The sequence below is a fragment of the Zalophus californianus genome, chromosome 9 (assembly GCF_009762305.2).
Source record: "Zalophus californianus isolate mZalCal1 chromosome 9, mZalCal1.pri.v2, whole genome shotgun sequence".
Classification (NCBI taxonomy): domain Eukaryota; kingdom Metazoa; phylum Chordata; class Mammalia; order Carnivora; family Otariidae; genus Zalophus; species Zalophus californianus.
This window is the reverse complement of record NC_045603.1, coordinates 97342587-97414675: the sequence shown is the minus strand read 5'-3', so window position 1 is coordinate 97414675 and position 72089 is coordinate 97342587. Positions and strand designations below refer to the sequence as shown.

Sequence of the window (72089 nt, the reverse complement as noted above, 5' to 3'; positions counted from 1 at the left end):
AAAAGGCAACCTACAAAATGGGAGAAGATATTTACAAATGACATATCTGATTAAAGGGTTAGTATTCAAAATGCATAAAGAACTTATAAACTCAACACCCAAAAAATGAATAATCCAATTTAAGAATGGGCAGAAGACATGAATAGACACTTTCCCAAAGAAGACATACAGAGGCCAACAGACACATGAAAAGATACTCAATATCACTCATCATCAGGGAAATACAAATCAAAAACTGCAATGAGATACCACCTCACACCTGTCAGGAATGGTTAAAATGAAAAACACAAGAAACAACAGGGGTTGGCAAGGATGTGGAGAAAGGGGAACCCTCTTACACTGTTGGTGGGAATGCAAACTGGTGCAGCCACTCTGGAAAACAATATGGAGGGTCCTCAAAAAGTTAAAAAAAGAACTATCCTATGATCCAGCAATTGCACTACTAGGTATTTACTCAAAGAATACAAAAATACTAATTCAAAGGGAAATCTCTACCCCAATGTTTATAGCAGCATTATCTATGATAGCCAAATCATGGAAACAGCCCAAATGTCCATCAACTGATGAGTGGATAAAGGAGATGTGGTGTATATATATAATGGAATATTACTCAGCCATAAAAAAGAATGAAATCTTGCCATTTGCAACAACATGGGAGGAGCTAGAGAGTATAATGCTAAGTAAAATAAGTCAGAGAAAGACAAATACCATATGATTTCACTCACATGTAGAATTTAAGAAACAAAACAAATGAGCAAAGGGAAAAGAGAGAGAGAGGCAAACCCAGAAACAGATTCTGAACTATAGAGAACATACTGATGGTTGCCAGAGGGGAGGCAGATGGGGGATGGGTTAAATAGGTGATGGGGAATAAAGAGTACACTTGTTATTATGAGCACCGGGTGTTGCACAGAAGTGCTCAATCACTGTATTGTATACCTGAAACTAATATTACACTGTATGTTAACGAACTGGAATTTAAATAGAAACTAAAAAGAAAAATCAATGGCTAACAAGCACATGAAAAGATGCTAATCATCAGGAAAATGGAAATGGAAAATAAAAAAAGGAAAGAAGGAAGGAAGGAAGAAAGGAAGGAAGAAAGGAAGGCAGACAGGCAGGCTAAAGACACCCAAATTAGAAAGGAAGAAGTGCAATTGTCTCTTGTTTGCAGATGCTATAATCTTATATATAGAAAATCTTAAAGCTTCCACAAGAAATTGTTAGAATTAATAAATTCAGTAAGTTGCAGAATACAAAAATCAGCTGTGTTTTTAACAATAAACTACCTGGAAGAGAAATTAAAAAATAATTCCATTACAGTGGCATAATAAATACTCTACATAATAGTAATAATAAAATACTTAGGAATAAATTTATCCAAGGAGATGAAAAATCTGTACATTGAAAACTATAATACATTGATGAAAGAAACTGGGAAAGACACCAATAAATGAAAACATATCCCATGTTCATGGATTGGAAGACTTAATATTGTTAATACGTCCATACTATCCAAAGCCATCTGTAGATTCAATGTAATCTCTATTAAATACCCATACATTTTTCACAGAAATAGAAAATATGTATAGAATCCTAAAATTTGTGTAGAATCATAAAATACCCCAAATAACTAAAGCAATCCTGAGAAAGAACAAAGCTGGAATCATCACACATCTTGATTTCAAACTATATTACAAATCTATAATAATCAAAACAATATGATATTGGCATAAAAACAGAAACATAGACCAGCAGAACAGAATAGACAGCCCAAAAATAAACCTATAAACTTACAACATACAATAAATATTTAGCAAGGGAGCCAAGAATACTCAAAGGGTAGTCTCTTCAATAAATGGTAAAACTGGATAATCACATGCAAAATTGGAAAAATTGGGAAAAAATTGGAAAAACTGGATAATCACATGCAAAAGAATAAATGGACCACTATGTTATTCCACTTACAAAAACTAACTCAAAATGGATTAAAAATTTATATGTAAGTCTGAAACAAACTTCTAGAAAAAAACATAGAGGAAAATCTCCTTGACACTGGTCTTGGCAATGATTTTTTTTGGATATGACACCAAAAGCATAGGCAACAAAAGCAAAAATTTAAGTGGGACTACATCAATTTAGAAGTTCTGCACAGTAAAGAAAACAATCAACAAAATGAAAAGGCAACCTATGGAAATGGGGAAAAAATATTGGCAAACCAGCTACAGATAAGGGGTTAATATTCCAAAACTATAGAAGGAACTTCTACAACTCAACAACAAAATTAAAATTAGATTAAATAATTTAAATCCATTTAAAAATGGGCAAAGGACCTTACTAGACATTTTTCCAAAGAAGACATATAAATGACCAATAGGTATGGAAAGATGCTCAATATCACTAATCATTAAGAAAATGCAAATCAGGAGCGCCTGGGTGACTCAGTCCTTAAGTGTCTGCCTTCGGCTTGGGTTCATCTCAGGGTCCTGGGATCGAGCCCTGCATCAGGCTCCCTGCTCAGGGGGGATCCCTTTTTCTTCATCTCCCACTCCCCCTGCTTGCGTTCCCTCTCTTGCTGTATCTCTCTCTGTCAAATAAATAAATAAAATCTTACAAAAAAGAAAAGAAAATGCAAATCAAAACCACAATGAGATATCACCTTACATCTGTTAGGATTGCTAATCTCAAAAGATACCAAAAGAAAATAAATGCTAATATCAAAAGATAATAAATGCTGTCAAGAATGTGGAGAGAAAGGGCTGTTGATAAGAATGTAAACTGGAACAGCCACTATGGAAAACAATATGGAGGTTCCTCACTTTTGAGGAAAATAAAACTTATATATGATCCAACAATGCCTCTTATGAGTATATATCTGAAAGAAATGAAACTACTATTTTGAAGAGATATCTGCAACCCCATGTTTATTGCAGCATTATTTACAATAACCAGGACATGAAGACAACCTGTTTATAAATGGATGAATGAATAAAAATAGTGTGGGATATATACAATGTAATATTCAGCCATAAAAATGAAGGAAATGCTGCATTTGTGACAACATGGATGGACATTAAGGGCACTAAGCTAAGTGAAATAAGTTAGAGAAAAATAAATACTGTATGATCTCACTCACACATAGAATCTGAAAAAGCCAAACTTACAGAATGAGTAAGTCACAGGAATAAAAGACTCAGCATAAGGAATATAGTCAATGTTATTATAATAGCACTGTATGGTGACAGATGGTAGCTACACTTGTGCTGAGAATAACATAATATATAAACTTGTCAAATCACTATGTTGTATACCTGAAACTAATGTAATATTGTGTGTCAACTGTACTCAATATAAAAAAGTAAATAATTAAAATTAAAAAGCCACTCATACAAATAGACTATAATAGTGGTTCAGGTGCTGGGGTGTAGGGGAAAGGGAAAATGTTAGTCAAAAAGTACCAACTTCTAGTTATAAGATGAATATAAGTGCTGGGATGTCATGTACAGCATGGTGACTATAGTTAACAACACTGTATTGTATATTTCAAGTTGGTAAGAGAGTAGAACTTAAATACTCTGACCACACACAAAAAAAAGAAATGGTAATTATAAGAGTTGATGGATTTGTTAACTAACCTTTTGAGGTAATCATTTTGCAATACATACATATATCAAGTTATCACAATGCACACCTTAAACTCATGCAATATTATATGGCAATTATATCTCTTTAAAACTGGAAAAACACTGTTGGAACTAATACACAAAGTCAGGAAAGTTGTAGGATACAAAATCGACCTCAAAAGTCAGTTGCATGACTATACACTAACAATAAACAATATAAAAAGAAAATTAAGAAAGCAATCTCATTTACAGCAGCACCAAAAGAATAAAGTACTTAGGAATAAATTACAAGAATTAAAAAATGAAAAACTTGTAATTTGAAAACTACAAAACATTTTTGAAAGGAATCAAAGAAGACACAATTTAAATGGAAAGACATTCCATGTTTATGGATGGGAAGGCTTAATATTAAGCTGTTAAGACTTAATATTAAAAGTTAAAATGCCCACACTACCCAAAGCAATTTGCACAGTCAATGTCATTCCTGTCAAAATACCAATTTTTTTTTCGGAAAAAAAATACTAAAATTCAGATGGTATCTCAAGGGATCCAGGATAGTCAAAACGATCTTGGGAAAAAAAGGAACAAATTTGAAGGCCTCACATTTCCTGATTTTTAAAACATGTTACAAAGCTGTGGCTCTCAAAGCAGTATGGTACCAGCACAATAACAGACAAGGGAACAGAATAGACAATCCCAAAATAAACTTTTGAGTATATGGTCAGATGATCTTTAATCAGTTTTGAAAACTATACAATGGGTAAAGGATAATCTCTTCATCAAATGGGGTTAGGTAAACTGGATATCCACATGCAAAAGAATGAAGCTAAACTCCTACCTGACACCATATACAAAAATTAATTCAACACAGAAGAAAGACTTGGGTGATAAGAACATGTGTTCATCAGTCTGTTAGTCCATGGGTCCCGCCCTGGCTCATACAGCTTTCAGTCATGACTTGCTGCAACGTGCAGATAGGAAATACCCCCTGAACTTCCAGGCCACCGCCCTTGGTGATAGCACCTTCAAAGAGGTGAAGCTCTCTGGACTAGAGGGAAATACTTGATCCTCTTTTTCTACCTGCATGGCTATACCTTTGTCTGCCCCCCAGAGATCATCGCTTTCAGCAAGCACACTGAAGACTTCCACAAGCTGGGTTGTGAGGTGCTGGTCTCTGTCAACTCTCAGTTCATGCATCTGGCTTGGATCAACAGGCCCCAGAAAGAAGCAGGCTTGGGCCCCCAACATCCCCCTGCTGGTCAATGTAACCAGAAGCTTATCCCAAGATTATGGCACGCTGAAGGAAGATGGAGGCATTGCCTTCAGGGGCCTCTTTATCACCAACGGGAAGGGTATCCTTCTCTAGATCACTGTCAATGATTTGTCTGTGAGGATGCTCCATGGACAAAGCTCTGTAGCTGGACCAGGTCTTCGAGTACATGGATGAGCATGGGGAAGTCTGTCCCACTGGCTCAAAGCCAGGCAGTGACACAATCAAGCCCAGTGTGGGCCAATGAATACTTCTCCAAATACAACTAGGCTAGCAGACAGGTGGAAAGCTTGGGCTCTTGGCCCAAACCTGTGCCCCTATAGGGATAACCCATGCTGACCCAGGAAAGGCCATACCTGCCCCTTCAAACTCCATAGTCCCTGACCCTGGAGAGCAAGGCCAAGGCCTTCTCATTCTCCCAGCTGAGAGCTGATGAATGGTGACCCCCTCCCTGGAGCCCACCTAACTAGAGGCCTAGAGGTGACCAATAAAATATTAGGACAGGAAAATATTTTTCCTAGAACAGTAAAAAAAAGTGGAAGAAAGACTTAATGTAAGACAGAATACTATAAATATCATAAAGAAAAAGCATTATAACATTGGAGTTGGCAAGGATTGGGGATATAACACCAAAAGCACAACAAAGAAAAGGCAACAAAGAAAAAAACAGACAAATGTAAATATATCAAACTTAAAAACTTCTGTGCATCAAAGGAAATAATCAATAGAGTGAAAAGGCAACCCATGGAATGAGAAAAAATATTTGCAAATCATATATCTGATAAGGAGTTAATATCTAGAATATATTAAAAACAAACACAACTCAATAACAAAAAAACAAATATCCCGAATTTAAAAATGAGCAAGGGGGGCACACCTGGGTGGCTCAGTCAGTTGAGCGTCCAACTCTTGATTTCATCTCAGGTCATAATCTCAGGGTTGTGGGATCGACCCTTGTGTCATGCTCTGCACTGGGCGTGGAGCCTGCTTAAGATTCTCTCTCTCCCCCTTCTTCAGCCCCTTCCCTCCCCTGGAAGGAAGGAAGGAAGGAAGGAAGGAAGGAAGGAAGGAAGGAAGGAACGAGAAAAAGAAAGAAAGAGAAAGAGAGAAAAAGAAAGAAAGAAAAGAAAGAAAAGAAGAAAAGAAGAAAGAAAAAAAAAAGAGAAAGGAAGAAAGGAAGAAAGAAAGGAAGAAAGAAAGAGAAAGAAAGAAAGGAAAGAAAGAAAGAAAGAAAGAAAGAAAGAAGGAAGAAAGAGAAGAAAGAAAGAAAGAAAGAAAGAAAGAAAGAAAGAAAGAAAGAAAGAAAGAAAGAAAGAAAGAAAGAAAGAAAGGAAAAGAAGAAAGAAAGAAAGAAAAGAAAAAGAAAGAGGGAAAGGAGACAGGGAGGAAGGGAGGAAGGAAGGAAGGAAGGAGGAAGGAAGGAAGGAGAGGAAGGAAGGAAATGTCATTGCATTTTTAAAAAAATGAGTAAAGGACGTGAATAGACATTTCTTTTAAAAAAGAGTAATACAAATGACCAGCAACTATATGAAACAAATCCTTTTGTTTATTATTTTTTAATTGTAATTCCAGTATGTTAACATATAGTGTTATATTAGTTTCAGATGCACAATATAGTGACTCACAATTCCATGCATTACTCAGTGCTCATCATATAAGTGTACTCTTAACCCCCTGCACCTATTTCACCCATCAACCTATCCCCCTCCCTCTGGTAACCATCAGTTTGTTCTCTATATTAAGAGTCTGATTATTGGTTTGTCTCTCTCTCTTTCTCTCTTTTTCTCTTTGCTGGTCTATTTTGCTTCTTAAATTCCACATATGAATGAAATCATATGGTATTTGTCTTTCTCTGACTGACTTATTTCACTTAGCATCATAATACTCTCTAGCTCCATCCCTGTCATTGCAAATGACAAAATTTCTTCCTTTTGTGGCTGAATAATATTCCATTTTATGTATATACCACATCTTCGTTATCCGTTCATCTATTGATGGACACTTGGGACTATTTCTGTATCTTGGCTATTGTAAAAAAATGCTGCAATAAACATAAGGTTGCATATATCTTTTCAAGGTAGTGTTTTCTTTTCTTTTTTTTTTTAAAGATTTTATTTATTTATTTGACACAGGAGAGATACAGTGAGAGAGGGATCACATGCAGGGGAGTGGGAGAGGGAGAAGCAGGCTTCCCGTGGATGTGGGGCTCAATCCCAGGACCCTGGATCATGACCTGATCTGAAGGCAGACACTTAATGACTGAGCACCCAGCCACCCATCAAGTTAGTGTTTTCATATTCTTTGGGGTAATATACCCAATAGTGCAATTACTGATCTTATGGTAGTTTTATTTTTATTTTTGGAGGAACCTCCATACTGTTTTCCACAATGGGTTGCATCACTTTGCATTCCTACCAACAGTGCATGAGGGTGGTATGAATAGATTCATAATATTGCTAATTATTAGAGAAATGCAAATCAAAGCTATAATGGAATTATAATAATCTTATACCCATTAAGACGGTTGCTATCAAAAGAAAAAAAAAACAAATGTTGTCAAGAATGTGGAGAAATTGGAATCCTGTACATTCTTTGTGAGAGTGTAAAATAGTACAGCCACCATGTAAAACAGGGTGGTGGTTCTTCAAATAAATTAAAATTAGAATTACTATATGATCCAGAAATCCAACTTCCAATGTAATTGAAAGCAATTCTCATAGAGACATTTGCACACCCATATCCACTGTAGCATTAGTCATAAAAACCAAGAGGTAAAAGCATCCCAAATGTCCATCAACACTTGAATGGATAAACGATATGCAGTATATGTACAATGGAATATTATCCAGCCTTAAAAAGGAAGAAAATCCTGTTACTGCTACAACATAAATGAACTTTGAGGACATTATGTTAAGTGAAATAAGCCAGTCACAAAAAGACAAATACTGTATGGTTCCACTTATATTCATTCAAGCAGAGAATAGCAGGCATGGTGGTTGCCAGGGATTGTAGGGAGGGGGTAATGTGTAGTCATTGTATAGAGTTTCAGTTTTACAAGATGAAAAAGTTGTAGAGATTTTTTTGCAACAATGTGAATATGGATAATACTACTGAACTGTACATTTAAAAACAGTTCAGGGGTGCCTGGGTGGCTCAGTTGCTTAAGCGTTTGACTCTTGATTTCAGCTCAGGCCTTGATCTCAAGGTTGTGAGTTCAAGCCCCTCTTTGGGCTCCAGGCCAAACAAACAAAAAACAGTTCAGATGGTAAATTTTGTATTTTCTTCCACAACTAAAAAAATTTTAATGCAAAATAAAGAAAAGTACCTGCTTTGCTTCTGTGTTGATCACCACCAAGGGAGCACCAATTGCAACATAGTTCTGCTGACTCTTTGACCAAAAATTCTGTTCAGTAGAATGACGTCGCAGCTGGAACCAAATGATTTCCTAATACTTGGGCAACATGCCCAGACATTTCCTGTGTTTCATGAAAGAGAAGGATGAGTGCAAGATGGCATAAGATTAAAGAGATATTTTTTATACACAAAATTCCAAGGATCTGCATTTGTTTTCTAGAGATGGGTTTCTTATTTCACGTATTTACTGTTTCCCTGAATTATATAATTTGGATCCATAGATTTGCTTTTAAATAAACATGCTTTAGCATTAAGTCTTCAATATTTACTAAGGTTTACTTGCATAATTGTTCTAGATTATCTGCAAAGAAAAATCATTATCAAGTTTTTTTCCCGATTTTCTTTTTTTTTTTAAGATTTTATTTATTTGAGAGAGAGAGAGAATGAGAGATAGAAAGCACGAGAGGGAAGAGGGTCAGAGGGAGAAGCAGACTCCCCGCTGAGCAGGAAGCCCGATGTGGGACTCGATCCCGGGACTCCAGGATCATGACCCGAGCCGAAGGCAGTCGCTTAACCAACTGAGCCACCCAGGCGTCCTCCCCTGATTTTCAAATCCTTTATACATTAGAAGCACCAAGCAAGGTCTCTCTGAATTTCAAATGAATACAAGTGAATAATTTTAGCATATATCTATATATATATATACCTAAATAATAAGTCATTTAGATTTGTTGGGGTTTGAGTGTTTTTAAAGCTATTTTAATATATCTGGTCTTCCATTTTTCCAAAGAAGACATCCAAATGGCCAACAGACACATGAAAAAGTGCTCAACATCGCTCGGCATCAGGGAAATCCAAATCAAAACCTCAATGAGATATCACCTCACACCAGTCAGAATGGCTAAAATTAACAAGTCCGGAAATGACAGATGTTGGTGGGGATGTGGAGAAAGGGGAACCCTCCTACAGTGTTGGTGGGAATGCAAGCTGGTGCAGCCACTCTGGAAAACAGTATGGAGGTTCCTCAAACAGTTGAAATTAGAGCTACCATATGATCCAGTGATTGCACCACTGGGTATTTACCACAAAGATAACAAATGTAGGGATCCAAAGGGGTACTTGCACCCCGATGTTTATAGCAGCAATGTCCACAATAGCCAAACTGTGGAAAGAGCCAAGATGTCCATTGACAGATGAATGGATAAAGAAGATGTGGTATATATACACAATGGAATATTATGCAGCCATCAAAAGGAATGAGATCTTGCCATTTGCAACGACATGGATGGAACTGGAGGGTGTTATGCTGAGTGAAATAAGTCAATCAGAGAAAGACATGTATCATATGACCTCACTGATATGAGGAATTCTTAATCTCAGGAAACAAACTGAGGGTTGCTGGAGAGGTGGGGGTGTGGGAGGGATGGGGTGGCTGGGTGATAGACATTGGGGAGGGTATGTGCTATGGCGAGTGCTGTGAATTGTGCAAGACTGCTGAATCACAGATCTGTACCTCTGAAACAGATAATGCAATATATGTTAAGAAAAAAAAAGAAGAAGAAGAAGATAGCAGGAGGGGAAGAATGAAGGGGGGAAATCAGAGGGGAAGACCAACCATGAGAGACGATGGACTCTGAAAAACAAACTGAGGGTTCTAGAGGGGAGGGGGGTGGGGGGATGGGTTAGCCTGGTGATGGATATTAAAAAGGGCACGTTCTGCGTGGAGCACTGGGTGTTATGCACAAACAATGAATCATGGAACACTGCATCCAGAACCAATGATGTAATGTATGGTGATTAACATAACAATGAAAAATTTAAAAATATATATATATCTGGTCTTCTTGGGCTTAATCTTTTGATCCATATTGCTAAGATTCATCTATGTTGTTGTATGTAGGTCTACTTTATTTATTTTTTATGTTGTTATATCATTACATATTAACTGATGAGAAACAATGTGTGGACTTTTTTATCTTTTATAACATTATGAATTGAATAAAATAGACCATATCTGTTTCATTCTAATATTAGCTGCTTTTAGAAGTCTATCTCAATCATGTATTCTGTTCATTATTAAAGACTGCCTTTCATAAAACTCCTCAAATCATGTATTAACATATTATTTTAATTTAAAAATCAAATTTGATGAACTGTTTTGGTGGTGGGGATTGTCTTTGTCAAATTAGTAGTGCAGGGGCGCCTGGGTGGCTCAGTTGGTTAAGCAACTGCCTTTGGCTCAGGTCATGATCCTGGAGTCCCGGGATCGAGTCCTGTATCGGGCTCCCTGCTCAGCGAGGAGTCTGCTTCTCCCTCTGACCGTCTTCCCTCTTGTGCTTTCTGTCTCTCATTCTCTCTCTCTCAAATAAAAAAATAAAATCTTAAAAAAAAAACACAATAAAAAACCTTTAAAAAAATAAAAAAATAAAATTATGTAGTGCAGACATTTTTCATATGATGAATGTGCTAAATCTCCAGCTCTGAGGTTGACAAAAATATTGAAAGCTGTGATGAATAAAAGCACTTGTCAAAAAGGTACACTCATATTAATATTTTATTTTCCCAACTGTTCGGAGAATGGGCTGATCAAGGTACTTTTTTTACTTTAAAAAACAAGGGTAATTAATAGTCGTTTGATAAGACTTACCGAAACCTTTTTTAGTGTACCTCCTCAAAATTGAGAAAACAAATGACTACTGACTGAGAAATAAAAAAAACCTTTTGCAAATTATTCTATTTGTTATTCTTTACCTTCAGTAACACTGAAGAATAATCTAATCAAATTCTCCATTAACACATTACAAATAATTTTTGATAACAGAATACTGTATGATTTTTGGCAAATAACTGAAAAAGTTCAAAAACTGGTGATAGTCTAACAAATCACCTTCTATTCCTATCTACTTATTTATATCAGTAAGATTTATCAATGTGTCAGTGAATTAAAAAATAGGAATAGAATTGATGTTGAATTCTCATTGCAGTAATATTAGGATACATCTGATTGCATTTTGTAAAGTCCCATTCATCTCATTAAAAGATGAGTTTCTAACAGTTTTACTTTTTGGTAATAATTTATCAAAATTTGTAATAAAGATGTGATGTTTTGAATATTATAACCTCATAATTGTAATGATAAGTCAATCCAGAAGAAATTTTATAACATAAAGTCTAATATTCCCCAGGAAATAAAAATATCAGACATATATTACATATTTTAGAAAACTGAAGAAGTATGATATAAAGTATGATATAGTTGAAGGGAGAAAAAGAATAATGTTGAACACTACATCAAAAACAAAATAAAATAAGGGGGACCTGGGTGGCTCAGTCTGCCTTCTGCTCAGGTCATGATCTCGGGGTCTTGGGATGGAGTCCCACATCGGGCTCCCTGTTCAGCGGGGAGCCTGCTTCTCCCTCTCCCTCTGCCTGCCACTCCCCCTGCTTGTGCATGCACTCTCTCTCGCTCTTGCTCTGTCAAATGAATAAATAAATAAATCTTTAAAAAATAATAAATCTTGGGGCACCTGGGTGGCTCAGATGGTTAAGCGTCTGCCTTCGGCTCGGGTCATGATCCTGGAGTCCTGGGATCGAGTCCCATGTCGGGCTCCTTGCTCCTTGGGAGCCTGCTTCTCCCCCTGCCTTTCTCTCTCTCTGCCTCTCTCTCTCTCTCTCTCTGTCTCTCATGAATAAATAAATAAAATCTTAAAAAAAAAAGAAAAATAAATAAATCTTTTAAAAAATAAATAAAAATTTAAAAAAGAATAATGTAAAATATCCAACTGTTAAAGAATACATGTTCATTTTTTTATGAATGATGGTAGTAGGGATAACACTTCTGTAATAGTATTTAAATACTAGAAGATAGACTTTAAGAAGAGATGTAAGAGTTTTTTAAATGTCAATATTTATAATATTTCATAACTTAAAGCCTTTATAACAAAGGCTCTTGTTCCTATAACATGAACGTGATGAAAAACTTTAGATGTCCAAATACATTTTATAAGGAGGCACATAGTTTTTAAAAATTCTTATTGGGGATTGGCAAGCAAAACAGTTTGAAAACCATTGGTCTAGGTAGAGCACAGGCCTACTGAAGAAATGGACTTTATCCAGACATCTGAACATCTCAACACTCTGACTGAGACTGTGGGAAACAAATTGGAGAAGATACATCATGGCTATCAATTATTTTTTAACTATAATCTAAGTGGAAATTTTGTGTTTAGACTTCTATTTTTCCTTTTCATTGTAACAAGAATTTGAAAAGATATTGTTGAAATCTGAGCACTTTTACTTGCTGACATGTTATTATATAAAATAATTTTATCATGTAAACTTGAATCATGTAATTTGAATTAGTTGCACTGAACGGCCTCATTGGACATAAATAATATTAGGTTGGATATACTTAAGGAGTAAATTTGCAGTCTCTTATACCACACAAATGTGGCATTAATTTAATCAATATCCATCTCTGTCTCATTCATTTAAGAGCATTCCAAAAGCAAAGGCTGAAGTGTCCATTGCTGCTTCCAAGAAGGCATTCTTTAAAACTCCAGTTGTGGGAGTGCCTACAAAGTGTGGGAGGAAGACTATCCTGATAGAATTATGTTTTCCTCTCCAGAAGGGCCAGCTCCACAATTGTTTGACAAAAGAATCCCAATGTGACAAAAGAACCAGAGGTCAAGGAGAGAAAGAAAATCATCCCTCACCACCCCATACACAATATTCTTGTCAAATACCAAAAAAGGGAAAATTCCAACATCTCACAGAAATACAAAGAAACGTCTGCCCTCTTTACCCCTTATAGGTTTCTGCATAGAAGCAGGGGATCGGATAATTTAGTTCTTAAAGAAGCAAGAGTCTGAAATCTATTCGGATTCTTTTTCTTGGAAGGCGTAAGGCCGTAAAGACTACTACCAACATGCACTTGGCCTTTCTTTGGCTTTTTTCACTAGATATAGTGTGAGGCAGGCAATGATTCTGAATTCAACTGTCACTAACACTTCACATATGAAGTTACCAGGACTATATTTTAGAGTGAGGGCAGTCTCATCCTGAGCCATGTTCCAAGATCCAAACTGACCAGTAATAAAGCTGATTCTTGGAATGGAGAAGGCTATTATTGAGAACTTTAGCTATCAAAAAGAGGATTTTATCCACTTGATAAGGATGAGGATAATGTGAAACAAGAACTGTTATGAATAGGGGCGCCTGGGTGGCTCAGTCAGCTAAGCCATCTGCCTTCAGCTCACGTCATGATGCCAGGGTCTTGGGACCAAGCCCCACATAGGGGTCCCTGCTCTGTGGGGAGTCTGCTTCTCCCTCTCCCTCTGCCCCTCGCCCCCCAGTAATGCTCGCTCTCAAATAAATAAATAAAATCTTAAAAAAAAGAAATTAAGAACTGTTAACAAATAACTTCTAGTATTGCCTTGAGCAAATTACATAGTGTATGTTGGTAGCATTTATTGAGATCAAGAAGTCTGGAGGAAAAATTGTTTTGAGGGTGAATCTAGAGTCTGATATGAACATGTAAGTGTAGAAATATCTTAAAGCAGAGACTTTATTTAAAAAAAAAAAAGATAGAATAAACCAATGTTGAACTCAACCCTGTCCTCTCTCTGAGAAAAGGGAAAGTGTGGTTAGGCATTGCAACACCTTACCTGCCATGCTTGTCCCTTCACTGAAGCCAGTTAATATTATATATGTAGTTCAGACAGCCTTTTGTCAGTTTTGCCATATGTAAAATGATAAGTCACTGTGAGGGAAGAAGGATTAGTATTCATTTTTTTTTTTTTTTACTATAGAACCTCATGCTTTATATATCTGTACCAAGCTGGCTTGCTTCCAACCACCACCAATCTCTTCTCTCTAGGCAAGCTCAATAAAGACCATGCTGAATTATTACCTGTTTGTATTCATTAATCTTGTTGGTTTATATGCCCATAACATTTATCTTTCCCCATTGAAATTTAAGTTCTATATTCCAGGGCAGAGATGTTATCTGTTTTCCATGTCAATCAATCTCAAACACCTAGAACAGTGATGGTCACGAAGTAATCAATAGATATTTGTTGACTCACTGGCTGTCTGTTTCTCCTTAATTTTAATAATCCTGAAGCAAGCTTGCAGATTATTTTGATATTTTCCAAAATCCTGACTGTTGATAGCTACAGATAAACATACAGGGTAAATAACTACCAAGAGGAACCTTTAAACATTTAGACATTTTAAATATCTCAGATAAACATTAACTTTTATGTTCAAGGGTGTGCACTTTAAGCAAGACCTGTTCTCTCTCAGGTGCTGCCATAATTCTTCACTTACTCTTTGTTGTCCTTCTGCTAATGAAGCTCAGTACTGTCAAACCTTTCTATCTTGGAGTCCTGAATATCTGCTTCCTTTTAATGAAATAACTATTCCTAAGCCTCCTTCTCTTTTGCACTTGGCCATGAAAAGTAAAGCAGACTTTAACTTAGGTGGTAATTGTGTTTTAATAAAGACTGTGTGGGGAAAAAAAAAAAAAGACTTTGAGATTGATTTACATCTCAGAAGGAACTTCAAACATGGCCCATTTGACATAGGAGGTCACTTTCACTCCCTCCCAGACTATTCGATACTATTTTTAATAACCTTATCAGCAAATAGAAAACCAAACTGTAGCTTAAAGAGCAAAAAGATCTTTGTAACTTCTCACAAAATGAACTTGAAGTATTTATTTGGAAGTAAATTGAATAGAGAAAAAATATTTTATTCCTTTATATCTTCAATATTTCATTTGAAAACTTTTTCTTCTCATACTGGGAAACACTACCACATGAAAATCAAAGAGCCTAATATCTATTATGATTATAAAAGTAATTATAGTTGCACTCTCAAAGTAGGGTTTTTGTGCCTACAGAATACGTGATCACTAGGGAACCCAGTAGTGGAAGATGGTGTCTTACAGGGTGTCTACAATTAACACACATTGATGTGTGAGGCCATGATGGGGAAGTGCTAATAAAACCAGGTGGAGTAGATCTGGAAGCAGAGTCAATTATCAAAAGATGGGAAAAAAGGAGGGACAGGAGGAGGAGGAAAAATCAAAAATGGTATTCCAAGTCAGAGCTAACGTGTTCATGGGGTAAAAGAGAACATACCCTAGGAAATCTTAATAGAACATGATAGGAAAAGGAATCAAGAGACATGACACCCAATGAAGAACTTTACCCACACAGCTCGAATGAAACAAGCGCCGAGGAGTGCTATGGAAATCATAGCAACATACCAGGATCTCACTTGGGACCGCCATACTGATTTCTCCGTCAGATCAGCAAGAAGAATGCAGTTATCAGGGGGTCAGGAAGTGAAAATTCCTAAAAAGCTTAGAGCAATGAAGAAACCAGATGAAGAATCTGAGTAATTAAAAACCTAAAACAAGAGGAGCGCTTAGAAACTCCCTCAGAATAAACAAACAGGTGGTGGCTCTATAGCCCTAAACAATCTGAGCAAAACTCACCCTCAGACACCTGTAATTTCCATTTCCTTATTCTTTCTTCTTAAATAATACATTAATGCATTGAGTCCCTGTCTTGCCAAAAACATCACTTTTGTCTCCCTCTTCCTATACCACTGTATTAATATTTGGTTTCTTACTCTTTCAAAAGCTTCTGGCTCTGAGGAATTATTCTTTCTTTCAGCTTCCCATGACTCTTATTGTGGTGTCCAGTCTTTGTCCCATCAATCTGTTGTCTACCCCTTCTCTCCAGATGACTTTTATCATCTCATCATACACCTCTACCTTCTTCTCTGGAACTGAGAAAAGGGATGCTCACCTCTTCCTTAAGGTTGCCCTTCTCGTACCATTACGTGAGCTCCCTGTATTCAGAAGATGTCTCAGACTCTTTCTCAGAAGATGTCAACTAGAGCTCCGCTTCATTCAAAGAGATCAAAGACAAACTGCTAAACACTCTTATAAGGCTAAGATACTTCCAGTATAAACCATACCTTGAAGGAGAAGCTGTGGTTTGGACTAAAGTTTCTAGTGATTTAAAAATATTGGGAAAAATAAAAGAGGAAATTGGGGGGCACCTGGGTGGCTCAGTCGTTAAGCGTCTGCTTTTGCCTCAGGTCATGATCCCAGGGTCCTGGGATCGAGCCCTGCATCAGGCTCCCTACTCAACAGGGAGCCTGCTTCTCCCTCTCCCTCTGTCCCTGCTTTTGTTCCTTCTCTCACTGTGTCTCTGTCAAATAAATAAAATCTTTTTAAAAAAATTTAAAAAAGAGGAAATTGAGACACATATCCAAAACTGTCCATTCTAATTTTCACAAGAGCATTCAGATCGTGTGTTCAATTCCTGACATAAAATTTCTCTCTCTGATTCCTAGTTATTCTGGCATACAAAATAGAAAATTTCATATGCCCTAAAAGAAATTTATTTGTAGGTCTTAAGTACTCACAAGGCAACCTTTATGTTGGATTTTAGGGAAAACTTAATCCATGTATTGAACAGTGTCTTAGGAAGTAAGCAAAACTCTGACTGACTAGATATGGCTTCAATAATAAGGGTTAATATAGAAATTACATAAAGATCCACAGACATTGTTCAGGAATATGATTGCAAAATGGAAGATTCTGTACTGTATCTGCAAAAGCAATGAAACATTCTTATTGCATCAAGTCCAATATTGGGCATAGTTTAGTAATCTTTTATTATCTCCCTGATTAGGAAAGGGGGAGCTCAAAAAGGTTATAGCATCAAAGACAGGCTTCATTAATTCCTTATAATTACTCAAGGGCTTGGGGATCCTTCATAACATACACTCTCTAGAATGTAGATCTTTCTCTTTATTAATGCCATGAATATCTCTACATTCTCAAGTGAGCAATCTTGAATACAAAAACAAACAAACAAAAAAACCCTGCTATGGATAGGTACATATTGAACTTAACAAGCTTTTAAAGTGATGGAATAGTTACAGCTGATATTAAAATAGATATTGAGAACCCCAGAAAATTTTCCCTGGGGTTGGTTAGAGATACAACAAGTCATAAGGGGGAAAGAAGAAGTGGTTATAAAACATCTCCATCTGCTTCCAGTTCACTTCAGAGATAAAGAAACATAAACCCAAGGACTAATTCACTTGATGGTCCAAAGAAAACAGTTCTTGTAAACCCTATATATATTTATAGGAAAATCAATTTAAAGACCTATTTGCTTCCTTTCCCATCTCCAATGTATGCTCTCCAAGTCACTTTTTGCTCTTGACCATTGGCAACCCTGTGCTCTATTCCTTTGTCCTGTATACATTTCTAGATTACAGTAGCAAGCCTTTGAATAGAGTGCTGAGATGGTAGGAGCAAAAGCAAAAAGGAGTAGTACATCAAAATATAAGACAAAAATTGATAGGGAGAATGGGAGATTGGATCAAAAGCAGACTTGTGGTAGGTTCAGGTCAGATGTACAGATAAATGCAGCATATTTCAGTCTAATAAGGGAGTAAAGCAAAAACTAGCAATGGAAAAGATAATAACTTACACAGATTAAAAATAAAATCACATACTATTAGAGTCAAAATACATATTGTTTTTTCGGCTTGAACTCTTTTAAAGGGGACATCAGAAGTGAATCAGCAATTTGAACCAAATCCCTTTTCAAGAAAGTAGCACTGGGTTGCCCTTTTGAAAATTATTGTCCATGATTTAACTAAGTAGACCCAGTTTGATTCTCTTGTTTAAGAACTTAAAGACAATTAAATCAATAGTTGGTGGCAAGCACTACCTTCTAAGAGATACTTAGATATTTTTCCAAACAAATGTGTAGAAGATATTTTTGGTATACAGACTCACATGTACAAGATATATAGCATCTCATTATTTTCAATTTATGAGATTATTATTGTTTCTTATTACCACTGGCAGATAAGAAATTTCCTATAAGTCATTCTTGGGATGATCCTTTGGGATTATATCAAGATGCTGGGGATTACCTAATTCCAAGAAATTTGGGGAAGAATGGCAGATCATTGTTCATGGATCCAGACAGGTTATGTGCCTCAAGTCTTCAGTGCCATGATAGCTCCCCAATGCTTTGAGGCCAACTATCTCTGGCTAGTTTTTGTTGTTGTTGTTGTTACAAGGGTTGGTTACAACAAAATAGTTCTCCATTACTAGAAGTGGACCGGTTTATTTGGGTAACCTTAAATGATTTTGTTTTTCTTTAGCCCTTATAAGAGGACTATAGTAGTGAAATTAACATGTTGGGAAACTGAAATCAACCCAGATAAATAATGAAACTCTTCTAGGTCACTAACCCATTTGAAATTCTGATGAAAACTTCAGATCCATTTAAAGAATTTTTTTCACAAGTGCAGGAACAAAAATTATATATTTTTATATATTTTTATTGAAAACTAATTTCCCTTGGCCAACAGACACATCAAAAGATGTTCAACACTTCTAATTATCAGTGAAATGCAAACCAAAACCACAATGAGATACCACCTTACACCTATCGGAATGGCTAGAATCAAAGAGACAAGAAATAACATGTTTGCGAGGATGTGGAGAAAAGGGAACCCTTGTACACTATTGGTGGAAATGTAAATTGCTACAGACACTGTGGAAAAAATTAGGGCAGTTCCTCAAAAAATTAAAAATAGATATACCATATGATCCAGTAATTCCACTACTGGGTATTTAGCCAAAGAAAACAAAATACTAATTTGAAGGGATATCTGTACCCCTATGTTTATTGCAGCATTATTTACAATAGCCAAATTATGGAAGCAGCCCAAGTGTCCATCAATAGGCAAATGGACAAGGAAAATGTGGTGTGTACACACACACACACACACACACACACACACACACACACACACACACAGAGGAAAATTATACAGCCATAAAAAATGAGATCATGCCATTTGAGGCAACATGGATGAACCTAGAAGGTACTATGCTAAGTGAAACATATCAGACTGTGAAAGGCAAATACTATATGATTCCACTCATAAGTGGAATCCAAAACAAACAAAAATCACTGAACCGTGCTCTAAAAATGTTAGCTTCTTCCTTTAGACTATTGCATTCTCAATAAAGTTTGGTCACTAAAAATAATATACTGTTTTATATCAGTCAAGATTTAATCAGACTTAGATAATTAGAAAATTTATTACCTTTAATTATTAAAAAGTCAGAGTAGAATATGCTTCAGGAATAGTTGATCCAGTGGCTCAACAATACCCGTAAGAAACCAGATTCTTTCCATTGCTCTACTCTTCCATCCATGGTGTTCCTGTCATCCTAAAGCTAGTTCCCCTCATAGTGATACAATGACCATCAGTAGCAGGCAGGACTACATACTTCTCTGTTCCTATTCTTTGGGAGAGGGAGATTAGCTTCCTGATTCATCAGAGAACAAGGAGAGGTGATTAATTCACTGGCAAATGTGCAATTTGTGCCTATTCCTAAACCAACCACTAGGATGACTGTTTTGATTGCCTTGGACTAACCAGTATCCATTCACAGAGCTGAAAGGTCACAAGGTACCTGGGCTGCATGAAAGAAAGTGACTCTCTAAATAACATCAAAGTTTTGTTTCTAAGGAAGAAGGTATAAATAGACCAACAATATGTACCACAGTACTAAATACTGGTTCTTTATTATATAGTTTTGTTTGCAACAATTTTAACTGATGTAGAGCATTTCATTTTGTAGAGAGAATGTGATACTTAAACTGACATTTGGCTTAATACAGTTGGATTACTACATTATTTCTTCCATCCTTGAGTCACTGAATTCATCTTTGGCAAAGTAGGTACCATGGATGATTTCTATATTGGCAAAGACAAAACTTAATTTATGTTTCAGTATTATCATCAAGACAAAATTAACAAACCCTGAAGGGTTGTCATGTGTCAGCAGATTCCCACCTTCAGAGAACTCATCCAGGCTGATCATCTTTGCTCCAATGGGCAGAAGTATTTTCCCTGGTACTAAAGATTCCACTGTTACTGCCTCCTATTCCATTTACTAAGTGGCAGGTTGACTAAAAGGGCTTCAAGTGTTGGTAGATTTATTTGTTTATACGTTTGTTTTTAATAGCAACCATAAAGATGAATATAGGGCCTAAAATTCTAAGTATATTTCACTCATAGTCTTAAATATATCTGCTTAATAAACCAACATAAACATACTTTCTTCAAATAGTTTTTGTCTGTAGCCTGTATTTTTCTTTTACCTCAAAGAGAACAATTACCTAAACTTTGATCAACATTTTAAAATCCACTTTCTAGAACAGTGGTCTGAAAACAATTTTTGTTTGGTCATACTTAGTATTTGAAAAAAAAGGAGTGCTCAGCTGGTTAAGCATCTGACTCTTGATTTCAGCTCAGGTCATGATCTCAGGGTCATGAGATCAAGCCCCACACTGGGCTCTGTGCACTCATCATGGAGTCTGCTGGAGATTCTCTCTCCCTTTCCCTCTGCCCCTCCCCCTGCTCATTCGCTCTAAATAAATAAATAAATAATTGGAAAAATTGTATATGCACACTTAGTATCAAATATTTATTTAAGAACCACACACCTATGACGTAATATAATATGCTTACTACGCAAGAATAAGAAATTGTATAAAAAATAAACACTTTAATTTTGCATTTTATTTACTAATGACAAAATTAATCTATTCTCACTTTATAACTGTCAATCTTTTTAGAGACAGCAATGTGATTGAATATGTTTCATTATTTTGCAGAATCTGATTCAAAACTAATATAATTCAAAGGTGTTGCAGGTATACATTGCTGAATAATAAACCACCCCAAAACTTAGTGGCTTAAAGCAACAATCTTATTTTTCACAATTCTGTCTATTCATTTGAAGTCAGCTAGGTGCCTCTTCATTTTTTTTTTTGAAGGCCACTGGCTTTATTGATTTAAAAAACTTCACAAGGACAGTGACTATTCTGCCAAAAAAGGAGCCAAATAGCATAAAACAGACCAGTGGGGGCAGGGGGTGAAGGAAGGGCCAGGAATCCACTCAGAAAAGCTGATAATTGTTGACACGAAACTGGCAGGGCAAGAAGGGAGATGCATGCAAGAGTGAGAATTTCAAAAAAGTTGAAATGGTGAGGGGAGAGAACTCCCAAAAGACCTTGGAGTACATCAGAAGTGAGTACAACAGCAATCTCTTCCTTTGTAGAGGACAGGGGAAGAATCCCCATGCGGCTGCAAACTCTGGAGACTCAATGCTGGGGCTAGGGACTGGGGGCTCCCCAAGAGAGCCTCACAAGAAGGCGTCGCACCACTCTCGAAGGCACCCGATGCAGTCCTGGGGACTGCTTGGCATTGGCACCACATGTGTCCTTCAGTCATTCTGGGAAGAGATCTTCATCTTTCTTTAGCACCAGAAACTGGCCAAGGACCACAGAGGCCTTGTCAAAGCCCCTTTCCTCCAGCTTCTTGCCCAAGACTTCACCAATCCCGGCCAGGATCCCCACTGGCTTTTCCCCCATGGGCTCTGCCACAAAGTCTCGGTGCTTTTGGGAGGTTGTCATCTTGATCAGCTTAATCGGCAGCTCCGGCTCCTTCCTGTAACGGCTCCTCCCACCACCCGGCTTGCCTCTTCATTTTAGTATCACTCCTTAAACACAAATCTTACACAAACTCTGTTACCTACAATCTTGATTTAGTGGTGCTTTATGGAAAGTTAAAGAAAATAGGATCTGAATCACATTCATAAAATGTAAGGTGGAGGTTAAAGTCCCAGCAGTAACTAATGTAACCAATTCTCCCTTGCACTTCAGTTCAAGCACACCCTCTATTCTGACAATCAAAAGCATTAGTAAGGGGTTCTTTTTGCCCTTCACTCCAACCTCGTATTATTGAAATAATAGTGGGAAAAGCTCTTTGTAAGTAAGGCTTCCCTAGAATTCTTCCAGAATTGTAAGTAAGTTGCTCTCTGAAGAATAAACTGGTAAATTCTACATACAATGGATAAGATCAGAACTGTATAAAAAGAACTCATTTTTAGATACAGTCAGGAAATGAGTGGCAAATGTAATTACTCAGTTGCATCAAGATAATCAGGCATAATCTCAAGAGGTCACACTGGGATAGCCATGGCTAGAATCAGCTTTATTATGATCAATTATAATTAGCATATGAAAGCAATGAATAACAGACTTTATTGAAAATATGATGTTTTATATATTGTAGTAGAAATAAAATGGTCACTAAGAACTTCAGTGAAAAGGGGAACAAGAATAAACCAGGAGCCATTCTGAGTGGCAATCTACACACAAAAACTATAAAACTGAAGCAAAGAAAAAAACTAGGGATTATAAATCTACGTCAACTCACTAGTAATAACTTCTAATTCTAAATCTCTAATGTTCAATTTCTGATTTCCCTTCGACTGTACACTGATGTTAAATGACAGTCTAAGACTGAACAGAGAATGTTAAGAACCCCAAATAGTCTACTGGGACAAAGCTGGAACTTAACTTCCATTGATATCACATTCCAACTGTCACATAATATGCTTCAGTTGAAGGTAATAAATATGTCTGAGAGTAATGGAAAGTAACAGGATTATTTCGCTTTTGACCAACCTCAGGAAAAAAAAAATCCAGACAGATGGAGGAACCCCATCATATAATTATTATCAATATCTAACTCCTTAGCAAAATATCTAACTTCTCTAACAAAAATTTGGAAAGGATACTCATGCTTCCTCCATGTGTCTGCAAAAGTGCTCTCCAGTATGATCTCTACACATGGAGAAGGCACAAATGAATGAATATGTATACTGATTCTATCATAAACGGAATAGGTGACAGCCTACTGAAAAATGCTATGAAGATTCCTTACACAAGACTTACACATGAATAAAAAGAGCAAGTTAGCTATCTCTGTAATAGTGGATACCAATTCAACTACATGTTCATGCAGAATGTTCCCATTCATAAGTAGATCTTCATCATCTTGCAAATCGACTTGCGATGTCCATTACCGGGAACATTGTTCCAGCCCCATTTTCTTGATAGATAACAAAAATGTAGCATAACACAACCCTCATCAAGATTACTGGGTTCACCCAAGTGCCAAAATCTGAAAGGGAAAAAATGGATGAGGTTGTTTCTTCAAACAGTGCTTTGAAAAGGGCAAGGGAGGGGGCTTGGGCTGAACTGTGTGGAAGTCAAGGTCAGATATGCCCAAATCATTCCTTCTCCAATTCTCATGCAGTTTCTCCTCCACCTGAAGCTCTGGCATTTCTCTCAAAAACTTACATCACCCAGTATTGTGTCATCTTATTGCATTAAACATTCTCCTAACAGATAGCCCTTCTATTTGTCCATCATTATGTTCTGTTCCCAAGGGACTGCCAATCCATAAGCTCCCTTAAATGATGGAAAAGAAAGATTTCATCCCAGTCCCAAGTATCATTATAGTTGTTTCCTTTTTTTATATATATATTGCTTTTGGAGTCCAAAGAACTAGTTAAAACCCCTAAATCTGCTAAGATCCCAGTTATCTTAGATATGTAATTAAATTTCCCTGATTTCCATATCTAAAAAATAGAGACTAGAGTCATACTCCTATATGTTTCACACAGTGATAGGAGGATCAAAGGTGGTATTGTATTAAAACGCACTGAAGTATTTAAGAATTTTAAAAGACCTACGGAAATATGAGATATTGTAACTATCAGAAGTTAGCTCCTTTGCTTTATGAGAAATATTAAATCAATAATTGGCCATGATCTTAATTGACATAAATTTTTGTTATATTTAGAGATATGTAATGTAGTGATTAAAAGTACAGACTTCAGTGTCAAACAGAGCTGGATTTGAGGATCATTTGTTGCCAATGCTGGATTAATCTTTGCTGGAGTTATCTAAACTCTCTAAACTCAATTTCCTCACCTCTACAGTGGGAAAAATAATACTGTGTGCTTCAGAGAGTTCCTGTGATGATTAAATGAGATAATAAATAAAATTATTTAACCCAAGAGTTGAAAGAAGAGTAAGCTATTTTATCTTCAGAGCTGACAGTTTAACACTCTAAAATCCCTGCATGATCCAGGGCTCAGGATTCCTTTATCTAATTCTGTACTCACGTGACACTTTCATTGTATGATGTTGATCAACACCATTTCCAATCTCTTTTTCCCTTTGGGTTTGACAGCCTATGTAATAAGTAGAATATGTATCCAGGTTCTGGAAGATAAAATCCTAAAGGAAGAAAAGAGTTATAGCCTTTAGTGTATTCAGGTAGATCTTTACAGCCTTAGGGAGAAGAGAAGAAAAGGAAAGGATGCAGGAAGAGCGACACGGGGGCCCTGCCCAGAAGCCTAAGTCTTCTCTGGCTGAACAGTGCAGGATCAAAGAGATCATTTGTGAGCGTGATGCTTGGCTTAGTCTGCTCAGGCTGCTATAACAAAATACCACAGACTGGGTAGCTTATAAACAACAAGTTTCTTTCTCACAGTTCTGGAGGTTGGAAATTCCAGATTGGGGTATTAGCATGGTCAGGTGAAGGCCAGCTTTTTCTCCCTGTGTCTTCACATGGTAGAAGGGGCAAGGTAGCTGGGTGGGGTCTCTTTTATAAGAACACAAATCCCATTCATCAAGGTTCCACCCTCAGTATCTAAGCACTTCTCAAAGGCCCCGCCTCCAAATACCATCATCTTTGGGGGTTAGGATTTCACCATATGAAGTTTGGGGGAGACATAAACATCCAGAATACAGCAATGTTCAACACAAATGGAAGCAATTTCTATCCAAGATCATAATGAATTCTCATCTCAGATTCACTTCCGCCTTTCACTAAGAGGTGGTATTCTTCAAAGTCATGCATGAAAAATTTTTTGCAGATTAAATCATTTTCCTTTCATAAATTCTTTAACTTCATTCCTGATTGTTGACTGACTCTTCATGATTGAACTTTGTTTCTCTATTGCTATAATACCCCTTTCTCAGTGAAATAGTTAATAATTTATAAAATATTTACAGGTTGAAATAATAAACTGATATTCAGCCTAAAACATTTTCATTCTTCAACTCAAACCCCACATATGATACTTTAAATCCCCCAACTTATTTTGGGAGAGATTAGTTTTATGGAAATAGGAAGAAGGTGTAGCATGTGAAGGCTTAGGCAGCCTTTCTTATCAGTTTTATTAAAAGCCTTCTGCCATACCACCAATATTCCAAAACAGTGAAAAACCTCCTTAGACAGGGGGCACCTGGGTGGCTCAGTTGGTTAAGCAGCTGCCTTCAGCTCAGGTCATGATCCCAGGGCCCTGGGACCAAGCCCTGTATTGGGCTCCCTGCTCAGCGGAGAGCCTGCTTCTCCTTCTCCCTCTGCCTGCAGCTCTGCCTACTTGTGCTCTCTGTCAAATAAATAAACAAAATCTTTAAAAAAAAAAAAAAAAAACTCCTTAGACAAGAGAGGTATACAACAACTAGGCAGGACTCCTGACTCCATCATCTATTAGAAAGTACCTGTTAGGCGCGCCTGGGTGGCTCAGATGGTTAAGCGTCTGCCTTCGGCTCAGGTCATGATCTCAGGGTCCTGGGATGGAGTCCCGCATCGGGCTCTCTGCTCCTTGGGAGCCTGCTTCTCCCTCTGCCTCTCTCTCTCTCTCTCTCTGTCTCTCTCTCTCTCTCTCATAAATAAATAAATAAAATCTTAAAAAAAAAAAAAAAAGAAAGTACCTGTTCATCCTTGGTGTTTATCACCAGCAGGGTGAGCCTTCATTTCTGAGCAGTTCCTCTCACTCTCAGTCCAATCTCTTGTTATAGTAGAAATAAAGTAGCAGTTGGAACTAAATGACTTCCAGGCCTTTGGGCAGCAGCTCCAATCTTTCTCTGTATTGACAGAAGGCCACAGATGTCCAATAAAAAAGAAAAAGTTTAAGTGTGTTGTATTATCAAAATTCAGGACCAAGGAAGACCTCATGGAAACTGGAACTTGCATCTTCACCCAGAAGTGGCAAGGAGCCCACCAATCAGGTGTCAAGGAGATCAAGTCTACCTATATCAGGCAGTAACAAGGCAGGGTCCCATCTCCCTTGCCAGAGTGGTGTCAGAAAAAGCCAGCTAAAACAGAGGGCTTAAAGAAGATCCAGACTCTTAGATATTACACAATAATATCTAGGTTTCAATGGAAAATCATCCATCATACCATGAATTACAAGTTCTCAAAATTAATTTTTTAAAAATTTTTTATTAACATATAATATATTATTTGTTTCAGGGGTACAGGTCTGTGATTCATCAGTCTTATACAATTCACAGCGCTCACATAGTACATACCCACAATGTCCATCACCCAGCCACCCCATCCCTCTCACCCCCCCTCCACTCCAGCAACCCTCAGTTTGTTTCCTGAGATTAACAGTCTCTTATGGTTTGTGTCCCTCTCTGGTTTCGTCTCGTTTCATTTTTCCCTCCCTTCCCCTATGATCCTCTGTCTTGTTTCTCAAATTCCTCATATCAGTGAGATCATATGATACTCGTCTTTCTCTGACTTATTTCGTTTAGCATAATACCCCCTAGTTCCATCCACGTCGTTGCAAATGGCAAGATTTCATTTTTTTGATGGCTGCATAATATTCCTGTGTGTATGTGTGTATCACATCTTCTTTATCCATTCATCTGTTGTTGGACATCTAGGCTCTTTCCATAGTTTGGCTATTGTGGACATTGCTGCTATAAACATTGGGGTGCATGTGCCCCTTTGGATCACTACATTTGTATCTCTGGGATAAATACCCAGTGGTGCAATTTCTGGGTCATAGGGTAGCTCTGTTTTCAACTTCAAAATTAATTTTTAAAAAAGAAAATAAATACATGCCATTATCAAGATAAAAGAAAACTTAGAATTACCTGACAAAGATTTTTTTTTTTAATTTTTTAAAGATTTTACGTATTTATTTGAGAGTGACAGAGATAGTAAAAGAGCATGAGCGGGGAAGAGAGGGAGAAGCAGGCTCCCCGCTGAGCAGGGAGCCCGATGCAGGACTTGATCCCAGGACCCTGAGATCATGACCTGAGCTAAAGGCAGACACTTAACTGACTGAGCCCCTCTGCCCCCTTTTGCCCCTCTGACAAAAATATTAAAGAAACCATAACAAAGGTGCTTCAACAAGAAAGTACAAAGATGTTTGAACCAAATGGAAAAAAAGAATACCTCAGAAAAGAAATAGAAAATTTCAGCCAACAAATTAGAGATATAAATGAAAACCAAATGGAATTTTATAATTGAAAAATATAATAAAATAAAAAGCTCAGTGGATGGGCTCAACAGCAGAATGGAGAGGACAGAAAAACCAGTGAACTGAAAGAATAACAGAAATTACTCAAACAACAGAGACAAAATAGACTAAAAAAATAAATAGACTTCCAGTTTCCAGTCTGGCATGAAAGAAGGTCAAAATTACCATTCCATCCTAACAACAAGTAAAAAGCTGAACAAACTGCAAATCAACAACTCTTCACAGGCTAAGACACTACTCTCAAAATTATGCATACAGACAAATACAGAGGATCACAACTTAACTGAAGCAAAAATCCAGGAGCCAAAACTTCTGTGGGAACAAATCCCAGGGTAGGGAAACCTGAACTGTGATTGTTGAATTGCTGGAAGCTCAGCCTGGAAAATCTGAGAGATAAAAACTCCAGGGTAATCCAGTCAATGGCGGGGAAGGAGGGAAAAACTTGCGAGTTTTACTTTCTGGAGCTCTACCAGGTTTATCTGAGAAAATTCCCCTTGTGCTTCTGGCAAGGGGAGGGGCAAAACATACCAAAGCATTCTGTTCTTTTTAACAAAGTCTACCCTCAGGAAAAACTATGTAACCAGAGCCTAACCTGCTATGGTTTTATCAGAGCCTGGTTAGGGAAAGGGAAAATACCCACTCTAGCGATCCTTGTTCCACTTTAAGGGAAATAATTAGAAGAGCTGAGAAGCACTGTTAAGTTGAAAGTCTAGAGGCAAAGACTCACTAAAAGAATGAGACAAAATTATAGGACTACAGAATGCTTCCCCTTCACCACACCATACCACCACATTACTAAAGGTCTAATTACAGCACTTCCTTTTACTCAGTACATCACATCCAGCTAACAAGAAAAAATTACCAAGCATACTAAAAAACAAACAACATCCCACCATCCCCCAGTTTGAAGAGATAAAGCAGGCATCAGAACCAGACGCAGATGTAGCAGGGATGTTGGAATTCTCAGACCAGAAATTTAAAACGATTACTATGTTAAGGGCTGTAAAGAACAAAGTAGACAGCATGCAAGAAGAGATGAGCTATGTAAGCAGAGAGACAGAAATTCTAAGAACCAAAAAGAAACATCAGATCAAAATGCTGTAACAGAAATGAAGAATGTCTTTAGTGAGCTCATTATTAGACTGGACACAGCTGAGTAAAAAATCTGAGCATGAGGGTATCTCAATAGAAGCCTCCAAAACTAAAAAGAGGAAAAGAACGTGGGAGGTGGGGAAGGAGGGGGGAATGAACTGAATATCCAAGAAATGTGGAGCAGCTACAAAAGGTGTAACATATGCGTAATGGGAACAGCAGAAGAAGAATAAAAAGAGAATAGAACACAAAAAATACTGAAACAATAACATTTGAGAATTTCCTCCAAATTAATACAGATACCAAACCACAGATTCAAAAAGCTCACAGAACACCAAGCAGGATAAATGCCAAAGAAAACTACATCTAGACATATCATATTCAAACTACAGAATATCAAAGATAAAGAAAAATCCTATGGAAGTGTTGAATCACTATATTGTACACCTGAAACTAATATTACATGGTATGTTAAATAGAATGTATATAAAAACTTTTAAAAATTTAAAAAATAAATAATTTAAAAAAATTCTAAAAAGCCAGAGGGGGGGAAAACACCTCCTCAGAGAAGCAAAGATAAGAATTACATCAGACTTCTCTAAAACCACAGAAACAAGAAGAGAATGGAATGAAATATTTAAAGTGTTGAGAGAAAAAAACTATCACCCTAATTCTGTACCCTGCAAAATTAACCATCAAAGGTGAAGAAGAAATAGGGACTTCTCTGGAAAAACAAAAATTGAGGGAATTTGATGCCAGCAGAAACTGACTTATAAGCAATGTTAGAAGAAGAACTTCTTAGAGAGAAGGAAAATAATATAGGTCAGAAACATGGATCTGTATAAAGAAAGTAAGAGTATCAAAAAAAGGAATAAGTGAAGGTAAAATAAAAACATATTTTTATATTCTTAATTGATCTATATTCTTAATTGATCTTTTGTTTGTTCAAAATAATAATGGAGGGGGCGCCTGGGTGGCTCAGTCATTAAACATCTGGCTTCAGCTCAGGTCATGATCTCAGGGTCCTGGGATCGAGCCCCGCGTCGGGCTCCCTGCTCAGAGGGAAGCCTGCTTCTCCCTCTCCCACTCCCCCTGCTTGTGTTCCCCTCTCTCGTGTCTCTCTCTGTCAAATAAATAAAATCTTTAAAAATAATAATAATAATGGCAACCATGTATTTGATTATGTATGCTAATGTGTAAGTGAAATAAATGGGAGCAATAATACAAGAGACAGGAGGAAGGAATTAAAATTATTTTGTTATTTTAAGATACTCTCACTGTACACAAAGATGTATAGTTATTTGAAAGTGAACTTGGATTAGTTGTATTAAGTATATTGCAAACTTTAGGGCAGCCAATAAGAAAGAAGTATAACTGATATGTTAAGAATGCAATGAAAACAGAGTCACATCAAATTCTCAAAACCACAAAAGAGAGAGTAAGAGTGAATGAAAGATAAAAAAGGAACAAAGAACAAGGGCAAGATATAGAAAACAATAACAAATATGATAGATATTGATAAAAACCGTATCCATAATCACTTCAGGTGTCAGTGGTCTAAATGCACCAATTAAAACACGAAGACTGTCAGAATGGATCAAAATACCAGACTCAGCTATATGTTGTATACAAGAAATCCACATTAAAACTTCAGAAGGAGGGACGCCTGGGTGGCTCAGGTTAAGCATCTGCCTTCGGCTCAGGTCATGATCCTGGAGTCCTGGGATTGAGTCCCACATCGGGCCCCCTCCTCAGTAGGGAGTCTGCTTCTCCCTCTACCCCTCCGCCCCTTGCTCATGCTCTCCCTCTCTCTCTCTCAAATAAATAAATATAATCTCAAAAAAAAAGTCCACATAATAGTTAAAATGGCAAAATGTAATAATAGAGAATATTAAAAGCAGAAAAAGAAAAGAAAACTGACATACAAGGGAAAATCCCAAAAGGCTATCAGCTGGCTTTTCAGCAGAAATTTTGCTGGCCAGAAGAAAACAGCATGATATATTCGAAGTGCTAAATAGAAAAATACCTATGACCAAGAATACTCTACCCAAGAATACTCAATCATTCAGAATTGAAAGGGAGATAGTTTCCCAGACAAACTGAGTTAAAGCAATTCATCCCCACTAAACCAGCCTTACTAGAAATGTTAGTGGGACTTTTTTAAGTGGAAAGAAAAGGCCACAATTACAAGTGAGAAAATTATGAAAGGAAAAAATTTCACCAGTAAAAGCAAACATATAGCAAAGATTTAATTAATCACCTATGGGGTACCTGGGTGGCTCAGATAGTTAAGTGTTTGCCTTCAGCCCAGGTCATGATCCCAGGGTCCTGGGATCGAGCCCCACATTGGGCTCCCTGCTCAGCGAGGAGCCTACTTCTCCCTCTCCCTCTGCCTCTCTCCCTGCTCATGCTTTCTCTCTCTCTCTCTCTGTATCTCTGTGTCTCAAAAGAATAAATAAAATCTTAAAAAAAATTTAATTAATCACCTATAAAGCCAGTATGGAGGTTAAAACAAAAAGCAGTAAAATCAATTAAATCTATGAAAATCAATCAAGGGATACACAAAATTTAAAAATGCAAGACGTAACCTCATATACACAAAATGTAAAGGAGGGAGTAAAAATTTAGTACTTTCAGAATGTGTTTGAACTTAAGCAACCATCAACTTAGTATAGACTGCTATACACATAGGATGCTATATATGAACCTAATAGTAACTACAAACCAAAAACCTGTAATGGATACACAAAAAATGAAGAGAAAGAAATTCAAGCATGACACTAAAGAAAGTCATCAAACTACAAGGAAAGAGAGCAAGAGAAGAAGAAAGGAACAGAGAACTACAAAACAACCAGAAAACAATTAACAAAATGGCAAAAAGTACATACCTACCAATAATTACTTTAATTTGGGGTTTTGGGGTTTTTTTAAAAAAAGATTTTATTTATTCGAGAGAGTGAGAGAGAGAGCATGAGCGGGGGGGGGAGGGGCAGAGGGAGAGGGAGAAGCAGGCTGCCCGCTGAGCAGGGAGCCCGATGCGGGGCTCAATCCCAGGACCCCGGGATCACAACTGGAGCCAAAGGCAGATGCTTAACTGACTGAGCCACCCAGGCGCCCCAACAATTAGTCTAAATGTAAAAATGGGCTAAATGCTCCAATCAAAAGACATGGAGTAACTGATTGGATTAAAAACAAGATCTATCCATAGGCTGCCTGTAAGAGACTCACTTCAGACCTAAAGAAACATACAGACTGAGAGTAAAGGGATGGAAAAAGGTACCCCATGCAAATGAAAAAGAAGAAAAAGAACAGTGTAGCAAAGCTTGTATCAGACAAGAGAGACCTGAAAACAAGTAGCAGGAGACAAAGAAGGGCATACTTCTATCATTACATAATGATAAAGGGACCAATCCAACAAGAGAACATAACGGTTATAAATATTTATGCACCCAACATAGGAGCACCTAAATATATAAAGCAAATATTAACAGACATAAAGGTAGAAATTGAGAGTAATACAATAATAGCAAGGGTCTTCAACACCACACTCACATCAATGGGTAGGTCACCCAGATAGAAAATCAACAAGGAAATAGTAGTCTTAAATGACATTAGACCAGGTGGATCTAGCAGATATATACAGAATACTGCATCCAAAAACAGCAGAACACACATTCTTTTCAAGTGTACATGAATCATTCTCCAGGATAGATCACATGGCCACAGAACAAGATTCAGTAAATTTCAGAAGACTGAAATCATATTAAACACTTTTTCCAACCACAACAGTATAATACTAAAGATCAACTACAAGAAAAAACTGGGAAAAAAGAACATGTGAAAGCTAAACAACATGCTGCTAAACAATGAAGGGGCCAACCAAGAAATCAAAGAGGAAATTTAAAAATGCAGGAAGACAAATGAAAATGAAAACATAACAGTCCAAGATCTTTGGGATGCAGCAAAAGCAGTTCTAAGAGGGAAGTATATAATGATATGGGACTATCTCAAGAAACAAGAAAAATCTAAAGTAAACAACCTAAACTTAGACCTAAAGGAACTACAAAAAGAACAAATAAAACCCAAAGCTAACAGAAGGAAGGAAACAGAGACTAAAAAAAAATAGAAAAGATCAATAAAAACAAGAGCTAGTTCTTTGAAAAGATAAAATTGATAAACCTTTAGCCAGACTTATCAAGAAAAAGAGAGAGGACTCAAATAAAATCAGAAATAAAGGAGAAGAAATAACTGACACAACAGAAATACAAAGAATTATAAGTGAATGTTATGAAAAACTGAAGACCAACGAACTGGACAGTCCAGAAGAAATAGATAGGTTCCTAGAAACATACAATCTTCCAAAACTGAACCACGAAGAAATTGAAAATTTGAACAGACCAATTATTAATAACAGAATTGAACTGGTAACCAAAAACCTCCCAAGAAAAAACAGTCCAGGACCAGATGGCTTTACAGGTGAACTCCACCAAACATTTTTTTTTTTAAGATTTTTATTTATTTATTTGTCAGAGAGAGAGAGAGAGAGCACAAGCAGGGGGAGCGGCAGGCAGAGGGAGAAGCAGACTCTCCCACTGAGCAGGGAGCCCAACACAGGACTCGATCCCAGGACCCTTAAGGCAGACACTTAACTGACTGAGCTGAAGGCAGACACTTAACTGACGGAGCCACCCAGACACCCCTCCACCAAACAGTTAAAGAAAAATTAATATCTATTCTTCCAAACCATTCCAAAAAATAGAAGAGGAAGGAAAACTTCCAAATTTGCCCTACAAGGCCCTGATACCAAAACCAGACAGACACTAAAAACAAAACAAGAACAAAAACAAAAACAAAAACCACTATAAGCCAGTATCTCTGATGAACATAGATGCAAAATTCCTCAACAGAATATTAGCAAACTGATTTCAACAAATTAAAAGGATCATTTACCACAGTCAAGTGGGATTTATTCCAGGAAAGCAAGGGTGATACATGATGTTAATAAAGAGGAAGGGTAAAAGCCATATGACCATCTTAACAGATACAGAAAAAGTATTTGACAAAATACAACATCTGTTCATGACAAAAACTCTCATCAAAGTGGGTTTACAGGGAATGTACCTCAACATAATGAAGGCCAAATATGACAAACCCACAGCTAACAACATTAATCAATGATGAAAAACTGAAAACTTTTCCTGTAATATCAGGAACAAGATGAGGATGTCCACTTTCACCACTTTTATTCAACATAGTACTGGAAGTCCTAGCTGCAGCACTCAGACAGAAAAAAGAAATGAAAAGCATCCAGGTTAGTAAGGAAGAAGTAAAACTGTCACTATTTGCAGTTGACACGATACTACATACAAAAAATCCTAAGGACCACCAAAAAACTATTAGAACCAATAAATAAATTCATTAAAGTTGTAGGATACAAAATCAATATATTGTATTATATATATATATATATATCTGTTGCATTTTCACACACTAATAACAAAATATTAGAAAGAAAATTTAAGAAAACAATTCCATTTACATTTGCACCAAAAAGAGTAAATTACCTAGGAATAAATTTAACTAAAGAGGTAGAAGACCTATACTCTGAAAACTATAAGACATTGGTGAAAGAAAATGAAGAAGACACAAATACAAAGATATACTATGCTCATGACTCGGAAGAATTAATATTGTTAAAATGTCCATACTACCCAAAGCAATCTACAGATTCAGTGTAATCCCTATCAAAATAACAACAGCATTTTCCACAAAACTAGAACAAATAATCCTAAAATTGTATGGAACCACAAAAGACCTGGAATAACCAAAACAATCTTGAGAAAGAACAAAGCTGGGGGCACCTGAGTGGCTCAGTTGGTTAAGCATCCGCCTTCAGCTCAGGTCATGATCCCAGGATCCAGGGATTGAATCCTGCACTGGGCTCCCTGTTCATTGGGGAGGCTGTTTCTCCCTCTCTCTCTGCTGTTCCCTCTGCCGCTCCCCCCTGCTTGTGCTCTCTCACTCTCACTCAAATAAATAAATAAATAAAATCTTTAAAAAAAAAAAGAACAACAAAGCTTGAGGTATCACAATTTCACATTTCCAGATACACTACAACACTATTATATAAGAACAGTATGGTACTGGCACAAAAATAGACCCATAGGTCAAGGGAACAGAACAGAAAGCCTAGAAATAAACCCACAGTTATATGGTCAATTAATCTATGACAAAGGAGGCAAAAATATACAGAGGAAAAAATACAATCTTTTCAATAAATGGTGTGGGGAATACTGGACAGCAACATGCAAAAGAATAAAACTAGACCTCTTTTTTACACCATACATGAAAATAAATGGATAAAGACCTAAATGTGAGAACTAAAACCATAAAACTCCTAAAAGAAAAAATAGGGATGGTAATCCCTTGGCAACATATTTATGGATATATCTCCTCTGGCAATGGGAACAAAAGCAAAAATGAAATATTGGGACTATACCAAAATAAAAAAGCTTTTCACAGCAAAGGAAACCATAAACAAAACAAAAAGGCAACCTAGTGAATGGGAAAGGATATTTGCAAATGATATATCCAATAAGGGGTTGACATTCAAAATATATAAAGAACTTATACAACTCAGCACCCAAAGAAACAAATAATCCTACTAAAAATGGGCAGAGGACCTGAACAAACATTTTGCCAAAGACATACAATGACCAACAGACACATGAAAAGATGTTCAACATCATTAATCATCAGGGAAATGCAAATCAAAACTATAGTCAGATATTACCTCACACCAGCCAGATAGGCTCACATCAAAATGACAAGAAATAACAAGTGTCGGCTAGGAGGTGGAAAAAAGGGAGGCTTCATGCACTCTGATAGGAATGTCAATTGGTATAACCACTATGGAAAACAGTATGGAGGTTCCTCAAAAAATTAAAAATAAAAATATCATATGATCCAGTAATTCCACTACTGAGTACGGACACTCCCCAACAAACAAAAACACTAAAAAGAAAAGATAAATGCACCTCTATGTTTATTGCATCATTGTTTACAGTAGCCAAGATATAGAAGTAACCTTAGTGTCCCACTGATAGATGAATGGATAAAAAAGATGTGGTATTTATATATAGTGGAACATTATTTTTTTAAAGATTTTATTTATTTATTTGACAGAGAGAGATAGTGAGAGAGAGAACACAAGCAGTGGGGAGTGGGAGAGGGAGAAGCAGGCTGCCCACTGAGCAGGGAGCCCGATGCAGGACTCGATCCCAGGACTCCAGGATCATGACTTGAGCCGAAGACAGATGCTTAACCAACTGAGCCACCCAGGTGCCCTGCATGCAAATTTTAAAAATTTATTTAGGAGGTCCAGGGGTCCATGAAAGAATGAAAACTGTGACAAGAGACTCTAACTATATTACAAGTGTTGGAAACAACCACACTAGGGGTGGGTAGGATGACCGCAATAACTTTGGAAATGGAATGGATTAAAGACAAAAGAAACTGCACATAAGCACTCTATTCTAGTTGATAAAGTTGTTTCCCATGGTGGTTTGAGTTTACAACTCTGATACTGCTATATGTGTTAACTGGAAATGAATAATTATGTAAATGTACTGAGCAGATGATGGGAACCAGATTTCTCTCTGTTGGAGTGGTCATTAAAGATACCAAGGGGAGTAGGCTAGAATGATGCAATGTAATCAATGAAAGTTTCAGACATCAGTAAAAACTGATGTGTACGCTATTACAGATACATAGTTACAGTATAAATATTTATCAATATATGTACATGCACAGGTTAGTACACACATATATATTTCCTTGTTCTGTGAACTGAGGGGGCCTAAAAGAAATAACACCTCAGTAGCAATGAGCATACCTAGTATCCAAATATTGGTTTCCAATACCATTCTTCAGTAACAGGAGCCATGGCTCCACAGAGAAATAGCTGATTCTAAGACTGAGACAGGAAATATACAATATAAGCCCAGAGAATCTTACAGTCCCAGAAAGTAAGGAAGTGCTCAAAAACAAAGCATAACAACACATTGATGGGGGCAAGTCTAAGGGCCACAGGAACCAATTGAAATAACTCCCAGTGGCAAAGGCAGAACAATTTGAGCAACAAAATAAATATAGTATTGGATTGCAACCCAAAGTATAAGATAAATATCCATGAGTACATGATGATACAGATACATGATTGAATAAATTAATAAACAGGATAGAAGAAACAAATACCACATACACAAGAATTTCCAATAAATTACATAGAAACTTGTTTTGAACTGAATTGTGTTCCCCAAAAATTCATGTGCTGAGGTTATAATCCTCAATGTGACTACAGTGGTAGACTTCAAGGAAGTAATAAAGGTTAAATGAGGTTATAAAAAAAAGTAGGGCCTTAATCCAATAGGACTTGGGTTCTTTTTTTTTTTTAAGATTTTATTTATTTGACGGAGAGAGAGCGAGCACAAACAGGGTGAGCAGCAGGCAAAGTGAAAGGGAGAATTGGATCCCCGTTGAGCAAGGAGCCCGATGCGGGGCTCAATCCCAGGACCCTGAGATCGTGACTGAGCTGAAGGTAGGTGCTTAACTGACTGAGCCACCCAGGTGCCCCAGGACTTATGTTCTTATAAGAAGAGGAAGAGACACCAGAAAGCTCTCCCTCCCCATTCACACAGAGAACAGGCTATGTGAGGACACACAAGAAGGTGACTGTCTCAAGCCAAGAAGAAAGGCCTCACCAGAAACCAACTCTTATGTCACCTGGGACTTCTGGCGTCCATTACCATGAGAAAATAAATTTGTTGTTTAGGCCGCCTAGTCTGTGATATTTTGTTACAGCAGCCAAACAGGCTAATAAGGATTTTGGCACCAAAGTGGAGTGTAACAAATACCTAAAAATGTGAAAGTGGCTTCAGAACTGGATGATGGGTAGAGGCTAGAAGAGTTTTGAGGTGCCTGTTAGTAAAAGCCTAGGTTGCCTTGAAAGAGCTGCCAGTAGAAATATGGATGTTAAAGGTAATTCTGGTGAGGGCTCAGAAAGAAAAGAGAGCTGTAGAGAAAGCTCCTATCATCTCAAAGAATATAGATATCCTATAATGAAAAGAATGTTGGTAGAAATATGAACATTAAAGTGCTTCTGGTAAGGTCTCAGATGGAAATGAGAAGTATGCTATTGGAAACTGGAGGAAAGGCAATTCTTGTTATAAAATAGCAAAGAATTTGGTGGGAGTTGTGTTTAATGTTTTATGAAAGACAGAACTTATAAACTTGGATATTTAGCAGAGGAGATTTCTAAGCAAAGTGTTAAAGCTGTGGCCTGATTTCTCTTTACTGCCTATAGTAAAATGCAAGAGGAAAGAGATAAATTGAAGAAAGTGTTAAACAAAAAGGAACCAGAATTTGAAGATTTGGAAAATTCTCAGCCTATCCATAGTATAAAAACTGAGAAAGTGTGTTCTGGAGAGAACACCAAAGATGTGGCTGGACAATCATTCCATAAAGAGATTACCCATGGTTTTAAACAGCCAGCTCCACAATGAAGACTATTTCATTGTACAGATAAAGATATGCATATAAGAATTTCAGGTCTTATGTATTTCTACACTTAGAGCTTGAAATGACCATGAGACTCAACTTCTTAGTATGATCTACCTGTGAATCTTATTGAAAATATTGACTTAGTATCCTTATATAGTACAGTCAACCAATGAATTATAGGCACATTAATTTTTACCTTCCATGGTCAAATTTTCTTTCATACATTCCAATTCTGTGTGAGTTCTTTTGTAGTCTTTTTTTTCAAGAAGCTGAGAATACTTTTGAAAAAACATTGAAAAAAAAAAGGTCATTCATTTTCCTGGTAGTGTTATGACTTTGCCTTCTATTGTTACTTCCTTGTACAAGATCTACAAATGCCCAATTGTTTGAGAAGGATCCTGACTGCGGAAAAGATGTCTCATCACCCCACATTCAATGTAATCCTAATTCTACTGATTTTGAAACCATAGATTTCTCCAGGAAGAGCTGAAAGATGAGTAGTTGAAAGAGGACATGATAGTTCCATTAGAATGACTGCAAAGAGATTTATCCATATTTTCCTTCAATACTAAATGCAAAGGCTAAGCCTTGAAGGTGGGAGAATGGAGGACAAACACTTCTGAGGATGTACACAGCATAGGTCCTTGTGGGGGAAATGAGCTAATTCTGAGGAGTTCTGGGTTACCTAGAGAGTAAGAATTTTGTTTTTAATCCAACATTAATCAGGAGGAATAGGCACTATTTTCTTCATCTTCTTTCCTTTAATCTATCTACTCCTAAATGGCTCTTATTCCTCACCACACCAATATACTCACAACTTAAAAATAACTTATCTCTCCCTCTAGAAAGTGAATTTTCTCTTTCTTTCCTCCTTATCTCACATTTGCTCCTTGACCCACCACATACTGGCTTAACTACTTCTCATGCCTTTTAAAAATTCAACAAATTCTTAAAGCCAAAGATACGAGGAAATCCACTTATTTGCTAAATTGGCTTTTAGATCTTACAGTCTTGGGCAGGACAGACAAACTCTTCCTGGAACATTTCTGCCCATCTCTTTTTGTCCACCTGCTCATCTCAAAATATGTCTCCGTGCACTCAAAAACCCCCGGCCTTATAAACACTAATAGGCAAATATAGCTTTGTCCTCATCTACCACAACTATCTAGGGTAGAAATGGTGCCTAATAGATGTCTCTCTAAACACAAACACATGTACACACATGTACTCTTCAATTTCTCTAAAGAGTGGATTCCATTATTTTTATAAACTAAATTCAAATAAGTAACAAAATTCCTAACAGATTCCCATTAATTGTGTCCCTCCCCACCAACCCCAAAGAAGACCTCTTTTCCAGATTTCTGGATATACCCATCATTAAATGTCAGTATCTAATGGATGTCATCTCTTTATGTAAGACAGACATTCCTCACAGATTCAGATGAGTACTTACTGATAAAAGTGATAAAAAATGAGATTGTCAATAGCAGCAGAAGTACCAGCAATGAGGCAAAAAGTAGCTTGGGAAAGCTGGGGTTACTTTTGTGTGGGCTGGTCTTCTCTTTGGGAGCTGAAGGAGAAACCAAATGAGTTTCATCAGTAATAAATTCTAGCTCTTACTTCCCTTCTCCTTCTCCCTCTTCTTGGATGACATAGTATTGCCAACGATATGACATTTGAAATAATATGAAAATAGGAGAAAAATAATAATGTTCATTGTAGAAACTTCAGAAAATATATAAAAGCACAGTATCCATTGAGGATAACTGTTGCTAATGTTTTGGTATATATCCTCCCAGTAATTTTTCAAAGTGTATATACATACATACATACATACACATTTTCCCACATGATTGACATACCATATATACTGGTTTCTGACCAACCATATTCTTATATACTATACCATGAACATTTTTCATACAAGCATATCTTCTTCTTTAACACTATTATGGTGGCAAAGTATTTCATTAGATACGTAAATAATCTTCCAGATTGTTCCCAACTTTAACTACTTTAAATAATGCCATAGCACATAAATCTTTATTATACTCATTCCCTCATCACATTCTTAAAATATGGTCAGAACTTTTTAGTCACTATTTAATGGTTAAGTCACTATTTCATTATTTTCTCAATGGGTAGTATCAAAAAAACAAGAAATAACGGTGTCAGTGAGGATATGGAGAAAAGGGAACCCTCACGCACTGTTAGTGGGAATGTAAATTGGTGCAGCCACTGTGGAAACCAGTACGGAGGTTCCTCAAAAAATTAAAAATAGAAATTTCATATGATCTATTAACTTCACTCCTGGATATTTACCCAAAGAAAACAAAGACACTAAATCAAAAAGATATATGCACTCCTATGTTCACTGCAGCATTATTTACAGTAGCTAAGATAGGAAAGCAACCTAAGTGTCCACCCATCCATGAATGGACAAAGAAAATGTGATATTCATATACAATAGAATATTATTCCACCATAAAAAAAGAAGGAACTCTTGTCATTTGTGATAACACAGATGAGCCCTGAGGACATTATGCTAAGTGAAATAAGTCAGAGAAATCAAATACCAAATGACCTCACTGATCTGTGGAATCCGAAAAACAAAACAAAGCAAAACTCACAGATAACAGAGAACAGATCGGTGATGGCCAGCGGTGGGGTGGGGGGTGGGTTATGGGGGAAGGGGATTAAGAGGTACAGACTTCCAGTTATAAAATAAAGAAGTTGTGGTTGTAATGTATAGCATGTTTACTATAGTTAATGCTTTAGATTATTACAGTGTTATCAACTATTAAGTATTATTACATACTTGAAAGTTGCTAAGAGATTAACTCTTAAAAGGTCTCATCACGAGAAAAAAAAATTGGGTTAACTATCTATGGTGATGAATGTTAACTAGACTTATTTTAGTGATTATTTCACAAATATATACAAAAATCAGGGGCGCCTGGGTGGCTCAGTCGTGAAGCGTCTGCCTTCAGCTCAGGTCATGATCCCAGGGTCCTGGGATCCAGCCCCGCATTGGGCTCCCTGCTCAGCAGGAAGCCTGCTTCTCCCTCTCCCACTCCCCCTGCTTGTGTTCTCTCTCTCTCTGTCAAGTAAATAAATATTTTTTAAAAATCAAATCATTACACTGTACACCTGAAACTAAGACAGTAGTCCCCTCCATTACCCACAGTTTCGCTTTACATGATTTCAGTTACCTGTGGTCAACTGTGGTCTGGAGGCAGATGATCCTAACAGTAGGTAGGTCACAATGCCTCTGTCATTCACCTCACATCATCTCATCACATAAGAATTTTATCATCTCACATTATCACAAGAAAAAGAAACGTGAATACAGTTCAATATTTTGAGAGAGATGCCATATTCATATAACTTTTATAATATATGGTTATAATTGTTCTGTTTTATTATTAGTTATTGCTGTTAATCTCTTATTGTGCCTAATTTAAATTAAACTTTTATCATAGGTATATATGCATAGGAAAAAAACACAGTATATAGGGTTTAGTACTATCCACTGTTCAGGCATTCACTGGGGATCTTGGACCATATTTCCCACAGATAAGGGGGACTACTATATAATGTTATTTGTCAATCATACCTCCATAAAGAAATAAAAAGAATTGTTTTCTCAAAGTTATGAGGTATTGACAAGTGGGGTATGCAATAGATTTTCTGAATGCAGGGCAATTTCCCTTGTAATGTTAGAGACTCTCTTTGTAACTTTCTCTTCTTTCATATGCAACGGTCTTTGGTTCCACTTCAGTCCGGTACTAACAAATACACCCACAACATTCTCTACTCAAACTCTTCCCCTCCAACTGAGCCTGCTAATCGATCAATAGCCCGTGCATTTGGGCTGATGGTTTCAAGACCTGTACCCAATCTCTTGACTGTACTTCACTCAGCTTCAGAAAGTACAGAAGAACAACTTCTCAGCATAATTAGCACTCTCCTTAGCTCGGGACTGTGGTGGATTTGTCACACCTCAATTTTGTTAAGAGTATAACTGTACACCCCCTTAATGCTTATCTTCAGGCAACTCAGAATCCAATGTGTCCCAACTGCAGCCAGAGAAGCAGTAACTAACATTACCTATGCTTCATTTATAGTATTCTCTCTTCATCCTTCATCTCATCATAAACTCTGACCACCAGAAAATGCTTCTTACCTGCAGGAGGCCATGATTTGGTGCTTGAGGACTTGGATTCATTTTTGAAACTCAATTCAGCATAAGTGGTCTCTGAAGTCATATTGAGAAATCTGCTCTGTTCAAAAAATCCTTTTAACCTCTTCCTTTACACATCTCAAAATGAAACCCGAACATGGTGGCAACTTGTCATACTTCCTATCAAGAACAGGAGCCCCTGATACGCAAATAACCCTAAGAGGAATCTCATGAAAATTAAAAACCTCAGAGAGAGGCCCAATCCCCAGGACCAACACAGGGAGAATCATAGCATTTAATCATAGCATAGAATCATATGTCAGCAAGTGTAATAAAAGTAGGAACTTAGGAACTCAAAGGGCAGATCAAAAAAAAAAAAAAAAAAACAGGAAGTAAACAAATGGAAACTAAGCAATTGGAGAAATCTTTTCTGAGACTTGTATTATCTGAACTCACCAGCAAGAATGAAATTCAAATATTTGTGTACATCTGTATGCAAACATAATTATTTCTAGACCAACCCGGGCATATACTCATTCATGCTGTATTCTCATCATTTGTAGCTCATCAGGCACCTTTTGGGTACCACATTCTGAGAGGATCACTGACAACTCACATGTTAGCCTCTCCATTTTCAGTCAGTATCTTCTAAAGTAGTAGGGAAGCCAAAGCTTATCATATGTCTTCTGAAGCTGCTCCTCTGTGCTGTTTTTCCCTGTTCTCAACTAACTCCCTCACAGATCTCCATTCATTTTGCTACAGTCACTTCCAGCACTCCTGAAAGCAGCTCTCTCTCCTGGGTGTTAATGGGGTAGGTCAGCCTTTACTCCACTCTTCTCTACCCCTTTAATCCCCACCACACTGCAACAAGACGATACAGGTCAATGTGACTATTTTTTAACAAGTTAGGATAATTTAATGGAATCACAAATTAGGAGATAACTCAGTCACAAATACGACTTTTTCTAAAGGACAAGAGGAAATCACTCGGAAAATTGAACCTTCATATAGAATCTTCCCAGACATGCTCTTAGCTCACACCCTAGATTCAGCTCTCCTCAAATGATCCTCCTTCTTTTAGTCTCCCCCACCAAACTCCTCCAGCGCCTGCATAACACACACACTTACCTCATTTATTTCTATATCAAGGTATGTTGAAAACCATGCATTCACACTAATAACCTCTAATTCGAATCCAACACTAAAGAGTTCATTCTAGTTTTCTCCCTTCCACATTTCTAACTCCCTTCTGTTACAGTAAGAAACCTGCTTCCATTGTCTTTGACTACTTTTTTTTGAGTAATCCCCTGAATTTAGTCCATCTTCTGTCTTTGTCATTCCCTGACAAAGATGCTCTTCTCTCCCTGACTGGGCTCTGACTTCCCAACCCAGGCCACCATTATTGTTGGAGCCCTTATCCTGCTTGGGTGTTCTTGCACAGAGCTAGCCAACCTCCATAGACATCATCTTGCTCAGGTGTGACACCCTATGCTAGGCCACCTTCCACAGGAAATCCCTCCTTACTCTGCCTAGACTCTGATTGCTGATGCTGGCTCCCTAACCCTCACCTGGAATCCATCCTTATCTCATTTAGGTTCTAAAACCCTACACAAGATCCCCCTGGATGTGTGGAAGCTCTCCTTACCCTTCCTGGGCTCGGAGTCCCCACCCTGGGCTACCCTCCCACATGGACAACTTCCTTACCCTGTTCAGCCTCTAAAACACACACAGGTCTACCCTCTGCATGTACACTTTCCTCACTCTGTTTGGACCATGAAACCCCATGCCAGGTCTCCCACCTCCCAGGAAGGATCATCCTGCTTAAGCTCCCTGCACCTGGCTACTCCACCACATAGACGTCCTCTTCACCTTTCCAACACTGGCATCCCAGACCAGGCTGCTTCTGATACCCTCCCTATACCAAGCTATTGCCATGTGTGGACACTCTCCTCACTATAGAGTGTGGTTCCCCATGCTGGAAATACTCTCCCCCACTCTTGCAGAGATGTTCTCTGGACTCTTTTGGACTCCCACACCACTCTCAAGCCAACCTCCTGAATATCACCCTTCTCACCCTGCCTGAGTTCTGACATCCTGCACCAGGCCACTGTTACTCCCCCATCCCACCCTACATCAGACACCTACCTTGTTCTGCTCTACCTAAGATTTCATTGAGGACTGAACTGTTTGGTAAGGAAAGGGAAAAGGGTATGAAAAAAGGTAAGAGGGGGAAGGGCTGATTCTTGCAAATTTTCTAGCAAATAACTACTAGACCTAAAAAGTACTTGCACACTTGCATGTGTGCACACATACACCCTCCTCCCAAGAGTAATCATTGATTATCAGAGCCTTAACAATCTAAGTTTGTAAAGAAAAGACAAAATATGTTCCTAAAGGTATCTCTCTTTCCCTGGAGTAAATTACATTATAACTGGATTACACTATATCACAAACAACCCCAAAATCTGAGTGGCTTACAACGGCAAACATTTATATCTCATTCACACTGCATGTGAGCTTATGGTCTGCATAAGGTTCACTGTAACTCTGCTTGGCTCTTCTCTTAGTATTTTCTCATTCTGGAACCTAGGTTTCTAGAGCAGCTCCTGATAAGCTGAAACATGCAGAAACATTCCAATCCTCTATTCAGATAAGGTATACATGATGTCCACTATGATCCCATTGGCCAATGGAAGTCACCTGGACTGGTTATGAATAGGACAGGGAAGTACATTCTACCTACAGGAAGACATGTCAAGGGCAGCAAAATATCACAGACTGTGTGGCTTAAACAACAATCTATTTTTCAGTTCTAGCAGCTGGTAAGTCTAAGATCAAGATGCCAGCAGATTTACTATCTGGTGAGAAACCCCCTTCCTAATTCATAGATGGCTGTCTTCTCACTACGTCCTCACTTGGCAGAAGTGGTGGGGGAACTCCCTGGGGTCTCGTGTGTAAGGACACTGATCCCATTCATGGGAGTTCTACCCTGGTGACCTGTCACCTGCAAAAGGCCCCACCTCCTAAGACCATCACATCAGGAATTAGGATTTCAACATATGAATTTTCAGGAGACCCATTCAGTCTGTAGCACTCTTTAAATAATTTAGCCAAGGGATCTCTAGAGCAGTGATCTCTAAAATGGGGCACAATACCCCAGGGCACAGAAATAAAATACTAGAACATCTATTAATAGGTATTTAAAATGTTAAGTAAAATAAGTTTTATTACTACCATACGGGCTCAGTGTTGGTTGCATGTCATGTGTGGTACAGAGTCTATCATGAGAAAAGAGTGGAGGTTCCACAACTCTTTAAGTTGATGGTGTACCTTCACTTGTTCATTCACTCTCTGTATGTTCCATCATATTGTAGTTTAAGTATCTGTGTAATTAATAATTTGGCTGGCCTTTGTACCCAGTTCCTGGGAGGTAGCCTCTGAATCCTTAGAATTTCCTAATATGAATGTCTTTGTTATTCACAGTGGGCCCTGACAGTTTATGCCAAAGAAGTCACTCTTAGTGAGCCCCTAGTTTGTGCTAACAAGATGATTCAAGATAGAGACTGACCAAGCCATAAAGACCAAACATGGGATTAGAGGGCTTGGGCTTTGAGCCATGAGAAATCAGCCCAGACTGGGGAAGGATGGAGACTGAGTTCAACCTTGTGGCAAATGACTCAATCAAGCATGCCTACATAATAAACTCCAATAAAAACTCTAAGCACTGAAGCTCAGGCGAGCTCCTCTGACTGGTAATACTATGTGTATTGTCATACATTAATATGCATCCACAGGGACAATGAAAGCTTCGTCTTTGGGACCCTCTCAGAGCTCACCCTATGCATCTCTCCCTTTGGATAGTTCTGATTTTATATCCTTTTGCTACAATAAAAGCATGGCTGGCACTTTTCTGAGTCCAGTGTGTTGTTCTAGCAAATTATCAAACCTGAGGGAGTCATGGGAACCCCCAAATTTGTACAAAGTTGATCGGAAGTAAGCGAAGTCCTGAAGTTCCCCAAACTTGTGGCTGGTATCTGAAATGAGGGCAGTCTTGTGGAGGACTATGACCTTAATCTGTGAAATCTGGCGTAACTCCAGGCAGTTGGTATCATAAATCATTACAATACCTCAAAATGACTAGTTTCTTAAGATATTAAATATTTGTGATTTTTTTTTAACAAGATGGGAAGTGACCATCTTGTTCACTTTGGCAAATTACTTAAAAGAATTGGGAAACTTAATTATTGCTATGCTTAAAAAACAACAAAAAAAGAAGTGTTCTAATTCTGCTCACTTCTCCAGTGCTATGAAATAGCTTCCAGTGCTATGCTTTAGCAGATGTTAAGGCACAAAAGCATGCGTGTGCGCACACACACACAACCTGTGCTTTCAAGGTAAAGGTGATTTTTAATAGTAAGAAGACAACTACTTTATAAAAGAAACTTATGGAAACAGCGGTTGGAAAACTGATGATGAGGAAAAACTATTTCCATCATGTTGTGATTTTCCTTTTGCCAAAAATTATATCAGGATATGGCTTATCCATCTTCCTTTCTGAAATCTTCAAAATGAATGGTTTTAGTGCATTTTGAACTCATTTATTAATGAGTTTAAAATATAACACTCAGGGCGCCTGGGTGGCTCAGTCGTTAAGCGTCTGCCTTCTGGCTCAGGTCATGATCCCAGGGTCCTGGGATCCAGCCCCGCATCGGGCTCCCTGCTCAGCGGGAAGCCTGCTTCTCCCTCTCCCACTCCCCACTGCTTGTGTTCCCTCTCTCGCTGTGTCTCTCTCTGTCAAATAAATAAATAAATAAAATCTTTAAAAAAATAAAATGTAGGCACCTGGGTGTCTCAGTTGGTTAAGCAACTGCCTTCAGCTCAGGTCATGATCCTGGAGTCCCAGGATCGAGTCCCACATCGGGCTCCCTGCTCAGCGGGGGTCTGCTTTTCCCTCTGACCCTCTTCCCTCTCATGCTCTCTGTCTCTCATTCTCTCTCTCTCTCAAATAAATAAAATCTTTAAAAAAATAAATAAATAAAATGTAACACTCATAAGTTTGTAAGAACCAGATTAGTATCATGAAAGAAGATATCTACCAGGTGGTTTTAACAAAAAGATTTATAGAGAGAATTGAAAGAGAATCATAACTTCTTAAGTACAGCTAATGATATTCTTCCCATTTGAGCCATGTCATTATGAGGTATGTTTTACAACTGATAGCTATTAAAAGCAAGAACTGAAATAAATCAAACTTATAACTAATCAGATATTTTGTTCTCCTAATAAGTAACATTAAATTTAAAATTGTTTTAAAATGTTATTTACTTTGCCTTTACCACATCCTTTTTATTTTTATTATAATATACGTAATGGACTTATTTGTGAGAATATCAGTTATCTGTATAAACAACCATCTTAAATCTTAGTAGCTTAACACTACAACGATCAATTTAGCTCAAATTCCTGAGTTTGGCAAATTGGGCTGGGCTCAGCTGGATAGTTCTGGTTTGAGTCAGGTGTGGCTGATCTCACCTCAGCCTGTCCATCTCTCTATGGTCAGATAGCATATTAACAGGGACTTATCTAAGATGGGCCCAACTGAGACAGTTTATATTTGTTCCATGTGGTCTCTCATCCTCCAATAGACCAAGCAGGGTTCCAAGAGCAGCAAGAGAGCAAGTCCGATGCACACATATGTTTCAAATCCCTGCTTGCGTCACATTATGTAGTCCTTCACTGGCCAAAGCATTTCATAGTCAAGCCCAGAGTCAGTGCAGATGCTACAAGACAAACACTACAAGAAGGTGTGGTCAAATTAGGGTTATTGCTACAATCAGTCTTTCTCAGAGGGCTGAATAAATCTGGATCACAAGATGAAGTACCCATTCTCATTGGGATTTCTCCTGGTTTGATGCTCACATAAGTGCTCTGGCTGAGACAGTGATGGTGATAGGTCCTAAGACCTATACTATCCTTTGTTCCAGGACAACAAAGAAAGAGACTCAGAAATACTCCTTGATACGTGGTACTAAGGACACTGAGATGGTCAAAAAGAGGTGTCAGTGGGCTGGTCTGTGAGAGACACCTCAGTTAAATACAAAGAAAGATACCAAAAAGGGGTGAAATGCAATCAATGAATGGAGACCAGAGGGCCCTGTCTGAGGGGCCATCATAACCTGGAGCTGGGGCAAAGACAGTGCACACAAAACGTACACAATTCATTTACCAACCACTTTTAAAAACTGGAAGCCCACAAAGTACGGCAGGCAAACAACAGAGCATCAACAGGTCTATGTATGACCAGCAACTAACTGATAGGCCCTCAAACTGGCTAGACTGGATAATCAATTATTGGAAGGCACTGGTGTTCACTGAAAAGAACTAAGAAAACTTGGACTGACATATTTTTCTTCTTCTGACCCTACCTTTAAAAAGAAGGGTAAGTTAATACCAGTTTTTGGAAAAATAAAATTGTTGGTTTCCCACTGCAGGTTTATGATGCTTCCATCAAATCTATACAAAGAATAATAATCAAGACTCCTAAGGCTTCTAAACATAGTTCATAGAATACCATAGCCGTATAACAGCAATCCTTGGGCTGGTACCAGCCTGAAGAAGTTCTTAGTACCAATCACTCTATAAAGACCATCTTCACCCTTGCCCTTCCTGGTAATGTTACTGTTTATTTACTTATTGTTATGACTCAACCTGGGTTTCCTCCCCTTAAAAGCAACCAGCCCTGGGGCGCCTGGGTGGCTCAGTCGTTGGGCGTCTGCCTTCAGGTCATGGATCCCAGGGTCCTGGGATTGAGCCCCACATCGGGCTCCCCGCTCAGCGGGAGTCTGCTTCTCCCTCTCCCACTCCCCCTGCTTGTGTTCCCTCTCTCGCTGTGTCTCTCTCTATCAAATAAATAAATAAAATCTTTAAAAAAAAAAAAAAAGGCAACCAGCCCTGCTATTAGTCATTACTAGTGAAAAAGGATTACAATAACGGTTAACACATTTGAGTTTACTACGTCCTGCACTATGATGAATATATTGCTTTCATTATCTCAATATTCAAAATAATCCTGAAAAATATGCATTGTCACTCCCCATTTGACCAATGAGAAAACTGAGAGTTTAAGAAGTTATTTAATTGGCCCAAGGCCACAGAGTCAATAAAATTAGACTTCTAATTTTAATCCAGGCCTGCTGAATTCCCAAATTCATTTGTATTCTAAAAGGTTATCTTTCAAAGAGTGATCTACCCAAGCAGATACTGGATAACTATCATTCAAAGATGTTATGGTGCTTTCTGCAAAACTGTCATTAAATTTCTTTTGAATTCAAGGTTCTGATTTCTTGGAACCTGTAAGAATTAAGGATTTTGATTAAAAAAGATGGAGTTTATGTGGTGGCTTTTAAATGGAAAGAAGCGCGTATCTCCATAATGAGCACTGGGTGTTATATGCAACTGATGAATCACTAAACTCTACTCTTAAACTAAAAAATTAATAATAAATTAAATTAAAATAATTTAAAAATTAAAAAACTTTTTTAAAAGAAACGTGTCTCCAGGGGCACCTGGGTGGCTGTCCTTGGGCGTCTGCCTTCAGATCGGATCATGATCCCAGGGTCCTGGGATCGAACCCCGCATCAGGCTCCCAGCTTGGTGGGAGGCCTGCTTCTCCCTCTCCCACTCCCTCTGCTTGTGTTTCCTCTCTCGCTGTGTCTCTCTGTGTCAAATGCATAAATAAAAAAAAAAATCTTATTTTAAAAAAAAAAGCATCTTACACCATGATCAGGTGGGATTCATCCCTGGGATGCAAATCAGGAACTGTGATATACCATATTAATAAAATGAAAGACAAAAAAATTACATGAACATCTCAATAGATATAGAAAAAGCATTTAATGGGGAGCCTGGGTGGCTCAGTTGGTTGAGTGTCTGCCTTCGGCTCAGGTCATAATCCTGGGGTCCTGGGATCGAGTCCCGCATTGGGCTCTCTGCTCAGCAGGGAGCCTGCTTCTGCTTCACACTCTCCCTCTGTGCTTTCTCTCTCTCTTTCTCAAAAAAATAAAATCTTTAAAGAAAAAAAGAAAAAGCATTTGACAAAATACAACATCCTTTCATTATAAAAACTCTCAGCAAATTGGTTACAGAAGAAATATACCTTGGCATGATAAAGGCCATATATGACAAGCCCATGCAAAGTTGAAAGCTTTTCCTCTAAGATCAGGAATAAGAAAAGGAATCCCACTCACCATTCCTATTAAACACAGTCCTGGAAGTCCAAGCTAAAGCAATCAGGCAGGAAAAAGAAATAAAAGTCATCCAAATCAAAAAGGAAAACTGTCTCTGCAGATGAAATGATCTTATAAAAAATCCTAAAGACTCCACTAAAAAAAAAACTGTTAGAATTAATAAACCAATTCAGTGAAGCTGCAGGTTACAAAATAAACATACAAAAATCAGTTGTATTTCTATATACTAACAATGAAACCACTGACAAAGTAATAAAGAAAACAATCCCATTCACAATAGCATCAAAAACAAAACACTTTCGGAATAAATTCAACCAAGAAGGAGAAATTTCTATACACCAAACACTGCAACTTAGATAAAAGAAACTGAAAACAAAAAAAATGGAAAGATATCCTGTGTTCATCAACTGAAAGAATAAATATATTTTTTAAAGGTTTTATTTATTTATTTGACAGAGAGAGAGAGATAGCGAGAGAGGGAACACAAGCAGGGCAAGTGGGAGAGGGAGAAGCAGGCTCCCCGCCGAGCAGGGAGCCTGATGCGGGGCTCAATCCCAGGACCCTGGGATCACGACCTGAGCTGAAGGCAGATGCCTAATGACTGAACCATCCAGGCATCCTGAAAGAATAAATATTATTAAAATGTCCATATTGTCCAAGCCACCTATGGATTCAATGTAATCTCTATCAAAACTCCAACGGCATCTTCCACAGAAATAGAAAAAACAATCCTAAAATTTGTATGGAACCACAAAAGTATACGCCAAAGTAATAGCCAAAGCAATCATGAGGAAAAAAAGGACAAAGCCAGAGGCATCATACTTCCTGATTTTAAACTACTCTACAAAACTACAGATTTTAAAACAGTATAGTAATGGCATAAAAATAGACATATACACCAATGGAACATAATAGAGAGCCCAAAAATAAACCCCTGCATTTATCTGACCAGGCGCCAAGAACACTCAATGAGAAAAGGACAGTGACTTCAACAAAGTGTTCCGAAAACTGATTACCACATGCATTAAAATGAAATTGGACCCCTATCTTACAGCACTCTTGAAAATCAACTCAAAATAGGTTAAAGACTTAAATGTAAGACCTGACACAGTAAAACTCCTCTAAGAAAACATAGGGAAAAAGCTCCCTGACATTGGTCTTGGCAATGATTTTTTAGATACGACCCCAAGAGCAGGAGCAACAGTAAAAATCAGTAAGTAGAACTATATCAAACTAAAAAGCTTCTGTACAACAAGAGAAACATTTTACAAAAGTGAAGATGGGGTGCCTGGGTGGCTCAGTCGGTTAAGCATCTGCCTTTGGCTCAGGTCTTGATCTCGGGGTCCTGGGATCAAGCACCATGTCAGGCTCCCTGCTCAGCGGGGAGTCTGCTTCTGCTTCTCCCTCTCCCTCTGCCCCTCACCCCCTACCCCAACTCCTGCTCTCTCTCAAAAAATAAAAAAAATAAAAAAAATGAAGACAACCTATGGAATGGGAAAAAATATTTATAAACTATATCTGAGGAGTTGTTAATATCCAAAATATGTAATAAACTCCTACAACTCAGTAACGAAAATACAATTGAATTAAAAATTGGCAGAGGAACTACATACATTTTTCCAAAGGAGACATAAAATGGCCGTCAGCTCTTTTTTTCTTTCATTTACAAAAGGTAGGTTATGTTTATTTAGAGTCACAAGCAGTCAACTGTGACTCAAGACCACAAAGATACCATTTCCACTTTACTCTATTCCAAGCCCTAGGGTGGGGCCCAGACTGGCAGGAGTGATGCTTGGGGCTCATTCACATGAAAAGATGCTCAACATCAGTCATCATCAGGGAAACACAAATCAAAACCACAATGAAATATCAACTCACACCTTTTAGAATGGCTGTCATCAGGATGACAAGAGATAACAAGTGGCAAGGATGTGGAGAAAAGGGAACGCTTGTACACCTTGATGGAAAGATAAATTAGTACATGGGCGCCTGGGTGGCTCAGTTGGTTAAGCGACTGCCTTCGGCTCAGGTCATGATCCTGGAGTCCCTGGATCGAGTCCCACATCGGGCTCCCTGCTCAGCAGGGAGTCTGCTTCTCCCTCTGACCCTCTTCCTTCTCGTGCTCTCTATCTCTCATTCTCTCTCTCTCAAATAAATAAATAAAATCTTAAAAAAAAAAAAAAAAGATAAATTAGTACAGTACTATTGAAAACAGTATGGAGGTCCCTCAAAACACTAAAAAGAAAACTACCATATGATCCAGCAATTGCACTTCAAGGTATACATCCAAAAGTAATGAAAATAGGATATCAAAGGCGTATAAGCACTCCCATGTTTACTGAAGCATTATTCACAAAGACCAAAATATAGAAACAACTTGTGTCCATTTATGATAAAAAAGACAAGATGTATACATGTGTATATGCAACAATGTAGATGGACCTTGAAGGGCAATGCTAAATGAAATGTCAGAAAGAGAAAGACAAATATTATATGTTATTACTTACATATGAAATTGAAAAAAGCCAAACTCATAGAAACAAAGAGTAGAGCGGTAATTACCAGTGGTGATTACCCAGTGGGGGTTGGGGAGATGGGGTTTAAGGGTACAAACCTGAAACCAGTAGATAAGTCAGTCCTGGAGATCTAATGCACAGCAAGGTGATTAAAGACAATACTGCATTATGAACTTCAAAGAGGTTAAGACACTAGATCTTAATTGTTCTCACCAGAAAAAAGAAATGATAAATTTGTGATGTAATAGAAGTGTTAGCTAACAGGGCACCTGGGTGGCTCAGTTTGTTAAGCAACTGACTCTTGGTTTCAGCTCAAGTCATGATCTCAGGTCCTGAGATCAAGCCCTGCACCAGGCTCCACAACTCAGCACGGAGTCTGCTCAAGATTCCTTGCCCCCCCAACCCTCCTCCCCTGCCAGCCAGGAGCTTTCTCTTTCTAAAATAAATAAATAAAATCTTTTTTTAAAAAAGGTGTTAGCATCACAACAGTGGTAATCATATTGCAATGCATAAATGTATCAAATTAACATGTTGTATACCCAAACTAATGTAATGTTACATATGTCAATTATATCTCCATAAAACTTCAATTTTCTTTTAAAAAAAGAAAGGAACTCACACCATTGTGCTCTTACATTTACCATTTCATTGCACATCCTGATACCCAGAATTAGAATAGCCACCAAGCAGCAGTAGTAGTACTGTGTGCCAGGCCCCGTCCTGAGCACTTTAAAATTTTAATTTTATTGTCACAATAACCCAATAAGGTAGAAACTATTATCCTCATATTGCACATGAGGAAACTAAGGCAAAGGTTAAGTAACGTCCAAAGTTAAAAAGGCAGTATGTGGCAAAGCAAAATTTTGTACCACGGCAATCTGTTCCCTCCCAAATCCATGCTCATAACCACTACTACACTTTACTACCTATTAATCATCTATTTTGATGGGGAGGTCATTAAAATTAGTAAGTATATTCCCCATTCAAATATTTATTTAAGTATTAAAGTCTAAAGAAAATCTTATTCTCCACTTCATTTCCTGCCTACCTAAACAGCAATTTCTCTACATTCCCAACAAACTTTGCATCAAATGCATGTTTATACTCCACAGATGTGTCCCTTGAGTCTTTTTTCTATGTCTTTTTAAACACCTTCCCTGTCACCAGGCTGTCTGGGCAGTATTTCCTACAGTTGTGCTAGAGTTGCTAGAGGGAGCTCGCCCTCTAGTGGTCCCATGCTGATATGCAGTCAGATTAAGCATTCACAGAAAGTGCTCCAAGGCCTTCTTTCCTATTACAATTTCAGTGGCAGAGCACACATAAGAAAAAAGAAAATATTAAAAAGCATAATCCACAATGGGTCTTAATGCATTACTGTATGTAACTGAGGGGATGACACTATCCCCAGACTGTTAAGGCAGAACATGAGGTCACTGCGGACAATTATTTTACTCCCAGCTCCAATATAGGCAATTCAAGCATAGCAGAGCTTCTTAAAAAACATACTACTCCTGTATCTTGTTATCTTTCAAAAGGGGACTGAAGATGACTATTACAAAATCTGAAATAAATGCCAAACCATAAAATTTCTGTGAAAACAATCACAAGGCTATATATATCCTCCAGGCTTAAGGAACCTGGAAGTAAAGGTAATAAATCACTCTCTTAGTTTTTCCTTTCTCAACAGAATATGTGCTTGATGGGCAGCTCCTGAGTAGGAGTCCTCTAGTCACAAACCATATATATTATCTTCATGTACAGTTAAGAGGCAATAACAGAAGTGGATTTTTTTTTTAAAGATTTTATTTATTTATTTGAGAGAGAGAATGAGAGAGAGCATGAGAGGGGGGAGGGTCAGAGAGAGAAGCAGACTCCCCGCTGAGCAGGGAGTCCGATGTGGGACTCGATCCCGGGACTCCGGGATCATGACCTGAGCCGAAGGCAGTCGCTTAACCAACTGAGCCACCCAGGCGCCCCAGAAGTGGATTTTTTAGAAGCTAGAAAATAACTAAAACATAACCAAAGTGCAATGTAATCTTAGACAGTTATAATAATCAAAATGAGACAATAAGCTACCAAACCTACCCACAGCTGTGCTTTACGATATCATTTTTCTTTTCCCAGGTCATAGGAAAAGTACCAAAGTAAAATTTTTCTTCATCACTGCTTTTCCGATCCCTAATACTGACGGACTCGGGAGCACATAAATGAGATTTTCTCCAACTATGACAAAGCATATAAGGAATACTTATGTCATGTAGCAAGGAACAACCCTGAGAATGAGTAAAAGGAAAACACTCAACTTACTGATTTCTAGTCCTTCTTCACTGAAATCACTGTTTATTCAACAAGTGAGCATCGGCTCTATGGAAAGGCATACAGAAGTATGGTGAGTAGATAAAAATGCAGACATGGTCTTTATATTCAAAGAGTTTACAAACTAATAAGAAAGAGAATTTCAACAGCAACCCAAACAAAACCAAGATCATTTTTCAGACTGGGAGGATAGGTGACATTTCATGAAGTAGTATGTACACTAGCTTTATGATTGGAAAGGATTTCAACAGGCAGGAAGGTGTTCTAGGCCGAGGGAATTTTAGCAAGCATTCAGTGCTCATGGCGCTAATGGCATCTGAAGAATGACTAGTACCCTAGTTCCAGGAGCATACTGTGAGTGCAAGGGAAGACAGAATTGAGGATGAAATGGTACTATGGACTTTATTCTGTAAGCAAAGGAAAATCGTTCAGGACAATGAACTGGGGAAGAAAGGGCATGAGCAGGGCTCGGTTTAGGAAGATGATTCTGGTGGTACCGGGTAAGCTGAATTGGAGCTGGAGGAAAAGAAAGCTAGAGGCAAGCCAACTGCCTAGAAGGTTATCAGGATGGAGGAAGTGGAGTAATAAAAGTTTACACCACAACTGGGAAGACAGATACAAATGTGTAACTGCGGGGATTGAGCTAAAAAAAAAAAAAAAAGATTGTCCACATTCTTCCCCAAATAAAACCTGAGGTTTAGCATACACTTCTATCAATGACAGTGCCTCACCACCTCAGCAATGCTAAGAAAGGCCATGGGTGGGAAAGCCATGTAGGCCCTATTCTAGGAAAGCAAAAGGAGGAGGTGCATCAGAACCTCTGGAGGGAACGGCATGTTACTTTAAAGAAAAAAGAAAAAAAAAAAGGCCAGCACATATATCATTCTGATTCACCTTCTGTGAAAATCACTGAATGAGAACTCCAAGATCTTCTGGTTTCCCAAGTCTGTGACACTGACTTTAGTTCCACCTCTTACACTGATTCCCCTCATTTAAGCTGCTTATAGTTCTGGGATGTGAGAGGTGGCCTAGATCATAAAGACAATCTGAAGCAAATGAAATGAACTATACCAGCAAATAAATAATTCATATATAAATCATCTCTATTAGGAGTGCTCTGTGGGTTTAGAACCATGAAGACAGAAGTGTAATCTGAACTTAAAAGCCCTATTTCTTGAAAAAGAGTAATTGATATAAAATGTCTGTTTATTACCTACTGGCCCATTTATATTGGGTCAGTTAAATTAAAAAGGCACTGAAGTAGGCAAATTAAAAGATAAAGGAGACACTACCTTTTTCCACATTTTTAATTACCATTATTGCACCAATACAGCATATGCTTTATATACATATATTTTAAATTTCATTTTCAATTTTCCAGCAATTCAAATACATAATATATTATCATCTTGAGAATACAAAGAACACAACGTGGAGGAAGATTGAGAAAATAGGTTCCCAGTAGTTAGTCACTAGTGATTCTAAAGAACTTTCCATTTAGTGTTTTCTATTGGAATTTTAAAAATGTCCTGCCATGGCTCTGTAAGAATAGAGCTGCCTGGAACAGGAGGCAATGAAAAAAAATGGACCCAAAGTTTAAAAGCGTCAGGAAGGAAATACAGGAGAGAGAATATATTTTGAAACTAAATATAAGACTCCCTTCAGCCAGAGTGTACACATCCAAAGAAGTGCTAAGGGAAGAAATGATATCCTCCCATCTCATCCTCAAAATTGCCCATTAACAAACAAAATAGGTAGTGCCCATTCATCTAAGAAAGGGAACTCTCTTCACAGCATCATAAAAGGAATGGTGGGGTAGAGGGAAGGGAAAGTGGTTGGAGAGCAACTTGCTTCTGAGATACCCCAGGTGACCATTTATCAAGGCCATCACGTGGGCAAAACTATCACAACTAGCGTGCCATGGACTCTCCGACTTCCTTCATACATGACGATGTAGGTAATAGCAGCTTTCTAGTGAAGAGCTAGATGGACTGAAAAATAACTGTTTATGGAAAGGGGCCAGATACCCAGGCAGCAAGGCAATGTGGGTACTGAAAGAGAGTTACGTGCTTTCAACCCTTCTGCTCGACACATCCTGTTAAAAACTCTAAACCCTTCAACTTCAGGTCAAATAATGGGGCAAATACAAAGTAATGCAGCAGATAGATGGAACTGCCAGGAAGTAAACGCTTCTCTACAACATAACTTGGGAAACACGGCCCCTTGAACCTCCTTCATCCAAGAGACACCCACTGGTCAAAGTTGTTGCACTATTCAGCAAACAAAAGAACAGCGAAAGTGCCACCAACAAAACCCTCTGAGCACAGGAAGAAACATGTAAACACATGAGAGGGTGACGGAGCTGCACCTGGCACTGGATGTTCACTGAACAGGATAAGCCTGAAGGAGGATCTATAACACAGACCCAGGAAACAGGTCTTTCTTCATATCTATCCCTATCAAAACTCTGAATTTGTAAACACTGAGGTCAGTCAATCCATTTTTAGGGTCTTAGGTTAATGGAAAAGGAAATTTCAAGATTTCTGTTTCCCCTGAAATTGTTAAGTAGGGCACACGGGGTCATGAGACGATATGGAAATAAATTAAAGAATTGAAAAGATAGAGAAAAATTTTACAGATGGTAGAGTTCATTTCCCCCTCAAAGAGACCTGGCCTTCTGAGCCCTGCATAGTCAGCCACAAGTATGGTTAAGACCCATTATTCCCTGCCTTAATAGTGAACAGGGGATAAGAGATACTTTCTTGGCTGTACAGCAAGTAACAACACAGGGGAGTGATATAAACCAGCTTGAATGCAATGGAGAAGCTATGAAAAGGACTGTCCAGTAATTTTGGTTCTGGGGAGAGAAGGGGTTCCTAGCTTCCCTCACAGATTGGTGCCCTCAAGGTCATTTTTTTTCTTCAAGTCTGTCCTTAATGTCCTGCCAATGCTATTCAGAACTGGACCCAGTTGGATGGCTGTGGTGCCTGGTTTGGAACAGAGCTGCAAGACAGGAGAACAGAGAGAAAGCCAAAGGAATTAGGATAGCTACTCCATTCTTCACGTGATAGCTTCCAAGAAATTGCTACCCAGAATTTTTGAAACTATACCTCACTAGAAATTCTAATTATCAAGGCTTGAAATATCCCACTCAAACTTCATCCTACAGTTTTCTTACCCCACCATCCCCAGCACTCCTCTACTTCCTTACCTAGAATTCCTGCCAAAGACTCTGTATGACCTGCAACGCCCTGCTTTCCCAGATCAAGATTTCATTTGACTGTAACACATCCTCTGCACTCTGATTGAGAGTATGGTGGTTTCACTAGGCTCATACCTGGATGCAGTGCTAAAGTCTCCCCACAAGTCACTGCTTGCAGAAACTGGAGCTGGTGCTGGTGTCGTGACAGGAGCAGGAGAATCCAAATCTAAAAGGATATCTGAATACACAGTAAAGAGATGAGAAAAGAAAAGGGAAAACATAATAAAAATCTTAGAAATAAAAGCTCAGGGGTGCTTTTAAGTTAAGGCAGTCGCTAAGCGTCTGCCTTCGGCTCAGGTCACGATCCCAGGGTCCTGGGATCGAGCCCCGCATTGGGTTCCCTGCTCAGCGGTAAGCCTGCTTCTCCCTCTCCCACTCCCCCTGCTTGTGTTCCCTCTCTCGCTGTCTCTCTCTCTGTCAGATAAATAAAATCTAAAAAAATAAAAACCTATGCTCACACAAAAATCTATATACAAATGTTCACTGCAGCTTTACTTTTAATAGCCAAAAACTGTAACAACCCAGCTGTCTTTCCATGGGTGACAGTTATACACGCTTGTGGTACCTCCATATTACCCAGCAATAAAGAGAAACTATTGAGGGACACCCGGGTGGCTCAGTCGGTTAAGCATCTGCCTTCGGCTCAGGTCATGATCCCGGGATCCTGGGATCGAGCCCCGTGTCAGACTCCCTGTTCAGCAGAGAGCCTGCTTCTCCCTCTCCCTCTGCCTACCGCTCCCCCTGCTTGTGCTCTGTCAAATAAATAAAATCTTAAAAAAAAGAGAGAGAGAGAGAGAGAAACTACTGATATACACAACTTGGATGAATCTCAAGGGAAGTATGCTGAGTGGAAAAAGCCAATCCCCAAAAGTTATGTACTCTGTGATTCCATGTATATAAATTCACGAAGTGACAAAATCATAGAGATGGAGAAGAGATCAGTGATTGCCTAGGGTTAGTGAGGGGGTGTGGGGCAGGATGCAGGAGGTAGGTGTGGTTATAAACGGATGACATGAGGGATCCTTGTACTGATGGAGCTGTTCTGTATCCTGACCATGGTGATGGATTCAGGAACCTACACATGATAAAAGTGCATAGAACTAAAAACACACATATATACACAAATGAGAACACATAAATCTGGTGAAATCTAAATAAGATCAGTAGATGGTATTGATGTCAATTTCCTGGTGATATTTGACTTTGGTTTTGCAAATGTTACCATTTAGGGGAATTGAGTAAAGGGTACACAGGATTTCTTTGTGTTATTTTTTACAACTGCATGTGAATATAATTACCTTAAAATAAAAAGTTTAATTCAAAAAAATTAAAATTTTAGACATTATCCCCAGTGCCTTCTAGAGACACTTATGAAAAGAAGTAGGTTACAACCATTTTTATCTCAAAATTCCAGAAAGAGAAACTTTACTCTTAGCAATCAATGATAAGAATGCTCTGCATCCCTGCAATATATAATAAGTTAAAACTAGATTCTAATATCTGCTTCTCTAATCTTTGGAAAACTCCTTTCCGAGTTCTAATGTTCTCATTTTGAAATGGAAATAACTATTTTTCCCATCAGATAGTACAGAAGAGTGAAAATGTATTCACAAACCCAGATGCTGTCTAATTTTCTCCCAACTGCCTTTGTGAAGAAACAGAGAAGATTAAAAGAAATAACATTTACTGACTGACTACAACGTTCCATGAACTGTGCTAAGTAGTGTCACATCATTTCTCCTTTACAATCCTGGGGTAATTCTAAGTCTCCATTTTACAGATAAGAATATTGAGACAGGGGTGCCTGGGTGGCTCAGTCCATTAAGCATCTGCCTTTGGCTCAGGTCACGATCCCAGGGTCCTGGGATTGAGCCCTGTGTCGAGCTCCCTACTCAGCGTGAGGCCTGCTTCTCACTCTCCCATCCCCCCGGCTTGTGTTCCCTCTCTCGTTGTCTATCAAATAAAAAAAAATAAAATCTTTAAAAAAAAAAAAAAAGATATAAAATAGCAGAGCTATGACCAAAATCTTTCTCCATCTGACTTAGGCCTACTAGCATCTAACCAAGGTACAATGAAGAAAATAGTCTTTTTAATATCTATTCATTTTCTGACAAAGAACCTACCAACTACCATGACTCTCGGTTCACTAGAAAAGCTTTAATTCCTTACTAGAGGCTGCCAGAATCACCTTGTCAGTACCAAGTGCCATTTCATAGCAAAAACATCAACACACTCCTTGGTAAACAGGTGCTACCCAATCAAAACCTAAGATATGATGATTTCTCAAAGTTAAAAGTAATAGGGAGAGATTTACCTGCATCACTACCTCCATGGTTAGATTTTGGAATGGGTGGTGGAGTGACATGATTGCTGATGGGAACGGAGGTTGGTGGGGGAATAGTGACTTTGCCTCCAGGTGGGGGTGGGAGCAAGCTCAGACCCCCAGCCCCTGTAGTCTTGGGCTTAGAAGCACCTCCTTTCTTAGTTGTAATGTTCTACAATGAGAAAACAGAGAAGAGAAAGAAAAAGTCACAAGCTTATTATAAAAATACAGGGAGTGGGGGAAAGAAATCATACTCACCCCAATACTCAACTTGATGGTCTGTCCTTCCTTGAAGCCCAGATCCAACTTAGGACGATTGTCCATGTCCTGAGATTCTTTGGAAATCTCAGATTCCTGCTTTACCCACCTTCAGTAAAAGAGTAAATTATCTTAATTTGGGATTACCTAAAAGCAGAGACCGACACACAAATCTGAGTGTAACTAACTTACATGAAACAGGATTTCAGAAAGCAGAGCGAGGAAACATGAAGAATGAGGAAGGAAAGGAAGAAAAGCCATGAAAGAGGGCAACAGGGTTCAATGGTACTGAGGAACCACCCAGAATACATATTTAACTTATCCCTCCAAAGGAGGGCATTTAGCTGCCAATCCCCATCCTCCATGGTTGAGGGCTACCCCTGAGGGAGTGTAATTAATTTCTCAGTCCCTCCAGGCTGCTTCCTTATGCCAACGGAGTGGAATTCCACAATTTCAGAGTCCTGAGCCAGAAAAGCAGAGTTATGCCTATGCCTGCCCTTGAAGTAGGAAGTTGACATTGTGCACAGTGCTATGCACCACAGCTGTGCCAAAACCAGGCAGGCGGAAGAAATGTTGAAAACAGACATAAAACATGTCAGCTATACAAAGTAACAAAACTGGCACACAATTCCCCACATATCTCCCATACAGTCCTATTATTATATGCCTCCCTCAGCCACTTAAAATCAAGTGCCAATTCCCCAGAGACATAAGCAAAAGCATCTCAAGACACTGTACAAGGGACCGAAAACATGTTCCAGGTTTTAAGGAAAGGTCAAAGCAGATAGAAAGATAATGTAAGGAAACAGCAAATGGGAAGATTCAAATTCATAATGAACTAGTTTACCAAATACAGAAACCAGGAGGTAAAAGAGATAGTGTCTATTCAACTGAAAAGGAGCACTTCCAAAACTTTTTAACCAGGTAACTAAAGGACAAGTTTCACTCACTTGAAGTGATCTTGCAAGGAGACATTAAAGTCAAAGGCATCACCCCGATCTGTGAAGCCAATGCCAATGAAAGCACTACGCCCTGTGAAAAAGACAGGAATACTCAGAATAGGAAGTGTCCCTTAGGGAAAATTCCACCCAGTGAAAATTAACAGTCACCTTAACTAAATCAAGTCGTGAACATAAAACATTTTCTCACAACCCAGGGGTCCAAAAACTACATACAGCCCAAGGGCCAAACACTGCCATTGCTTGTCTTTATAAGTAACATTTTACTTGAACACAGCTACACCAATTTGTTTACATATTATCTATGGCTGCTTTCATACTACATCAGCAGAATTAAGTGGCTACAATAAAGAACAAAAATCTAAAATATTTACTATCTGTGTCCAAACAGAAAAAGTTTAACAATCTCTGATACAGACTATGGAGAAAAGACAGACTGCCCTAGACACAGATGATTTAAGACAGTCCCATCAAAACCTACCACAAACAATGAATGAATGGGCAATATGTGTTAATTCTTTGGTTAGCTAGACATTTTGATTTATTTACGTCTACCTATTAATTACCACGTCCTGAACTTGTGTTCATACCTATTACAAATAACATGTTAATCCTTGTCCTTTAGCAACTGTAGTTAACTATGGAGAAAGGAGAGGAAAAATTTAGTAAACTGAAGTAAGATAAATGCAATTAGGACACACTTTCATTGAAGTGCATTTACCTGTTTTCCTAATATCATCCCATTCAAAATCCCAGATTCCTTACCAGTACCATCCTGGATCCGGATTACAAAGTAGCGGCTGGAATCTGTCACTGTCTCCACAGCAATACCAGGATACTGTTCTACTGGTGCCTGAGCAAAGAGCTCCCCTGACAGATAAGAAAAGACTTCTTTGAGCAAAGGAAGCAAAAAATCTAAAACTCCAGTTAACAAACATTTCCATGCCAGTCCCCAACTTAAATGTACTTACAAAAATGCACCAAACTAATACTCTTAATATGTTAAAGAGTCAGCAGCAGATTACCTGAAACTTTATCCTCAAGTTTGATATAAGCGATCTTCCCTTTTGAAGTGATTCGGAGGCGACCAGTCCAATCAGGCTGGTCTAATTTCCAGTCAGATGCCCTAGAATAGGAAAATAGGAAGTCTTAGGTCCATGTCTTTAATTACTAAAAGCCTACACAGAATCATTTGCCATATTCCTGTTTTGCTGTCCTGGTTGCTTATTCTTTTTACCTATTAAATAATCAATAAGAATAACTCATGATCTGGGTGTCTGGGTGGCTCAGTTGCTAAGCGTCTGCCTTCGGCTCAGGTCATGGTCCCGGGGTCCTGGGATCGAGCCCCGCATTGGGCTCCCTGCTCCACAGGAAGCCTGCTTCTCCCTCTCCCACTCCCCCTGCTTGTGTTCTCTCTCTCACTGTGTCTCTCTCTGTCAAAAAGTAAATGAAATCTTAAAAAAAAAAAAAAAAAACTCATGATCCCCTCTACATAGATGTTTCATTATTACATATAGCCCAAAGCAAACAAATCCTTACTACGTAAGGATTACCCAATAAGCATCAAGAAAAACATGTAAAGTACAAATACGAGCAATTTAAAAAAATTCCCATAATACTATTTCCATACTGCAGAAAATAATTTATATAATAATGGGGCGCCTGGTGGCTCAGTTGTTAGGCGTCTGCCTTCAGCTCGGGTCATGATTCCAGGGTCCTGTAATCAAGCCCCACCTCGGGCTCCCTGCTCGGCAGGGGGCCTTCTTCTCCCTCTCCCACTCCCCCTGCTTGTGTTCCCTCTCTCACTGTGTCTCTCTCTGTCAAATAAATAAAATAAAATCTTTTCAAAAAACAATAATAATAATTTATATAATAGTATTTGACTGATCAGGTAACAACAAAGTCTACTAAATGAATTATACTAGGTAACAGAAGCCGTCCCAAATCCCTAAACGTATCATCTTTCACTGAATTCAACCAATATTTACAGAGTGTGTATTAAATCAGAGGCACTGTTCTAGATGCTTGGGATACAACAGTGAATGAACAAAACGAAGACTTCTACCCTCATGAGGTTTACATTATAATAGAAAACAGATAATAAAAAATAAGCAAAATAATTAGTATCTCAGAAGATGGTAAGTGCTAAAATAAAAAGAAAATGCAGAGGCAGAAAAGGGAAATTGGGAGGGTAGTGGGAGAGTAAACAGCTTGCAACATGCAAGAAGGTGGTTGGGGAGACCTTATTAACCAGGTGAAATGTGAACAAAAACGTGAAGAAAGCAAGAAAGTTACTCATGCAGATATTGGAGGAAGAAGGCGATTCTAGGATTGGAACACTTAGTGCAAAGGCGCTAAGGTAGGAGTGTGTCTGGAATGTTTGCCCTCAAAAAAAGGAAGCCACTGCAGTAAGAATAAAATAAATTAAGAGATGAAGTGAGAGAGGTAACAGAGGACCAAATTTTACAGGTCTTGTAAGAACTTTGGCTTTGACTCTGAGTGAAGGAGAAGCCATTACAGGTTTTAAGCAGAGGTAAAATATGATCTTCCTTTTATTTGTTTTAAGAGAGTAGTTACTTTTTTAAAGACTTATTTATTTGAGAGAGAGAAAGAGAGGGAGGAAGAGAATCTCAAGTAGAGACTCCCCACTGAGCGTGGAGCCGGACACAGGGCTTGATCCCATGACCCTGAGATGATCATGAACTGAGTCAAAATGAAGAGTTGGACGCTTAACCTACTGAGCCACCCAGGCGTCCCAATCTCCCTTTTATTTTAAAAGGATTACTTTATTGTGTGTAGAAGCAATATAGGGATGTAAGTACTTAGTTAAGACACTACTGCAGTAATCTAGGAGTCATGATGGTGACTAGGAACAGAGAGCAGCAGAAGTAGCTAGATTCTGGATATATTTATTTAAAGTAAAGAAGCAGGATTTTCTAAGGGATTTAATGTGAAGTCAAGGATGACTCTGAAGACTTTAGCCTGAGCAAAGGAGCTGCCAATAAGTGACACAGAAAGGCTATAGGTAGAGCACGTCTGGGAAGAAAGATCAGGAGTTCAGTTTTGAATATGTAGAGTTTGAGATGTCAAATAGATTTTCAAGCAAAGCTAGAGAGAAGGCATTTGAATATGAGTCTGGAGTTTAGGAAAGACATGTGGGCTAGAGACAGCGACGTCCATGGAAACATTACAAACTACTGAACACTTATAATCTGTATGATAAATGAATTTGAATGAAATCTAAGACATTATTTAAATATGACCAATTTTACAAAGCACTGCCTTGTGATTTTGTTTTGTCAGCATGTGGAAAAGAGAGGGCAAAGTAAAAGTTATTAATAACTCATCCTGGGACAGCTGGCTGGCTCAGTTAGTAGAGCATGTGACTCTCGATCTCAGGGCTGTGAGTTCGAGGCCCACGTTGGGTGCAGAGATTACTTAAAAATAAAATGGCAAAAAAAAAAAAACAAAACTCATCCCTTAGAAACCTGAAAACGAATACTTGCAAGTTAGAAAGGTAACAATAAGGTATATCTAAACAAGAATAAGTTTAAGGAGAGAGTAAGCAAAAGGTGGAAAAGAGAAAAATGAAAATGAGCACAGGTTTTGAACAGGATTTATAAATCTTTGTCATGTCCTCCTCTCTTGATGCCCTGCCTCAAAGAAGCTCAAGCCCTTGAATCTGATCCGACTACAATGTTCTAAAGGTCCCTGTATTTTAATTTTTTTTTAAATGAGTCATTACTTCTGTCATGCCACCATGAGCTAAACATAGTGTACTGAATGTATTAGGAACAAGCCTACCAGCTGTGTTTCCTGGGACAGGTTCCTTGTCTTATTTATCTTGCATGTCCAGTGGCCAATATTAAACAAATTGTCAGTAAGTGAATGGATATTCCCAGCAGCAATTTCCCTCAGCCCTGAACCTTAGTTCCTTTCCCGCTCCCAAAACCTAGCCTGAGGAACTCTTGGTTTCGCTGGTCTTCTGAACAGACTTCACAAATTTTCACTTACCTCAGTAATAAATCCTTACAGCAACCATACGGAATAGGCATGAAAAGCCTATCATCTCTGTCTCTCTAAGTGAAGAACAGTAACACAGTAAGTAATGATGCCTAACTTTGAAGTCCAGCATTCTTCTCATCACATTAAAACAGACTATTGAGTTTACTATTGATTAAGCTGAGGAGGAGGGCAGTGATGAATATAAAAACAGTTTTAGAGGTTGGGAAACTATTTCTTAATCATTTATAACTTTCTCATCGACCTAAATTGTCAGTGAAAGCCTGAGAAGCAAGAGCTCACCATAGATGAATCGAAGTCATTCATTCCCTCTAATCTTGTTAGTCACTGAAACCAAGTATTCCTCCTGCTTCCTAAAAAGCCCAGTTTTTCCTTTAATGGCAGCCTAAAGAAGAATCATGCTCATAATATAAAATGGGTTCTGTAAACAAGATTAGGCAGACAAAAAGACATAAAAGTAATATTTATTAAGCATCTATTATGTGCCAAGCATTATGCCCATTCTTATGAAAATTAAGTGAGAGGATACTGCAAGATAAGTAGTAGTATATCCATTTTTACCAATGAGGAAACCGCAGTTCAAAAGAGTTAAGCGTCGGGACGCCTGGGTTGGCCTAGTTGGTTAAGCGTCTGCCTTTGGCTCGGGTCATGGTCCCAGGGTCCTGGGATCGGGCTCCCCGCTCAGTGGGGAGTCTGCTTCTCCCTCTCCCTCTACTGCTCCCCCTGCTTGTGTGCTCTCTCGTTCTCTCTCTAATAAATAAATAAAATCTTTAAAAAACAAAAAGAGTTAAGTGTCTTGCCAAAAGCAAATAAATGGGAATCTTGGTGCAAACTCAGTGCAGCTCTCTCCATTCACTATAGTAAGAGTGGCTAATGAAAAAATGCCTTTTGGAAGATAGGAAATGTCAATAATAAGCATGGAAACCATAGATAACAAGAAAAAGAGGAAAATTAAAAAAATGTTTTGATGGCTCAGTGCAATTAACTGACATAAGGATAAAAGGCTATGGATAAACTAGAAAGTGAAGGTAGAGAATGCAGATGAGAGAAGGAAGGTCTTTAAAAAAAAAAACAAAGTAGAAGAAAAAGAAGAGAACCCCACTTTGTGGTGTATCATATCCTTTAGGAAGGCTTTACTACTAAAGTTGGAAGTCATGAGCTATTTCACCTACTTCAATGCTAACTTACGTGATTAAGTGCAATCTTTTTTTTTAATTTTTTATTGTTATGTTAATCACCATAGATTAAGTGCAATCTACTAATTTCTTCCACGTTTACAGAGTGCCGACTATGTGCCAGACACTGTACTAGACCCTGGTACTATAAAATTAGAAAAGAAACAAGTTGTTCATAGCTAGTCTAGAGAAACAGATGGAGCAATTACAATACAGACGGAAGAACACTCACTATGATAGAGACAAGCACAGGTGCTATGGAAGCACGCAGAGAACACACCAAAGCCAGAATGGAAGGGTCAAGGGGGCTTCCCAAGGAAGGTGATGTCTCAGCTGAGTCATACATATTATTACCCCTAACTACTATCAAAAAGCATGTAGATTCCTATTCATGGTCAATCTGGAGTCTGATTGAAAGCCTGGAATTAGGACTACCTCTTTGCCAAAAGGTACAACCCACAGGGTCTAAGGCACAAGTCAGCAAGTACAAATATATTGATTCATGATGAATGAACCTCCTGTAAGGAGGCAAAATAATGGACACAGGAGGAGGACAACAGCCAAAATAATTATAAATGCCAAGAGGAAAATCATGATGGTGATGTGGATCAGAGAACAGTAAGAACAATATCTTATATACTTATATGCTGCTTTACTGTTTCCTAAATTCTTTCACATTTATTATATTATTTCATTTAACCCTCCAAAAACTTCTGTGAGGTACACAACTAGAGCAGGCTTTATTACCATTAACTTTTTTTTTCCTATTTCACAGATGAGAAAAACTAAGGCTTGGAAAGGTTAAGAGATTTGTCCCAAATCATATAGCTGTTAAGTTGCCAGGGGTCATACTCATATTTCTTAACATGTAACCCAGTTAACATGTTAACTTTTTCCACTACATGACTTCACGACCTCCTACAGCATCCTCAGAACCTCACCATCATTGGATTACAAGATGGTTAGCTGGCCCTACAGAGAAAATGCTGCATTAACTCTGGAGAGAAAAAGCTATGGAAGAGGTTAAGAAGGGAGGGGGGTAAGGAAAATAGAAAATACTATGTAATCATCAAGAAAATGTACTGAAAAAAAAAAAACAGAATAGACACCCACTGGAAAACCTATAATCATAACCTTTGCCCACTAACAAAAGAACTGAAAGGAAAACCAAATGGTGGATGGTATTTGGTAGCAAGACTGACAACAGCACAGAAGGTAAACTATCACCTACAGAATGGCCAACACAATGACTACCCACAAAAGCGCACGGGGTACTGGAAATGTGTACGAGCGGGAGGACGGGAGGGGGCTTCGACAAGGGTGACAAACTGAAGGACGCAGGAAAAGAACCAAAGGTGACTGGCAATGGAGCAGGCACGACTGGATGTGGATGATGGGGAGCAGATGGGTAACCCAGAGGGGCCCAAGGGAGGAGGGGTGGGAGGGTGCAGACGGTAATTTTTTTTTAAAGCAGCGGAAACCAGGATGTCATCCCACAGTGAGGAAAGAACAGGAGGGGCAGGGCGATAACAACCCAGGTAGGGAGGCTAGCAAGGTGACAACCCAGAGGTGGCAGTGGCAAGGCACTCGCAGCGTGCTACCTGAGGAGGAAACTGTCATCCCCGACCCGGTATGCGTGTGCTGCAGTGTATGGGGGTTAGTACCTGTAACCGCGGTTGGAGGCCCGTGGAGGAATCCGGTAAACGCTAACGTCTGGCTTCACACACAAAACAGACTCGTACTCCAACTCGGCCGCCATCTTGGCTCTGCACTCCGCGCCACCGGTGGCGGGGCGTAGGAACGGGGGCGGACGTAGAGGGTAGGATGTTGGGCTGCGCGCAACTTCCGCTTACGCTACTTCCGCGCGATTTTAGTTTGGTTCTTGAGATTAACCTCCGGAGGTACGGGTTGGGGAAGCCATATTGAAACCTGGAAATCGTGAAGCTGCGCAGTTCGCCATCTTGGGTAATGGCAAAGTGGCCTTTCCAGTGCGTGACCCACGTTATAGAAATCTCCATTCCCGAAAGGTGATTAGGGAAAGCTCCATCTTGCCCGCAGTGCTTAGGGAGCAGGAGGACCGTCTTGAAATCTGGAGAATGTTTTTCTGACAAGAACCACTTTTTAACCATAGTTTCCCGGCAGAAAAGGGGTATCTGCCTGTTGGTAATCCCGAACCGGGTACCGACAGTAAATATATGACCCAGCAGTAGGCATGGTGGATTTTAATCTTCCAGCGTCTAAATTTTAAAAATGCCCAGCCTGATTAGTTGCCTAATAGCACCTTTTAATCTTGGATTTTACAGAACAGCACCTGATGAAATAGTTTGCCTCACTTTCAGTGTGCATTCTGATTATCTTTTTTGAAAATGTGAACATCTTAAACTCTTAAATGGGACCAACTCAATTACTGATAAATTCAAGAAGAGTGGTGGCGACTGGTGGCGCAGTCGTTAAGCGTCTGCCTTCAGCTCAGGTCATGATCCCAGCCAGGGTCCTGGGATTGAGCCCCGTGGGGGGCTCCCTGCTCAGCAGGAAGCCTGCTTCTCCCTCTCCCCCTGCTTGTGTTCCCTCTGTCTCTGTATCTCTGTCAAATAAATAAATAAAATCTCTAAAAAAAAATTGGTTCAAAGTGATAGTGTTGTGGCAAATTTACATGCGAAGTGTACAAAGAACATATTTATGGAAAGAGTTCAATAGAATTTATCGTTACAATAGGACTTGGAGCAAATAGTGGTCATTAAATAATAGCTCAGTGTTCGTGAATTTTTGGTTCAAAGTGATAGTGTTGTGGCAAATTTACATGCGAAGTGTACAAAGAACATATTTATGGAAAGAGTTCAATAGAATTTATCGTTACAATAGGACTTGGAGCAAATAGTGGTCATTAAATAATAGCTCATTAGTGTTCGTGAATTTTTTTTTAAAGATTTTATATATTTATTTGACAGAGAGAGACACAGTGAGAGAGGGAACACAAGCAGGAGGAGTGGGAGAGGGAGAAGCGAAGCAGGCTTCCTGCAGAGCGGGGAGCCCGACGTGGGGCTCGACCTGAGCCGAAGGCAGACGCTTAACGACTGAGCCACCCAGGCGCCCCTGAACTAATTTAATTAGCAGGGATAGATGTCAAAACCAAGTTACGAGCTGAAGTCTCTCTGACTACAATGGCAGTGGTCTTCGCCCCTTCATTATACTGACTGGTTGAAAACCTATCTTTAATAATAGTCTACCTGGCAGTGTGATAATCTTAAAATTAAAAAGATTTACGATATATATCCCTGGCAAGAATGTGGGAAATAAGCTACTCTCATACGCTAGTACCAAGAATGTACATTAACACAACATTTTGAAGGGAAATTTAGCAGAATTGATCAAAATATTGTATATAACTTTAAATTTAGTAAAACCACTATTAGGTATCTTAGAGACTTTTTTTTTAGGATTTTATTTATATATTGACAGAGAGAGACACACACAGCAAGGGAGGGAACACAAGCAGTGGGAGTAGGAGAGGGAGAAGCAGGCTTCCCGCCAAGCAGGGCGGGCGCTTAACGACTGAGTTACCCAGGCGCCCCTCTTAGAGACATTATTGTTTTTAGATTTTATTTATTTATTTTAGGAGAGGGAGGAGGAGAGAGAGAGAGAGAGAGCACACGAGGGGAGGGGAGGAGCAGAGGAAGGAGAGAATCTCAAGCAAACTCCACCCTGAGAAGGGAGTCAGACACCTCGCTCCAGCTCACCACCTGAGATCATGACCTGAAAAGAGACTCTTAACCAGCTGAGCCACCTAGGCGCCCCTACAGACATTCTTATATGCACAGTAAAGTAGGTACAATATTTATTACAGTACTGTTTGTAATAGTAATATGAAACAACATGAACATCTATCAGTAGAAAATACATATTAAAATATATATGACATGGGATGCCTGGGTGGCTCAGTGAGTTAAGCATTTGCCTTCAGCTCAGGTCATGATCCCAGGGTCCTGGGATCCAGTCCCACATTGGGCTCCCTGCTCAGCAGGGAGTCTGCTTCTCCCTCTACCCCTCCCCACTGCTTGTGTGCGTGCTCGCTCGCTCTCTCTCACACACACTCTCTCTCTCACACACACTCTCTCTCAAATAAATAAATAAAATCTTTAAAAATATATATATAACATAAAAAATATTTTAAATATACCTTGATATAACGGAATGATAAGAAGAGATCCATGATAAAAAACAAACAAAAAGAAAGCCAATAAACTTTCACTTAAAATTTCAGTAATCCTCAACTACTTCTGGTTCCAGAATTGTCTGTGTTCTTCATATTCTTCACACCTTTACATGCATTAAACCTTCTATCTTGAACATTTTCCTCTAGCCTGTCAATTTGACAAACTGATACATTCACATATGTGCTCAAATAATACCTCCTCTGTGACTTCACCAGGTACTTTTTTTTTAATTCCAATGTAGTTAACATACAGTGTAATATTAGTTTCAGTTGTACAATATAGGGATTCAAAACTTCCATACATCACCTGGTGCTCATCACAGCAAGTGCACACCTTAATCTCGATCACATATTTATCCCATCAACCCCCACCCCCAATAACCATCAGTTCGTTCTCTATAGTTCAGAATCTGTTTCTGGGTTTGCCTATCTCTCTCTTTTTTCC

The 72089-nt window shown here is 38.4% G+C and overlaps 1 protein-coding gene and 2 pseudogenes across 4 annotated transcripts; all 3 read right to left on the bottom strand.

The window, feature by feature from the left end:
• Positions 1–21520: 21520 nt before the first annotated feature.
• On the bottom strand, positions 21521–21811 carry LOC113921778 (annotated as a pseudogene).
• A 1350-nt stretch (positions 21812–23161) lies between these two features.
• LOC113921777 lies at positions 23162–42483 on the bottom strand (annotated as a pseudogene).
• A 14239-nt stretch (positions 42484–56722) lies between these two features.
• On the bottom strand, positions 56723–69239 carry NECAP1 (NECAP endocytosis associated 1). 4 transcript variants are annotated; one of them, XM_027592988.1, is made up of 10 exons: positions 69096–69233; positions 66539–66641; positions 66248–66312; positions 63259–63359; positions 62999–63103; positions 62225–62306; positions 61275–61383; positions 61008–61188; positions 58769–58871; positions 56723–58434 (listed from the first exon to the last, which is right to left on the bottom strand). In XM_027592988.1, exons 2-10 carry the CDS (start codon positions 66560–66562, stop codon positions 58386–58388), a joined length of 819 nt encoding a protein of 272 aa, XP_027448789.1. In that variant the 5' UTR covers positions 66563–66641; positions 69096–69233; the 3' UTR covers positions 56723–58385. The 4 variants fall into 4 exon arrangements, with proteins under 4 accessions (XP_027448789.1, XP_027448788.1, XP_027448790.1 ...); XM_027592987.1 differs by having other exon boundaries at positions 66539–66677; positions 69096–69211; XM_027592989.1 differs by lacking the exon at positions 66539–66641 and having other exon boundaries at positions 69096–69229.
• Positions 69240–72089: the final 2850 nt, after the last annotated feature.

What these genes read in the sequence shown, in the direction of transcription:
- NECAP1 (XM_027592986.1), bottom strand. Translation starts at nt 69,190, where the DNA reads ATGGCGGCCGAGTTGGAGTACGAGTCTGTTTTGTGTGTGAAGCCAGAC. An exon ending in GCCTCCAACCGCGGTTACAG is followed by an intron (nt 63,360 to 69,095) that starts GTACTAACCCCC and finishes TTCCTATTCTAG; the next exon opens with GGCATCTGACTGGAAATTAG. An exon ending in CCATCAAGTTGAGTATTGGG is followed by an intron (nt 61,189 to 61,274) that starts GTGAGTATGATT and finishes TTCTCATTGTAG; the next exon opens with AACATTACAACTAAGAAAGG.